The sequence below is a fragment of the Apium graveolens genome, chromosome 4, assembly GCF_009905375.1.
Source record: "Apium graveolens cultivar Ventura chromosome 4, ASM990537v1, whole genome shotgun sequence".
In the NCBI taxonomy this organism is placed as follows: domain Eukaryota; kingdom Viridiplantae; phylum Streptophyta; class Magnoliopsida; order Apiales; family Apiaceae; genus Apium; species Apium graveolens.
In genome coordinates, this window is record NC_133650.1 from 205,944,664 (window position 1) to 206,016,752 (window position 72,089).

General features: G+C 34.2%; 2 protein-coding genes across 2 annotated transcripts; both read left to right on the plus strand.

Moving 5' to 3' along the window:
• The first annotated feature begins 1,588 nt into the window (after nucleotides 1–1,588).
• LOC141719320 (uncharacterized) lies at nucleotides 1,589–9,265 on the plus strand. The gene is made up of 10 exons (XM_074521691.1): nucleotides 1,589–1,946; nucleotides 2,690–2,763; nucleotides 3,566–3,646; nucleotides 4,560–4,698; nucleotides 4,816–5,637; nucleotides 5,758–5,998; nucleotides 6,970–7,749; nucleotides 8,013–8,110; nucleotides 8,333–8,748; nucleotides 8,846–9,265. Exons 1-10 carry the CDS (start codon nucleotides 1,589–1,591, stop codon nucleotides 9,263–9,265), a joined length of 3,429 nt encoding a protein of 1,142 aa, XP_074377792.1.
• Nucleotides 9,266–25,585: 16,320 nt separating this feature from the next.
• LOC141719321 (uncharacterized) lies at nucleotides 25,586–28,491 on the plus strand. Its single transcript, XM_074521692.1, has 4 exons — nucleotides 25,586–25,800; nucleotides 26,195–26,974; nucleotides 27,143–27,974; nucleotides 28,384–28,491. The coding sequence occupies exons 1-4, from the start codon at nucleotides 25,586–25,588 to the stop codon at nucleotides 28,489–28,491; spliced, it is 1,935 nt and encodes a 644-aa protein (XP_074377793.1).
• The last annotated feature ends 43,598 nt before the right edge of the window (nucleotides 28,492–72,089 follow it).

The window sequence follows — 72,089 nt, forward strand, 5'->3', positions numbered from 1 at the left end:
AGATTTGTTGTAGTGCGTTGCCTTCATATTTGGCGAGTTTGGAAAAAGTTATTTGTTTGACTTGAGGTCTTGAGGATCAAGAGCCAGGGCTGTGCAAATGATGTTGTTACCTTTATTTAATTTTATCAGCAGTCTTCCCGAAAAGGGAACATGTTTGGTTATCTCAGATTGTATAGGCTGCTTGAGTGATATTAAATAATCAGATATAATTGTGTATTGTACCTTTGGCAAGTAGGCTAAATGTTTAATTTTGCTTTTGTTGCATGCTTGCCAATTTTCATAATATGCGTGCCTCTATGTTGCAAGAAGTGTTGAAATATACATGCATATTAATCCATAGCATATGACATTTTTCTTTACATTCAAATAGGGGAGTCTATCTTTGAGAAATTATCCCCCTTATAATGGAAGCTTCTGCTCATGATAAACAAATGTTCTACTGGGAGCAATTTTTAGCTGCAGTTAAAGCTCCTGTCCAGAGTCTTAGAGTTGGATATCTAAGAATTATACGAGCATGTAGGTGCATTTCCCAGGTCTTTGAAGCGTCAAATTGTTAGAGAATTATTTGCATCTACCACGGAGAACCGAAAAAGAGGAACTATTAGCTAATATTAGAAAGTTCAGTTTTACACCTTGAAAATACTAAATTAGCTTGAAGTTATTTTTACAAGTTTGAAACTTCAAAATTTTGAATAAGGATATAAGTTTATCTCTCATATAAATGAAAAAATAGTCATTTAGGAATAAATCTTGGTAATCCTTTATTTTGGTCAAATGTAAAATAGCTTGCTTTTTAAGATTAAGGTAATATTAAAATTAGCATCCTGATAAATTATATACATAATGACTGATTATATATCCATATTTTATGTCAGAATATTATGGCACAATAATTAAAAAAAATTAATCAAGGCTCACATAAACTAAAATCAGATTGGTGTACAAATATTTTATATCAAGGTTATAGTACTCAACTCAGATTAAAAAATTTGGATCACGCCTCCCATATTAAATTGAATTATTTTAAATATAAGAATATATTAAGTTTAAGTTGCAACATTAAGTAGAAAATAGACGTAAGAAATATTGAGTACCCTTTACCTTGGTAAAATGTAAAATAGGTGCAGCAAACTTTTTAAAATTAATGTAAAATATTAAAATTAACATACTAATAAATTATGTGCATTCCAAGAAATTAAGTGCCAATATTTTATATCAAGATAGTTTGGCTTACATACAATACTAAATAAGGGAAAACAATTGATTTCTATATTTGATTTCTTATAATTTTAAAATTCTCTTATTTATTTATAGAAAGGGTATCATATATTTAAGGTAAAAATGGTGAATTTTTCCTAGGTATATTGGTGCTTTAAAATTAAAAATGCGTGTAGATGTAGGTCCTATTATTATAATTTACGTGCTCAGATAGATTCAGGGGAGCAATTAGAATTTAAAACGTCAATATCTTGAGTAATTGAAGCCTGTTTGGCTTCCTCTTCTCTGTTCTGGTGCTGAAAGATTTGTTCATAAATTATTTAGTCTATGTGGACTCATCTTTATGCGGAAAATAAAATATGTAGAGCCAATGGAGCCATTTCTTCCTACTAACAAGGATTATCAACCTTTGGGTGCTCTCTGCCTGCAGAACTCAAGTTTCCACCGCTCGTTATCTTCCATTGTGCGGCACGAAAGGACTCTCAAGATTCGCCTTAAGCGGCAGATGGCAGCTAACTCCCCAGGGGGAAGCATTCACACTGCTTTCCTGAAAAAAATGATTGCCAAACAAGCAAGGATGAGGAGAAAAATTGTTATACTTAGTAGAAAGCTACAGACTAACCAAGGATTGCCTTACTTCTCCGCAATGCAAATTATGCATATGTGCTCGCAGCATCCCTCCCAGCTTCTGCTTCTGCGCCATTGCATTAAGCTGGTGCCATCAAATGGTATTGCCCTTTCTTTAATTGATAGGAATGAACTTCCATACTTAGCTACTTAGTATGACCTAAGAATGATATTTCTTTCAAGCCTGGTAGACTTAAAAAACAGGCACTAACAGAGCTAACTCGCATCACAATTTTAGTATTGTGATACTGCAACTTCCAAAACTTGTATTGAACAAAAAAAATCTAATACAGAAGATGGAAGAAGATAATTAGTTAGGTGACCAGATAGCTTGTAAAATTAACTGGAGCTTGTAAAATCTGCTGGTAACCACTGGAAACCAATCATTTCAGGGCTCAATTGAGGTACATATTATCATTTAGTCTGTACCACACTATTTTGACTGTTGGCAGTGGTGTATATAGTTGAAATAGCTATATCGTTTAGTTGCTAGGGATTTGATTAATACAACCGGAGTTTCTTTAATACAAAAAACCTCCAAAATAATCAGTGATTACTAGACTTGCAGTGTCGATCATAGTATTCTTTTCAGTGCTCAGGCTACTTTACAAAAAACGGCAACCTATAGCTCGGTTATTAATATCTTAGTAGGTTGTGCTATTCAGCCTAACAATTTTACTACTTGCTTATTAAAGTAGTAGACAACAATGTGTTCAGATGTTATTCAAAACTAATAAAAAAATTGAGCTCAAGCAACTATACCTCGCCTACCTGCAAATTAACTTGGGCTCCTTCTGCATAGAACATGCAAATTCATCACTCTTTGACCTGTTTCGGATTTCAGGGCTGAAACTTCTTTGCCAATGCACCAAACACCAGTCAAGTGAGCAGCACCACGAGCTTTCCAAGCTCAGTCAGGTACTTTTTGATGCACGTTTTACGGCTTGAAACTATTTAAAAATATTACATTTTCATGCTATTATTCAAAAACCAAAATATGAAACAATATTGTACAATATATAGCCCTATTACGATTAGTCATTCATAAATTTTTCAGTATTTGCATATTTATTACAATAATATCACAATAAATTATCAAAAATAAAATTAATATTACAACAATGTCAGAAATTAAAATAATATAATTTTTTTATTTTAAAAAAACATGGGCATCCCAAGTTTAAGAAAGGAAAATTAGGTAGGATGCAAAGCCCCCACCTGATTTTGCAGAAACACTTCCTGTGTTTTTGCTGAAATTTCTGAAAACCAAAAATTGAACTTTTTGAAAATTTCTGCAATCTGATCATGTCCCATTAGGCCATTCAAAATAGTTCAACAAATTGCGATACTTTAGGCTTACCACACAAGTTCTCCATTGGTGGTTCCTCTGCTACCCTTAGGAGCCACTGAATGCGCTGTTATGTATCAAATATCGCCTCATAAATATCATACATGAATCATTAGTGAATGTGTGTGCAATGCTTCATATATAACTATTGTGAATAGTGAAAGCTAATTTTCCTGCATAGATGTTATGCAGTATACTACTGCAGAAAATTAAAGATCTATATGTGATATCTGTAGATTTATTCTTTGTCTGAATAAGGGTACTTATATAAGTTATCTGCCCTTTTGTGTGATATACCTTGCCTAAGTGCAAATTAACTTGGGCTCCTTTTGTATAGAACATGTGAATTCATCACTCTTGGACCTGTTTCAGATTTCAGGGCTGAGTCTTCTTTGCCAATGCACCAGACATCAGCCAAGCGAGCAGCACCAAGAGCTTTCCAAGCTTAGTCAGGTAATCTAATGCACATTTTACGGCTAGAAACCATAAAACAATATTACATTTTACTTCTATTATTCAAAAACCAAAATATGAAATAATATTGTACAATATATAGCTCTCAATATTTGCATATTTATTGCAATAATATCACAACAAATTATCAAATATAAAAATAATATTACACCAATGTCAGAAATTGAAACAATATAATTTATTTATTTTTTTTAAAAAAACTGTGCTTCCCAAGTTTATGAAAGGAAAAATAGCTAGGATGTAAAGCCTCCACCTGATTTTGCAGCAACACTTCCTGTGTTTTTGCTGTAATTTAAAAAAACCAAAATTAAACATTTTGAAAATTTCTACAGTTTGATCATGTCCCATTAGGCCATGCAAAATGGTTCAACGAATTGTGACAGTTTTGGCTTACCACATAATCTCTCCTTTGGTGGTTCGTCTGCTACCCTTAGGAGCCACTGAATGATATGTTATGTATCAAAAATCGCCTCGAAAATATCATACATGAATCATTAGTGAATGTGTGTGCAATGCTTCATATACAACTATTGTGAATAGTAAAAGTTAATTTCCTTTCATGTTATGCAATATACTACTGCAGCAAATATAAGATCTATCTGTGATGTCTGTAGATTTATTCTTTGTTTGAATAAGGGTACTTATTTAGGCTATCTGCCCTTTTGTTTGATATACCTCGCCTACCTGCAAATTAACTTGGGCTCCTTGTGCATAGAACATGCAAATTCATAACTCTTGAACCTGTTTCATATTCAGGGTTGAATCTTCTTTGCCAATGCACCACACCAGCCAAGCGAGCAGCACCGGGAACTTTCCAAGCCGAGTCTAGTAATCTAATGCACGTTTTACAGCTTGAAGCTCTTTCTATATATTTTAAATCTCTCCTATCCAGCTGATACTTTTACTTCCAGAGCAAAGGGCCAAACTACCAAGAGTTCCATCGCTCACAGGCACAACCAACAATACCATGAGGGGCCCACTGTTAACCACTGATGCAGGGCCAAGCAATACCTCTACGAATTGGGCTGCAGGTACTAGCTTATTCAAATTTGTTAATTGAACCAGGCTTGCCGCCTCCGACATATTCTACAAGCATCTTAACAAAAAACTTATTATTGATGTGTTCTCCGCTTATTGTATAATTGCAGCTGAACAACCATTTTCGTCGTATTTCGGACCACCCGGGCACAACTACATGCATTGTGGTGCTGCGCCATGGTATGAAGAGCGGGTTAAAAGGAACAGGCACACCTCCGACCCACACTTCACCATTTGTTGTGAAGAAGGACCCGTGAAGCTACAACTCTTGAAAGAACCACCTGCTTTACTCAAACATCTTCTTGGACCAAATTCTGGACAGCATGGTACCAATTTCAAGCAGAATATAAGGCCTTACAACCTCATGTTTGCTGTCACATCATTAGGAGTCCAGGTTGATAGATTAATAAACAAATCGAGAGGACCTTATGTGTTTCATGCAAGTGGACAGATTTACCATAACACAAGCTCATTACTCCCACCAGCAGGTAAAAAGCCCCTGTTTGCCCAGCTCTACATATATGATACTGATCATGAGGTTAGTAATAGAATTAGCACACTGTTAAATCCAGAGAGAGGTCCCGCTATTGACGAAAGTATTGTCCAGGGTCTGAAACAAATTTTAGACGAGCATAGCAATTTGGTGAGATCTTATAGAAAAGCAAGAGACATGTTCGAAGAGCAACCACAAACCACTTTTCATTTGTGGCTGCCTGAGGCCCGTACTAGGGATGGTAGACAATACAACATCCCAACGAAATCTGAAGTGGGGGGCTTGATAGTGGGTGAGCTCAGCGAGAAAAAATTTGAGCGTGACGTTATTGTGTGCCACCGTACTAAAGGGATTACACATATTGATGAGTTACACCCAAGCTATATGTCTATGGAGTATCCCTTAATTCATCCTTATGGAGAAGATGGCTACAGGCTGGGTATACCCTTAGCAGAAAGGGGCTCTCAAACTTCTAAATGACAGACACTAACAATGTGCCAGTATTATTGTTTTAGATTCCAACAAAGGTCCACTGAGGGACATACCTTACTTTTAGCAGGACGCCTATTGCAGCAATATATAGTCGACGCTTACATGGCAGTTGAGCAAGAAAGGTTTAGGTGGGTTCGAACCCATCAAAGTGAACTCAGGACAGAATTATACTCAGGATTAATGAATGCGGTGCATCATGGGGACCTAACCAGCTCCACGGTAGGAAAATCAGTCATCTTGCCATCGTCACACACTGGAGGTCCGCGCTACAGGGCTCAGAATTACCAAGATGCAATGGCAATTTGTCGGTGAGTAGGCTATCTGTATTTGTTCATTACATTCACATGTAATCCAAAATGGAAAGAGATTAATGACATGCTTGGCCTGATCAGTCAAAAAAATGACTCTAACAGAGTTGATATTATATGTCGAGTATTTGAGATAAAGTTGCAGCAACTCGTACACTACATCAAAAAAGAATAGCCATTTGGTTAAGTCATGGCATGTAAGTTTGCTTTGTTTATAGCGTATTTTTTATCAGCCAGTATTTAAGTTCCAAATCTGCTTTATTTGTTTATTCTATTTTGATAGTATCAAAATGTTGGTGCAGGTTTATACACCATAGAATTCCAGAAAAGGGGTTTACCTCATGCGCACATCCTGCTTTTCTTATACCCATCAATGAAAAATCCTTCTCCAGAATATATTGACACCATAATAAGCGCAGAGATACCGGATATCAATGTCGACCATGATGCCTATAACGCGGTCAAGAAATCTATGCTTCACGGGTCGTGTGGTCAAGCCAATGTATCCTCTCCTTGTATGTAACAGGGAAAATGCACCAAATTTTTCCCCAAGAAATTGGAGAAGATGGGTTCCCAATATATAGGCGCAGGAATACAGGAATTACTGTGGAAAAAAATGGCATCCTCGTGGACAATCGTTATGTCATCCCTTACAACAGAAATTTATCAGTCAAATTTGATGCTCATATTAACATTGAACTCTTTAACAGCGCAAGATCAATCAAATATTTATTCAAATATATTAACAAAGGCCCAGATAGAGCAACCGCAGTGATTGAGACCGCCGACGAGCGGGATAAAATATATTAACAAAGCATACCTTGACTGTAGGTACGTGCTATGTGTTGTAAAAGAAAAAAAAAACTAACCTTTTTAAATTTATGTTAGAATATGTAAGTTTTATGATCAGGGAAGCTTTTCGATTTAACTAATTATAATATTTACATACCTTTCATGTTTACCTTTATTAGGTACATATCAGCATGTGAGGCTTGCTGGAGAATTTTTCAATTCGGCATCAACTACAGGTACCCAGCAGTTGAGCGATTACCTTTTCACCTGCCCAATGAGCATACTGTTATATTTGAGGAAAGCAGGTGCATTGAAAACGTGCTCAATATGCCCGGAATAGAAAAAACTAAATTTACGGAATTATTGGAGACAAACAGGAAGCATGAGGACGCCCGCAGTCTTACTTATGCAAAATTCCCCCAACACTGGGTTTGGAATTCCAAGTGTAAATTATGGACAAAGCAGAAAAAGGGGAATGCAGTTGGTAGAATTTACTTTGCACATCCGTCAAGTGGAGAACGTTTCTATATGCGCATGCTCCTAAATTTTATAAAAGGGAGCACATCATTTGAGTGCATTAGAACGATAAATGGTGTGACATATCCCACTTTCAATGCTGCATGTTATGCTTTAGGATTATTGGATGATGACAGAGAATGGATAGATTGCTTATCTGAGGCCGCAGTTTGGGCAACAGGAAATGAGTTACGCAATCTCTTTGTCACAATGCTCGTCTTTTGCCAAGTTTCCAATGTACCAGAACTTTGGAAAAGTCATTCAACAATACTCTCGGAAGATATGCTTTACTTGCAAAGAAAAAGGTTTCAGGTACCTAACCTACATCTAACACAAGAACAAATTGAGTCATATGCACTGGTTGAAATTGAAGGTATTATGCAAAAATTAGGCAAGAGCCTAAAGGACATAGATGGAATGCCACAACCGGATTCTTCACTCACGTGAGATTTATCAAATAGACTGCTGAATGAGGAGCTGGATTATGATCATGTTGCTTTGAAGATCTTGCATGAGAAATCATTAAATGATTTAAATCAATTCCAAAAAGGTGCTTATGACGCAATTTTACACTCAGTTCAGAATGATGAAGGCAGATTGTTCTTTATCAGTGGTCATGGTGGCACAGGAAAAATATTCTTATGGAATACAATCACTTCTAAATTAAGATCAGAGTCACTGATAGTCCTTCCTGTTGCTACTTCAGGTTAGCATCATTGTTACTACCGAATGGTCGAACAACACACTCCCGATTTCGCATCCCATTGGACATAACAGCTGAATCTACATGTGAGATTAAACATGGTACGCAATTAGACAAACTTCTTTAAAAAACTTCTCTTATTATTTGGGATGAGGCACCAATGACCCACAAATATCGTTTTGAAGCTTTAGACAAGACCTTAAGAGACTTGCTAAGCACACAGTATGATAATAGTCGATCTAAGCCCTTTGGAAGCCTTACAGTCGTGTGTGGTGGGGATTTTCGCTAGATTCTACCTGTTATCCCGCAAGGTGAACGTGCAGATATTATTGATGCCTCACTAAACCCATCTTACCTTAGGCCTCATTTTGAAATTTTTGAGCTGAAACAAAATATGAGGCTCCACAGGGAAGTGATTGAAGAAATAGAAGCCGAGAAAATAGCATCATTTGATAGATGGCTCTTGCAGATCGGAGATGATTCCCTATACGAAAATCCAGCACAGGAACTGATAAGAATTCCACCAGAGTTGTGCAGCCCAACAATCGAGAATCCAATGGAAGGCATTGTCGGCGAAGTCTACCTTTCTTTGCTGGAAAATTATATGGATATTGCATACATAAAAGAACGTGCTATATTGACACCAAAAAATGAAACAGTCCATGAATTGAATGACTTTCTAATGAACATGATACCGGGAGAAGGAAGAACATATCTAAGCTCCGATAGTGTGTGCAAGGTGAGTATTAAGGCTGATGATGATTTGTTATACTCCCCCAGAATTTTTGAATAGTTTAAGGTTCAGTGGAGTCCCAAACCACGATATATGACTTAAGGAAGGAACCCCCATCATGCTTCTCAGAAACTTAAATCAATTTGCGGGTCTTTGTAATGGCACACGACTAATAGTCTCCCGTCTAGGCAAGTGGTCTATTCGAGGATACATAATTTCTGGAGCAAAAGTTGGTCAAAATGTTACCATTTCGCGAATCATCATGTCTTCGAAAGAATCAAAATGGCCGTTTAAACTTAATAGGCGTCAACTACCAGTGGCACCATGTTTCGCAATGACAATTAATAAAAGTCAGGGCCAGTCTTTAAACCGTGTAGGTATGTACCTTCCTAGCCAGGTATTCACCCATGGACAGGTGTATGTGGCTCTGTCAAGGGTCACTGGAATAGAAGGCTTGATCATTGTCAATGCTGATACTGAGGTGAAGGACCAGGCTCTAATAAAAAACATTGTTTACAAATAGGTCTTCGAGAACATTCAGGCGCCCACACGTGACAGCTGTAAGACATCAGACCATGCTACCTCTTTTGTTAAGCATAAAATATATAACTTATTGCATCTGTGCATTTTTCTGCTATCCATAGTTCAACTATAATGCAAAAAAATTATATCGCATAGCCATAGGTAGCATTTAATATCACACATTGGCTAATAACCAAGGAACATAAAAATAGAATATTTTTAAGAACTCTAAGCAATCTTCACTCTAGATGAATGTTTAACAAATTGGGGTATTGCTCCATTGTGTTATTATTGTTGAACAAGTACTTCCATTCCCGACACTGTTCGCTCCGCTATGTTAAGGCACACCAGAATTTTAAAAAAAATCTCTATACTATGGCACTACTGGTGGAATATCTTAGTGAGATGCATGAATTTAAATATTTTGTAGTGTTTCCCAATTTACTTGGTGTATCTACACACTGGAAATAATAAATATGTGTTTATCCAAAAAATTAAATCCACCTAAAATTTTAAACCTAACTACAAATGTTGTTAATTTATAGAATTAAGCCTAAGATTCTTAAGATGATCCATAAATGATTCTCTTTAATTCATTCTCTATTTTATTCTCAGCCCAACACATTGGCATATTCGGGCTGCAGGTGGAAAGCACAGCAGAATAGGTGTTCCATCCAGCAACTTGCTCAGCCCCTGCAAAAAAAGTTATAAATTCTAGGATGTTAAATCATTTAAATTTGTACTGAGATATCAATCTTCCACTTGCATCATACTGCACTCCCCCCGTAGGAATTATCATGTTTATATTTTCTTAAAAGTGCCAAACATGCTCTCATTCATGTTGCTAACCACACAACCAACATGCATTCATTCTGTTATTTTAATCGGTGTAAATTTTTTGCTTCTGAAATTTTTTTCCCATTGTTGATCAACACTTTTTCTCATTATAGGCATTTTCATATATTAGCTCTACTGTCTCTTTTTAAAAGGAGATATGTAAATTCTGGGAAAATTTTGTTTGGATCAAAACTTTGGGTTGCTCAAAGTTTGAATCTGCATATGAAATTTAGATAAAAGGGAGTTACGAGAAGCTGGCATGGGATATTAGACCTCTCCTATATTTGTACCAAAATTCTTTTATGTCTATTTAATTTCAAACCTTTCAGGTTCATATTGTTCTAGATAATCTGTGTTTTATAAAAAATGCAATGAAATATATTTTTTGCTAAGAGTGATGATTAGTAGATCTATTAGCCTAGTAGGCGGAGTTTAATCAAACGTTATTATTCATTTTGTGGTTCTTTGCACTTAGTGACTTTATCTTCTTTTAGGCCTTTGCCATGACCTTTACTCCTGCATCTGTAAAAATTAAGTTTGTGGATTCTTGAGTTCTGCACTCTTACTAAATTGGCATGTTTATGAAATATATATATTTAGATCTCATATCTATACAATATAATGAAATCAAATAATATTTTAAAAATAAATATGCATACATTTATTATAATTCTACATATATTCATAAAAAATATTAAAATTTAATTATAACATTTATTTATATCGTATACTTCATGTAGTGTCGTGTACTTGAAGGTTAAACACAAAACCGGCACTAAATCTTAACCGTGTACTTTCGTGTTCGTGTACTTTCGTGTCGTGTACTAAAAATGCAAACACAAACACTAAATTTTCGTGTCATTTCGTGTCGTGTAAGTCGTGTCGTGTCCAAAATTCCCGGGTCTAGTTGTAACTAGAGGCCTTGAAAATTCTTAAGCAAGTGATTGCTTATGAACCCCATCTCAGTTTCTGTATAGCAAGGTATGCTTGTAAGCCAGGCTTTTAGTGGAAGCTGGCTTCGGCAAAAATGAAAAAGCAAAAAAAACTTTCAGATGCTTCTTTCAACTACTAGTGTGAGTGCAAGAAATGTAAAAAGAGTTAGGTATATGTGTCATAAGGAGGTACCTTAAATTTCTCAAAAAGACAAGCTTCCTGGGTTGGCTATCTCAAATTCTTGGTGAAGCCCAGCTTGCTGAACACCTCTTCACACTGCGCCACAACTATATATTATATGAATATCAACAAGCGTATTAATTTGAAAAAACCCAGGGTTTCGCTTCAATTGAATGTGATTCATTATGTTAATTGTCTAAATTTTCATTTTTAAGTCTTTTATTCATTAATCTTGAGGGTGGTCTACCAGACTATCATCAGTTTGCATTCCATTTGGCCCGGTCATACTTTATTATTTTCATTGTTTATCATAGAAGTGAAATCAATGTTTCACAATGTGCAATATATTTATCCAATGAGGTATAGCAGATTAGCAGTTCTTTAAATTACAAGGGAATTTCATTTGGAATCCCAATCTACACTAGAAGTGTTTAATAGTAGCCTGCTGCAGAATTTGTTATATTTTAGTGGTATATCAATCATTACAGAAGTGAATCTCAGACTGCAGCAATATGAAACATGTATTAGTAGGATTTAGGTTCTTGAGTAAATTTATTGAGAACCTAAATCTTGTTCTATGTGAATGCTGGAGTTATGTGGACCTCATTAAAATTTTAAATTTGTAATTTTGAATACTTTGTTTCTGCTGAAATAACAAAGCTGCTACATATTCTGTTATTCTATTGGGTCTGTCAAAATGAATAAATAAAATTTCTGATTTTTTATACTATTTTTTTTTTGGCTGGAAAATAGCGTGATAATATTTTAAATTTTTTGTTATTTTCTTGAAAGATTCTTCAGCGCGAAGCGCGGTATTTTCAACTAGTTAACTAATAAAACTAGATCAAAATTCAAAAGCATCATTCACATGATAAAACTAGACACTCTCATTTCAGGCTAAGCTATTAAACTTAGAAATCTCAATTAAAATTCATATCAAACACAACTTATAGATAACTAACAACATCAAACCCATTTCAAAAAAAAAGATATAAATAAATTATCCCCATCTCACTATTGCTGTTACACAAACATTGGTATACATAACTAGAACTTGATATACATAACCATAAAATAACAAGACAACTTACTTATTATTCAATTTATTAATTTCACCTATATTAAATCATTTTTCTACATCACTACTTGAAAAATGAAAGCATTTGTTGTCACAAAATGAATCTGAAAAAACTCAACCTTTCAATGAGATTTAATTCTTACTAAATTCATCAAAAATTTACAAAAGATATGTTAAGTGTGAGTAACACACGTAAACTATGCAGAGGGGGTGAATGGATAATTTCAAAATTATGAAGAACTTTTCCAAAAACTGTTTGTTTTTTTGTGTGTATGCTTGAATACGGAAATGTAAAAACAAGAACACATAGAATAACTCAATCTACTTTACAAAAAGTAAATCGAGCACTACAGCTCCAGAATAAAAATTTTGGTTTCAAAACAAACAAGTGATTGTTTCTTGTTTTCTTACGGAGAAAGAAAAGATGATTCTGTACGTATTCTTTTTCGCACTTATGGCTAATGAGAATGTGCATGATATATAATGCCTATACAAAACTAGTGTACATTCCCATTTTACACAATTACCCTTGAAGTGCAATGACGGCTCCAACAAACTACGCAGAGAATACACTGTGCAGGTGAGGACCCCCACTAGCCTTTTATTTTTCGTTTCAACTTCTCCAAGTTGAGTAGGTTTGCCATCTGTTATTGGACCACAGCCCAGTACGGATACTCCCAGTATTTGTCTTCACTTTCTTTCTGTCTTGTACCTTCATTTATCTTGCTGTTAAATGTTTAACTGTTGATATCGTAAACTCCAGTATTCCCTCTTCCCCACACATGTCAACATAGCTCTTTCAAACTTTAATGTATGAAGACTTTGATGTACAACAATGTAAGAGACTTTGATGTACAACTATGTAAGAGACTTTGCCGTAAAGTTATGTGGAGTACTTTGCGGTATGGCTGAGAGAAGTATGCGCTATAGCACAAACTCACTTCACGGACTAAGCATTTGGACTTTGTGATCTCAACACTCTACGGTATTAGATTTGAGGACTTCACGACATCCATCATTCTGACTTCTCAACATGGGGACTTAGAAATATTTCTGCACCTTATTTCTTCAAAGCAATTCACCCTGCTGCATGAAAAATTTGAACTTCTTCCAGGATGAATACCTTTAGATCCTATATACAATCTATTTGCTAGAAACTTTCTAAGCTGATTATTAACTTGAGCAATCAGAATAAACCTATCTACATGATAACAAAACAAGTACATTTGGAGACCTATACTATATTCCAGTGATAAATCTCACCAGTCCATGTAAGTGATAAATTATCTAAGTTTTTCTATATCATACTAATAGATGGATATGAATGATGATATACTACTTTCTCTTATCCCCTTTAGTTAAAATATTTCACTATAGGCTAAAAGATAACAAAAGTATTAGGCTTGTTTATTAGGGAGTATAAGGAGTATAAATTCTTGAATAAAATAAAATATTTGATAGTTAGACTTCTACTGAAAAGAAATATAAGTATGTCTTTTTTAGAAATTTGAATTTTATTAAAATCCATTTTATGTAATATATCAATTGTATAATAATTTCAAACTAGTTTTACTTTAATTATAAGGATTTTATTACATTTTTAATGATGATTTTTTTAAAAAACGTTTTAAAAATAACATGCTAATTTTTTAACCAAATAACATGTATGTCGTTTAAAAGCTTTGCACGTCCTCACATATTTAAAATATATTTAGTTGGCCAACAATCATCAAAAACAAAAACAAACTCCAAAATAACATCAAATTTAATATACAATAAATTGTCAATCCATAACTAAATTCGAAAGATATAAAATGATATAAAAAACCAAATTAATATAATTATTCAGGGACCAAAAGGAATATAAATGAATATTACAATTTTAGATCATATTTGCTATTGTATTATAATGTGTAATTAAGGTTGGAGACCATGGGAAAATCCTTTGAGACGGGAACATAGAAATTATATAATCTTTAATTAGTATATATTTTATAATGTTATTAATCTTGCATTAAGTTTTCTTCTATCATTAACATATTTTCTCTTTTATATTTATATTATATTTGTTTTGTAATTTAAATATTTTTGATAATGGAATATGTTGTGTGCTACATAGTTGAATAATTAATGTTATTTCAATGAACAATTTTTTTGAATATCTTCCCTGCTATGTTCTTTTACTACAATAATTTTGAAAATTTATCCTAACTATTTTCTAGTACCCAACATATATTTATAAGCAACTATGTGACATTAGGGTAAACTTTTAGAAGCAACCAGATTTGCTATTTCGTAATTAGTCTAATAAGGAAGAATTTTTATGTCGCTTTTAATTATATAACTCAGAGATAATCATTTATATCCAAGTTGAATCATATTTTGTGTTGCATTGTAGATGGATAAATTGTTCCATTACCAATGTCACTAAAAAATTCATAAATTTTAAGTTGTGAACCGTTAGATCAACACCTCCTCTACTGGTATATTTCTAGCTCTTTTTACGAATATTATCAAAGACAGGGGTGAGTGTGTTTAAGTTGTGAATTCCATTATCAACAAATAATGCATCCAAGAAAATACACATGCAAACTATATAGTTTTTAAGTCAAAATAAAATTCTATGCATGATGGTTAGAGATGAAAATATAGATATCATGTGTTAGTGGAATAAACTCAAGTACCACATGGACTAAATAATAAAAAATAATCTTTTATATAGAGCTACTAGTTAACTCTATTAGTATGAGACCTTTCGGATGTATCTAAAAACAAATCCATGAGGGCTCGGCCCAGAATGGTATATTAATGCTGACCAAGGCTGTTTAACAAGCACAACAAGTGGCATCAGAGCGAGTTTTAACGTCTATAACAATCTCACATGGGCTCCCGCATGGGCCTAAAAAGAGGCAGGTGCCAGGATCGGTTAAAGAGGGAGGCGGGTGGGTCTTCTAGTATGGGTCTTGAGGGTCATCTCGAGGGTCAGAGAGCTAGATGGACTTCTAATATGTGTCAAGGGGAGCTTGGTCACAGTTAAGGAGGCAGATTCGATAAGTGTCGAGTTCGATGTGTGAAAAGAGAAATTATTAGGATTTATCCCACATGATTTATGGGAGGAAAAGTTTTCTATTGAATAAGCAATCAAAAAATTCCATTAATTTGAAGCCTTTTGGGACGTACCCAAAAATAAATTTGTGCAGGCTCACCCCAGATCGGACAATGTCATACTATTGTAGAGTTAAATCTGTAGGCCAATATTATGTACAATTTCCTTGGTGATCCTTAACGATTAACATACGTAAAACTATCTTGTAATGTGCGATGACTATATTCAAAGTTCAAAAGTATAATTTATTCATGAGGATGACTATATTCAAAGTTCAAAAGTATAATTTTATATATATTTTTATCTTTTACAAATTCGTTAATTTAAATGTATCTCAACTAATTAATTTACGTAGTTTTACGACTACATTTTATCAAATCTAAAGTATTTATATTTTCTAATTTATTAATCAAAAAGTAAATGATTATCTAAAGAATAATTATTAAATATCTTGCAAATGGTTTAGAGTTGCAGGTGTAATATCCGGGAATTCCGTAATTATTTTTAAAAATGAAAAATATGTGAAATATGATAAAGTCAGCTTTATGATGTCAATAATAATGTATGTGGCATAACCTAACTTGCCTCGTGTGAACTAGTTTATTTTTCGATTTGTTATGTATTTTTAAAGTAATTATTCGGGAACCGGATCAGCTCGGAGGCTGGTTGGTAGCCTGAAAATGGTCATTATCCCGAGGTATATCGTACGCCTATATGTCGTTTATAAACACTTCGGGGTTTTGAAATTCTACATATCATATTAAATTAGGGAACTTTTTGTTTTTCAAAATGAAACTTTTTCGGTATTTTGGAGCCCCATAAAATTTATACTTTTACTCATATAAATTTAAAAATTATTCAAATTTTTGTTGTCTTCGTGTTTCTGTGTTATTCATAATTTTTGGGAAATTTTGGCATATATATTGTAATATTTATACAAGTATATTTTAAAATTCAAATCGTTATTTTTACAAACAATTAAAAATAAATAACGATATAAATTGATCATTAATTGTAATTACGGGATATAATTATGGTAATTATAAATTGTTTTATCAATTTAATTAATTAATTAATTCAGAAAAATTTCAGAAAATAAAAGAAAATTCTAAAAATTCTCTAAACTGTATTCTTGAATCGTGTTGAGAATCAAACTATGATTTTGAAGTGATTATGAATCCAAAACCTAGTGTTCTTGTAACCAGCTTGATTGGCTTGAAGAGCTCTATCAAGTTCTTGCATCAAATCATGTGGAAAAGTGGTAAATCTTCCATTTTAAAATTAGGGTTCTTCATTGGTTATAATCCGAATTGGGGCTTTCTATTTCTTCAATCGTTTGATGGTTTTGATGTTATACACAGCTTCGTTTCATTATCATTTTATTTGGTTTGCCATTTTAACAGTCAAGCATGAGTTTGACTAGTACAGCTAACTAGTGTTTACTTCTAAATTTGTGTTTCGATTATTTTAAAAATATTTGTCAACGATCCAACCGTATGGATGTCAATAAATATATATATATTAGTGATATAACCAAAATTTCATATCACAATAATTTTATTTGATTTGTCATTTTAACAGTCAAATATGAGTTTGACTAGTACACCTAACTAGTGTTTACTTCTAAATTTGTGTTTTGATTATTTTAAAAATATTTCTCAACGATCCAACCATATGGATGTCAACAAATATATATATTAGTGATATAACCAAAATTTCATATCACAATAATTTTATTTGGTTTGTCATTTTAACTGTCAAGCATGAGTTTGACTAGTACAGCTAACTAGTGTTTACTTCTGAATATATGTTTCAATTATTTTAAAAATATTTCTCAACGATCCAACCGTATGGATGTCAATAGATATATATATATATATTAGTCATATAACCAAAATTTCATATCAAAATAATTTTATTTGGTTTGTCATTTTAAAAGTCAAACATGAGTTTGACTAGTACAACTAACTAGTGTTTACTTCTAAATTTGTGTTTCGATTATTTTAAAAATATTTCTCAACGATTCAAACGTATGGATGTCAATAAATATATATATTAGTGATATAACCAAAATTTTATATCACAATTATTTTATTTGATTTATAATTTTAACAGTCAAACAAGAGTTTGACTAGTACACCTAACTAGTGTTTACTTCTGAATTTGTGTTTCGATTATTTTAAAAATATTTCTCAACGATCCAACCGTATGGATGTCAACAAATATATATATTAGTGATATAACCAAAATTTCATATCACAATCATTTTATTTCGTTTGTCATTTTAACAGTCAAGCATGAGTTTGACTAGTACAGCTAACTAGTGTTTATTTTGAATTTATGTTTCGATTATTTTAAAAATATTTCTCAACGATCCAACCATATGGATGTCAATAGATATATATATTAGTCATATAACCAAAATTTCATATCAAAATAATTTTATTTGGTTTGTCATTTTAAAAGTCAAACATGAGTTTAACTAGTAGAACTAACTAGTGTTTACTTCTGAAAATATGTTTCGATTATTTTAAAAATATTTCTCAACGACTTTACCGTATGGAGGTCAATAGATATATATATATTATTGATATAACTAAAATTTCATATCACAATAATTTTATTTGGTTTGCCATTTTCACAGTCAAACATGAGTTTGACTTGTACAGCTAACTAGTGTTTACTTCTGAATTTGTGTTTCGATTATTTTAAAAATATTTCTCAACGATCCAACCATATTGATATCAATAGATATATATATTAGTGATATAACCAAAATTTGATATCAAAATAAATTTATTTGGTTTTCCATTTTTAACAGTCAATCATCAATTTGAGTAGTACACATTACTAGTGTTTAATCCTGAATTGGTGTTTCGATTATTTTAAAAATATTTTTCAACGATCCAACCATATGAATGTCAATATATATATATATATATATATTAATGATATAACCAAAATTTCATATCAAAATAAATTTATTTGGTTTGCCATTTTTAACAGTCAAGTATAGCTTACTAGTGTTTAATCTTGAATTGGTGTTTCGATTATTTTTTAAAAAAAGTTCAACGATCCAACTATATGGATGTCAATATATATATATATATAAGTGATATAACCAAAATTTCATATCAAAATAAATTTATTTTGTTTGCCATTTTAACAGTCAAGCATGAGTTTGACTCGTACAACTAACTAGTGTTTAATCTTGAATTGGTGTTTATGTGGTGTTTTAAATAAATGCTGACATTAATATGGTTGGATCATTAAATAATACTTTTTTTAAAAATTAAAAATATCAAAAATCATATGCTAATTTACGACGGAATTTATCATAAATTATTGGCCGCCAAAAATTTGGAAATAGTCAAATTTACCGCCAAAATTTTGGGGGAAAAGTTGAATTTTCCTCTTTGATAACTTACGACGGAATGTAATTTCCGTCGTAAGTTTCTATTAAAAAATATTATTTTTGAACGGCTAACAAATGCTAGTATAGATGGCATTTATTGTGGTTGGTGGGAACAATTACGACGAAATTTCCGTCGTAAGTTATACTTAATTACGACGGAAATTCCGTCGTAAGGCATTTAACTTACGACAGATATAACATTCCGTCATAAGTTTAATGACGTCGTACTTCCACAAATCTTCCTCAATCCTTTTTTTATTCAGTTGGTGATAGTTTTAATAATAAAATATTAAATTTACGACAGAATTTTTTTTTCATCGTAAATAATTACGACGAAACAGTTTTTCCGTCGTAAGTTGACGCGCATTTCTTTTCCGTCGTAAGTTGGCCGTCGTAAATGGCCAGATTTGTTGTAGTGCGTTGCCTTCATATTTGGCGAGTTTGGAAAAATTTATTTGTTTGACTTGATGTCTTGAGGATCAGAGAGCCAGGGCTGTGCAAATGATGTTGTTACCTTTATTTAATTTTATCAGCAGTTTTCCTGAAAAGGGAACATGTTTGGTTATCTCAGATTGTATAGGTTGCTTGAGAGATATTAAATAATCAGATATAATTGTGTATTGTACCTTTGGCAAATAGGCTAAATGTTTAATTTTGCTTTCGTTGCATGCTTGCCAATTTTCATAATATGTGTGCCTCTCTGTTGCAAGAAGTGTTGAAATATACATGCATATTAATCCATAGCATATGATATTTTTCTTTACATTCGAATAGGGGAGTCTATTTTTGAGAAATTATCCCCCTTATAATGGAAGCTTCTGCTGATGATAAACAAATGTTCTACTGGGAGCAATTTTTAGCTGAAGTTAAAGCTCCTGTTCAGAGTCTTAGAGTTAGATATCTAAGAATTGTACGAGCATGTAGGTGCATTTCACAGGTCTTTGAAGCGTCAAATTGTTAGAGAATTATTTGCATCTACCACGGAGAAGCGAAAAACAGGAACTATTAGCTGGCAAGGGGATAATATTAGAAAGTTCAGTTTTACACCTTGAAAATACTAAATTAGCTTGAAGTTATTTTTACAAGTTTAAAACTTCAAAATTTTGAATAAGGATATAAGTTTATCTCTCATATAAATGAAAAAATAGTCATTTAGGAATAAATCTTGGTAATCCTTTATTTTGGTCAAATGTAAAATAGCTTGCTTTTTAAGATTAAGGTAATATTAAAATTAGCATCCTGATAAATTATATACATAATGACTGATTATATATCCATATTTTATGTCAGAATATTATGACACAATAATTAAAAAAAATTAATCAAGGCTCCCATAAACTAAAATCAGATTGGTGTACAAATATTTTATATCAAGGTTATAGTACTCAACTCAGATTAAAAAAATTGGATCACGCCTCCCATATTAAATTGAATTATTTTAAATATAAGAATATATTAAGTTTAAGTTGCAACATTAAGTAGAAAATAGACGTAAGAAATATTGAGTACCCTTTACCTTGGTAAAATGTAAAATAGGTGCAGCAAACTTTTTAAAATTAATGTAAAATATTAAAATTAACATGCTAATAAATTATGTGCATTCCAAGAAATTAGGTGGCAATATTTTATATCAAGATAGTTTGGCTTACATACAATACTAAATAAGGGAAAACAATTGATTTCTATATTTGATTTCTTATAATTTTAAAATTCTCTTATTTATTTATAGAAAGGGTATCATATATTTAAGGTAAAAATGGTGAATTTTTCCTAGGTATATTGGTGCTTCAAAATTAAAAATGTGTGTAGATGTAGGTCCTATTATTATAATTTACGCTCAGATAGATACAGGGGAGCAGTTAGAATTTAAAACGTCAATATCTTGAGTAATTGTTTGGCTTCCTCTTCTCTTCTGGTGCTTAAAGATTTGTTCACAAATTATTTAGTCTATGTGGACTCATCTTTATACGGAAAATAAAATAGGTAGAGCCAATGGAGCCATTTCTTCCTACTAACAAGGATTATCAACCTTTGGGTGCTCTCTGCCTGCAGAACTCAAGTTTCCACCACTGGTTATCTTCCATTGCGTGGCACGAAAGGACTCTCAAGATCCGCCTTAAGCGGCAGATGGCAGCTAACTCCCCAGGGGGAAGCATTCACACTGCTTTCCTGAAAAAAATGATTGCCAAACAAGCAAGGATGAGGAGAAAAATTGTTATACTTAGTAGAAAGCTACAGACTAACCAAGGATTGCCTTACTTCTCCGCAATGCAAATTATGCATATGTGCTCGCAGCATCCCTCCCAGCTTCTGCTTCTGCGCCATTGCATTAAGCTGGCGCCATCAAATGGTATTGCCCTTTCTTTAATTGATATGAATGAACTTCCATACTTAGATACTTAGTATAACCTAAGAATGATATTTCTTTCAAGCCTGGTAGACTTAAAAAACAGGCACTAACAGAGCTAACTCGCATCACAATTTTAGTGTTGCGATACTGCAACTTCCAAAACTTGTATTGAACAAAAAAAACTAATAAAGAAGTTGGAAGAAGATAATTAGTTAGGTGACCAGATAGCTTGTAAAATTAACTGGAGCTTGTAAAATCAGCTGGTAACCACTGGAAACCAATCATTTCAGTGCTCAATTGAGGTACATATTATCATTTAGTCTATACCACACTATTTTGATTGTTGGCAGTGGTGTATATAGTTGAAATAGCTATATCGTTTAGTTGCTAGGGATTTGATTAATACAACCGGAGTTTCTATAATACAAAAAACCTCCAAAATAATCAGTGATTACAAGACTTGCAGTGTCGATCATAGTATTCTTTTCAGTGCTCAGACTACTTTACAAAAAATGGCAACCTATAGCTCGGTTATTAATATCTTAGTAGGTTGTGCTATTCAGCCTAACAATTTTACTACTTGCTTATTAAAGTAGTAGACAACAATGTGTTCAGATGTTATTCAAAACTAATAAAAAAATTGAGCTCATGCAACTATACCTCGCTACCTACAAATTAACTTGGGCTCCTTCTGCATAGAACATGCAAATTCATCACTCTTTGACCTGTTTCGGATTTCAGGGCTGAAACTTCTTTGCCAATGCACCACACACCAGTCAAGCGAGCAGCACCACGAGCTTTCCAAGCTCAGTCAGGTACTTTTTGATGCACGTTTTACGGCTTGAAACTATTTAAAAATATTACATTTCCCTGCTATTATTCAAAAACCAAAATATGAAACAATATTGTACAATATATAGCCCTATTACGATTAGTCATTCATAAATTTTTCAGTATTTGCATATTTATTACAATAATATCATAATAAATTATCAAAAATAAAATTAATATTGCAACAATGTCAGAAATTAAAATAATATAATATTTTTATTTTAAAAAAACCTGTGCATCCCAAGTTTAAGAAAGGAAAATTAGCTAGGATGCAAAGCCCCCACCTGATTTTGCAGCAACATTTCCTGTGTTTTTGCTGAAATTTCTAAAAACCAAAAATTAAACTTTTTGAAAATTTCTGCAATCTGATCATGTCCCATTAGGCCATTCAAAATAGTTCAACGAATTGCGATACTTTTGGCTTACCACACAAGTTCTCCTTTGGTGGTTCCTCTGCTACCCTTAGGAGCCACTGAATGCGCTGTTATGTATCAAAAATCGCCTCATAAATATCATACATGAATCATTAGTGAATGTGTGTGCAATTCTTCATATACAACTATTGTGAATAGTGAAAGCTAATTTTCCTGCATATATGTTATGCAGTATACTAGTGCAGAAAATAAAAGATCTATCTGTGATGTCTGTAGATTTATTCTTTGTCTGAATAAGGGTACTTATATAAGTTATCTGCCCTTTTGTGTGATATACCTTGCCTAAATGCAAATTAACTTGGGCTCCTTTTGTATAGAACATGTGAATTCATCACTCTTGGACGTGTTTCAGATTTCAGGGCTGAGTCTTCTTTGCCAATGCACCAGACATCAGCCAAGCGAGCAGCACCAAGAGCTTTCCAAGCTCAGTCAGGTAATCTAATGCACGTTTTACGGCTTGAAACTATAAAACAATATTACATTTTACTTCTATTATTCAAAAACCAAAATATGAAATAATATTGTACAATATACAGCTCTCAATATTTGCATATTTATTGCAATAATATCACAACAAATTATCAAATATAAAAATAATATTACACCAATGTCAGAAATTGAAACAATATAATTTATTTATTTTTTAAAAAAACTGTGCTTCCCAAGTTTATGAAAGGAAAAATAGCTAGGATGCAAAGCCTCCACCTGATTTTGCAGCAACACTTCCTGTGTTTTTGCTGTAATTTAAAAAAACCAAAATTAAACATTTAGAAAATTTGTATAGTTTGATCATGTCCCATTAGGCCATGCGAAATGGTTCAACGAATTGTGATAGTTTTGGCTTACCACATAATCTCTCCTTTGGTGGTTCCTCTGCTACCCTTAGGAGCCACTGAATGATATGTTATGTATCAAAAATCGCCTCGAAAATATCATACATGAATCATTAGTGAATGTGTGTACAATGCTTCATATACAACTATTGTGAATAGTAAAAGTTAATTTCCTTGCATGTTGTGCAATATACTAGTGCAGCAAATATAAGATCTATCTGTGATGTCTCTAGATTTATTCTTTGTCTGAATAAGGGTACTTATTTAGGCTATATGCCCTTTTGTTTGATATACCTCGCCTACCTGCAAATTAACTTGGGCTCCTTGTGCATATAACATGCAAATTCATAACTCTTGAACCTGTTTCAGATTTCAGGGCTGAATCTTCTTTGCCAATGCACCACACACCAGCCAAGCGAGCAGCACCGGGAACTTTCCAAGCCGGGTCTAGTAATCTAATGCACGTTTTACAGCTTGAAGCTCTTTCTATACATTTTAAATCTCTCCTATCCAGCTGATACTTTTACTTCCAGAGCAAAGGGCCAAACTACCAAGAGTTCCATCACTCACAGGCACCACCAACAATACCATGAGGGGCCCACTGTTAACCACTGATGCAGGGCCAAGCAATACCTCTACGAATTGGGATGCAGGTACTAGCTTATTCAAATTTGTTAATTGAACCAGGCTTGCCGCCTCCGACATATTCTACAAGCATCTTAACAAAAAACTTATTATTCATGTGTTCTCCGCTTATTGTATAATTGCAGCTGAACAACCACTTCCGTCGTATTTCGGACCACCCGGGCACAGCTGCATGCATTGTGGTGCTGCGCTATGGTATGAAGAGCGGGTTAAAAGGAACAGGCACACCTCCGACCCACACTTCACCTTTTGTTGTGAAGAAGGACCCGTGAAGCTACAACTCTTGAAAGAACCACCTGCTTTACTCAAACATCTTCTTGGACCAAATTTTGGACAGCAAGGTACCAATTTCAAGCAGAATATAAGGCCTTACAACTCCATGTTTGCTGTCGCATCATTAGGAGTCCAGGTTGATAGATTAATAAACAAATCAAGAGGACCTTATGTGTTTCGTGCTAGTGGACAGATTTACCATAACTCAAGCTCATTACTCCACTAGCAGGTAAAAAGCCCCTGTTTGCCCAGCTCTACATATATGATACCGATCATGAGGTTAGTAATAGAATTAGCACACTGTGAAATCCAGAGAGAGGTCCCACTATTGACGAAAGTATTGTCCAGGGTCTGACACAAATGTTAGACGAGCATAGCAATTTGGTGAGATCTTATAGAAAAGCAAGAGATATGTTCGAAGAGCAACCACAAACCACTTTTCATTTGCGGCTACCTGAGGCCCGTACTAGGGATGGTAGACAATACAACATCCCAACGGAATCTGAAGTGGGGGGCTTGATAGTGGGTGAGCTCACCGAGAAAAAATTTGAGCGTGACATTATTGTGTGCCACCGTACTAAAGGGATTACACATATTGATGAGTTACACCCAAGCTATATGTCCATGGAGTATCCCTTAATTCATCATTATGGAGAAGATGGCTACAGGCTGGGTATACCCTTAGCAGGAAGGGGCTCTCAAACTTCTAAATGACAGACACTAACAATGTGCCAGTATTATTGTTTTCGATTCCAACAAAGGTCCACTGAGGGGCATACCTTACTTTTAGCAGGACGCCTATTGCAGCAATATATAGTCGACGCTTACATGGCAGTTGAGCAAGAAAGGTTTAGGTGGGTTCGAACCCATCAAAGTGAACTCAGGACAGAATTATACTCAGGATTAATGGATGCGGTGCATCATGGGGACTCAACCAGGTCCATGGTAGGAAAATCAGTCATCTTGCCATCATCACACACTGGAGGTCCGCGCTACAGGGCTCAGAATTACCAAGATGCAATGGCAATTTGTCGGTGGGTAGGCTATCCGGATTTTTCATTACATTCACATGTAATCCAAAATGGAAAGAGATTAATGACATGCTTGGCCTGATCAGTCAAAAAAATGACTCTAACAGAGTTGATATTATATGTCGAGTATTTGAGATAAAGTTGCAGCAACTCATACACTACATCAAAAAAGAACAGCCATTTGGTAAAGTCATGGCATGTAAGTTTGCTTTGTTTATAGCGTATTTTTTATCAGCCAGTATTTAAGTCCCAAATCTGCTTTATTTGTTTATTCTATTTTGATTGTATCAAAATATTGGTGCAGGTTAATACACCATAGAATTCCAGAAAAGGGGTTTACCTCATGCGCACATCCTGCTTTTCTTATACCCATCAATGAAAAATCCTTCTCCAGAATATATTGACACCATAATAAGCGCAGAGATACCGGATATCAATGTCGACCATGATGCCTATAACGCGGTCAAGAAATCTATGGTTCACGGGTCGTGTGGTCAAGCCAATGTATCCTCTCCTTGTATGCAACAGGGAAAATGCACCAAATTTTTCCCAAAGAAATTTAATGACACCACCACAATTGGAGAAGATGGGTTCCCAATATATAGGTGCAGGAATACAGGAATTACTGTGGAAAAAAATGGCATCCTCCTGGACAATCGTTATGTCATCCCTTAGAACAGATATTTATCAGTCAAATTTGATGCTCATATTAACATTGAACTCTGTAACAGCGCAAGATCAATCAAATATTTATTCAAATATATTAACAAAGGCCCAGATAGAGCAACCGCAGTGATTGAGACCGCCGACGAGCGGGATGAAATTAAAGCATACCTTGACTGTAGGTACGTGCTATGTGTTGTAAAAGAAAAAAAAACTAACCTTTTTAAATTTATGTTAGAATATGTAAGTTTTATGATCAGGGAAGCTTTTCGATTTAACTAATTATAATATTTGCATACCTTTCATGTTTACCTTTATCAGGTACATATCAGCATGTGAGGCTTCCTGGAGAATTTTTCAATTCGGCATCAACTACAGGTACCCAGCAGTTGAGCGATTACCTTTTCACCTGCCCAATGAGCATACTGTTATATTTGAGGAAAGCAGGTGCATTGAAAATGTGCTCAATATGCCCGGCATAGAAAAAACAAAATTCACGGAATTGTTGGAGACAAACAGGAAGCATGAGGATGCCCGCAGTCTTACTTATGCAGAATTCCCCCAACACTGGGTTTGGAATTCCAAGTGTAAATTATGGACCAAGCAGAAAAAGGGGAATGCAGTTGGTAGAATTTACTTTGCACATCCGTCAAGTGGAGAACGTTTCTATATGCGCATGCTCCTAAATTTTTTAAAAGGGAGCACATCATTTGAGTGTATTAGAACGATAAATGGTGTGACATATCCCACTTTCAAAGCTGCATGTTATGCTTTAGGATTATTGGATGATGACAGAGAATGGATAGATTGCTTATCTGAGGCCGCAGTTTGGGCAACAGGAAATGAGTTACGCAATCTCTTTGTCACAATGCTCGTCTTTTGCCAAGTTTCCAATGTACCAGAACTTTGGAAAAGTCATTCAACAATACTCTCGAAAGAAATGCTTTACTTGCAAAGAAAAAGGTTTCAGGTACCTAACCTACATCTAACACAAGAACAAATTGAGTCATATGCACTGGTTGAAATTGAAGGTATTATGCAAAAATTAGGCAAGAGCCTAAAGGACATAGATGGAATGCCACAACCAGATTCTTCACTCACGTGAGATTTATCAAATAGATTGCTGAATGAGGAGCTGGATTATGATCATGTTGCTTTGAAGATCTTGCATGAGAAATCATTAAATAATTTAAATCAATTCCAAAAAGGTGCTTATGACGCAATTTTACACTCAGTTCAGAATGATGAAGGCAGATTGTTCTTTATCAGTGGTCATGGTGGCACAGGAAAAACATTCTTATGGAATACAATCACTTCTAAATTAAGATCAGAGTCGCTGATAGTCCTTCCTGTTGCTACTTCAAGGTTAGCATCGTTGTTACTACCGAATGGTCGGACAACACACTCCCGATTTCGCATCCCATTGGACATAACAGCTGAATCTACATGTGAGATTAAACATGGTACGCAATTAGACAAACTTCTTCAAAAAACTTCTCTTATTATTTGGGATGAGGCACCAATGACCCACAAATATCGTTTTGAAGCTCTAGACAAGACCTTAAGAGACTTGCTAAGCACACGGTATGATAATAGTCGATCTAAGCCCTTTGGACGCCTTATAGTCGTGTGTGGTGGGGATTTTCGCCAGATTCTACCTGTTATCCCGCAAGGTGAACGTGCAGATATTATTGATGCCTCACTAAACCCATCTTACCTTTGGCTTCATTTTGAAATTTTTGAGCTGAAACAAAATATGAGGCTCCACAGGGAAGGGATTGAAGAAATAGAAGCCGAGAAAATAGCATCATTTGATAGATGGCTCTTGCAGATCGGAGATGGTTCCCTATACGAAAATCCAGCACAGGAACTGATAAGAATTCTACCAGAGTTGTGCAGCCCAACAACCGAGAATCCAATGGAAGGCATTGTCGGCGAAGTCTACCCTTCTTTGCTGGAAAATTATAAGGATATTGCATACATAAAAGAACGTGCTATATTGACACCAAAAAATGAAACAGTCCATGAATTGAATGACTTTCTAATGAACATGATACCGGGAGAAGGAAGAACATATCTAAGCTCCGATAGTGTGTGCAAGGTGAGTATTAAGGCGGATGATGATTTGTTATACTCCCCCAGAATTTTTGAATAGTTTAAGGTTCAGTGGAGTCCCAAACCATGATATATGACTTAAGGAAGGAACCCCCATCATGCTTCTCAGAAACCTAAATCAATCTACGGGTCTTTGTAATGGCACACGACTAATAGTCACCCGTCTAGGCAAGTGGTCTATTCGAGGAGACATAATTTCTGGAGCAAAAGTTGGTCAAAATGTTACCATTCCATGAATCATCATGTCTCCGAAAGAATCAAAATGGCCGTTTAAACTTAATAGGCGTCAACTACCAGTGGCACCATGTTTCGCAATGACAATTAATAAAAGTCAGGGCCAGTCTTTAAACCGTGTAGGTCTGTACCTTTCTAGCCAGGTATTCACCCATGGACAGGTGTATGTGGCTCTGTCAAGGGTCACTGGAATAGAAGGCTTGATCATTGTCAATGCTGATACTGAGGTGAAGGACCAGGCTCTAATAAAAAACATTGTTTACAAATAGGTCTTCGAGAACATTCAGGCGCCCACACGTGACAGATGTAAGACATCAGACCATGCTACCTCTTTTGTTAAGCATAAAATATATAACTTATTGCATCTGTGCATTTTTATGCTATCCATAGTTCAACTATAATACAAAAAAATTATATCGCATAGCCATAGGTAGCATTTAATATCACACATTGGCTAATAACCAAGGAACATAAAAATAGAATATTTTTAAGAACTCTAAGCAATCTTCACTCTAGATGAATGTTTAACAAATTGGGGTATTGTTCCATTGTGTTATTATTGTTGAACAAGTACTTCCATTCCCGACACTGTTCGCTCCGCTATGTTAAGGCACAACAGAATTTTAAAAAAAAATCTCTATACCATGGCACTACTGGTGGAATATCTTAGTGAGATGCATGAATTTAAATATTTTGTAGTGTTTCCCAATTTAAATATTCGGGCTGCAGGTGGAAAGCACATCAGAATAGGTGTTCCATCCAGCAACTTGCTCAGCCCCTGCAAAAAAAGTTATAAATTCTAGGATGTTAAATCATTTAAATTTGTACTGAGATATCAATCTTCCAGTTGCATCATACTGCACTCCCCCCGTAGGAATTATCATGTTTATATTTTCTTCAAAGTGCCAAACATGCTCTCATTCATGGTGCTAACCACACAACCAACATGCATTCATTCTGTTATTTTTATCGGTGTAAATTTTTTGCTTCAGAATTTTTTTTCCCATTGTTGATCAACACTTTTTCTCATTATAGGCATGTTTCATATATTAGCTCTACTGTCTCTTTTTAAAAGGAGATATGTAAATTCTGGGAAAATTTTGTTTGGATCAAAACTTTGGGTTGCTCAAAGATTGAATCCGCATATGAAATTTAGATAAAAGGGAGTTACGAGAAGCTGGCATGGGATATTAGACCTCTCCTATATTTGTACCAAAATTCTTTTATGTCTATTTAATTTCAAACCTTTCAGGTTCATATTGTTCTAGATAATCTGTGTTTTATAAAAAATGCAATGAAATATATTTTTTGCTAAGAGTGATGATTAGTAGATCTATTAGCCTAGTAGGCGGAGTTTAATCAAACGTTATTATTCATTTTATGGTTCTTTGCACTTAGTGACTTTATCTTCTTTTAGGCCTTTGCAATGACCTTTACTCCTGCATCTCTAAAAATTAAGTTTGTGGATTCTTGAGTTCTGCACTGTTACTAAATTGGCATGTTTATGAAATATATATATTTAGATCTCATATCTATACAATATAATGAAATCAAATAATATTTTAAAAATAAATATGCATACATTTATTATAATTCTACATATATTCATAAAAAATATTAAAATTTAATTATAACATTTATTTATGTCGTATACTTCATGTAGTGTCGTGTACTTGAAGGTTAAACACAAAACCGGCACTAAATCTTGACCGTGTACTTTCGTGTTCGTGTACTTTCGTGTCGTGTACTAAAAATGCAAACACAAACACTAAATTTTCGTGTCGTTTCGTGTCGTGTAAGTCGTGTCGTGTCCAAAATTCCCGGGTCTAGTTGTAACTAGAGGCCTTGAAAATTCTTAAGCAAGTGATTGCTTATGAACCCCATCTCAGTTTCTGTATAGCAATGTATGCTTGTAAGCCAGGCTTTTAGTGGAAGCTGGCTTCGGCAAAAATGAAAAAGCAAAAAAAACTTTCACATGCTTCTTTCAACTACTACTGTGAGTGCAAGAAATGTAAAAAGAGTTAGGTATATGTGTCATAAGGAGGTACCTTAAATTTCTCAAAAAGACAAGCTTCATGGGTTGGTTATCTCAAATTCTTGGTGAAGCCCAGCTTGCTGAACACCTCCTCACACTGGGCCACAACTATATATTATATGAATGTCAACAAGCGTATTAATTTGAAAAAACCCAGGGTTTCGCTTCAATTGAATGTGATTCATTATGTTAATTGTCTAAATTTTCATTTTTAAGTCTTTTATTCATTAATCTTGAGCCTGGTCTACCAGACTATCATCAGTTTGCATTCCATTTGGCCCCGGTCATACTTTATTATTTTCATTGTTTATCATAGAAGTGAAATCAATGTTTCACAATGTGCAATATACTTAGCCAATGAGGTATAGCAGATTAGCAGTTCTTTAAATTACAAGGGAATTTCATTTGGAATCCCAATCTACACTAGAAGTGTTTAATAGTAGCCTGCTGCATAATTTGTTATATTTTAGTGGTATATCAATCATTACAGAAGTGAATCTCAGACTGCAGCAATATGAAACATGTATTAGTAGGATTTAGGTTCTTGAGTGAATTTATTGAGTACCTAGATATTGTTCTATGTGAATGCTCGAGTTATGTGGACCTCATTAAAATTTTAAATTTGTAATTTTGAATACTTTGTTTGTGCTGAAATAACAAAGCTGCTACATATTCTGTTATTCTATTGGGTCTGTCAAAATGAATAAATAAAATTTCTGATTTTTTATACTATTTTTTATTTTTGGCTGGAAAATAGCGTGATAATATTTTAAATTTTTTGTTATTTTCTTGAAAGATTCTTCGGCGCGAAGCGCGGTATTTTCAACTAGTTAACTAATAAAATTAGATCAAAATTCAAAAGCATCATTCACATGATAAAACTAGACACTCTCATTTCAGGCTAAGCTATTAAACTTAGAAATCTCAATTAAAATTCATATCAAACACAACTTATAGATAACTAACAACATCAAACCCATTTCAAAAAAAAAGATATAAATAAATTATCCCCATCTCACTATTGCTGTTACACAAACATTGGTATACATAACTAGAACTTGATATACATAACCATAAAATAACAAGACAACTTACTTATTATTCAATTTATTAATTTCACCTATATTAAATCATTTTTCTACATCACTACTTGAAAAATGAAAGCATTTGTTGTCACAAAATGAATCTGAAAAAACTCAACCTTTCAATGAGATTTAATTCTTACTAATTTCATCAAAAATTTACAAAAGATATGTTAAGTGTGAGTAACACACGTAAACTATGCAGAGGGGGTGAATGGATAATTTCAAAATTATGAAGAACTTTTCCAAAAACTGTTTGCTTTTTTGTGTGTATGCTTGAATACGGAAATGTAAAAACAAGAACACATAGAATAACTCAATCTACTTTATAAAAAGTAAATCGAGCACTACAGCTCCAGAATAAAAATTTTGGTTTCAAAACAAACAAGTGATTGTTTCTTGTTTTCTTACGGAGAAAGAAAAGATGATTCTGTACGTATTCTTTTTCGCACTTATGGCTAATGAGAATGTGCATGATATATAATGCCTATACAAAACTAGTGTACATTCCCATTTTACACAATTACCCTTGAAGTGCAATGACGGCTCCAACAAACTACGCAGAGAATACACTGTGCAGGTGAGGACCCCCACTAGCCTTTTATTTTTCGTTTCAACTTCTCCAAGTTGAGTAGGTTTGCCATCTGTTATTGGACCACAGCCCAGTACGGATACTCCCAGTATTTGTCTTCACTTTCTTTCTGTCTTGTACCTTCATTTATCTTGCCGTAAAGTTATGTCGAGTACTTTGCGGTATGGCTGAGAGAAGTATGCGCTATAGCACAAACTCACTTCACGGACTAAGCATTTGGACTTTGTGATCTCAACACTCTACGGTATTAGATTTGAGGACTTCACGACATCCATCATTCTGACTTCTCAACATGGGGACTTAGAAATATTTCTGCACCTTATTTCTTCAAAGCAATTCACCCTGCTGCATGAAAAATTTGAACTTCTTCCAGGATGAATACCTTTAGATCCTATATACAATCTATTTGCTAGAAACTTTCTAAGCTGATTATTAACTTGAGCAATCAGAATAAACCTATCTACATGATAACAAAACAAGTACATTTGGAGACCTATACTATATTCCAGTGATAAATCTCACTAGTCCATGTAAGTGATAAATTATCTAAGTTTTTCTATATCATACTAATAGATGGATATGAATGATGATATACTACTTTCTCTTATCCCCTTTAGTTAAAATATTTCACTATAGGCTAAAAGATAACAAAAGTATTAGGCTTGTTTATTAGGGAGTATAAGGAGTATAAATTCTTGAATAAAATAAAATATTTGATAGTTAGACTTCTACTGAAAAGAAATATAAGTATGTCTTTTTAAGAAATTTGAATTTTATTAAAATCCATTTTATGTAATATATCAATTGTATAATAATTTCAAACTAGTTTTACTTTAATTATAAGGATTTTATTACATTTTTAATGATGATTTTTTTAAAAAAAGTTTTAAAAATAACATGCTCATTTTTTAACCAAATAATATGTATGTCGTTTAAAAGCTTTGCACGTCCTCACATATTTAAAATATATTGAGTTGGCCAACAATCATCAAAAACAAAAACAAACTCCAAAATAACATCAAATTTAATATACAATAAATTGTCAATCCATAACTAAATTCGAAATATATAAATTGATATAAAAAACCAAATTAATATAATTATAGAGGGACCAAAAGGAATATAAATGAATATTAGAATTTTAGATCATATTTGCTATTGTATTATAATGTGTAATTAAGGTTGGAGACCATGGAAAAATCGTTTGAGACGGGAACATAGAAATTATATAATCTTTAATTAGTATATATTTTATAATGTTATTAATCTTGCATTAAGTTTTCTTCTATCATTAACATATTTTCTCTTTTATATTTATATTATATTTGTTTTGTAATTTAAATATTTTTCATAATGGAATATGTTGTGTGCTACATAGTTGTATAATTAATGTTATTTCAATGAACAATTTTTTTGAATATCTTCCCTGCTATGTTCTTTTACTACAATAATTTTGAAAATTTATCCTAACTATTTTCTAGTACCCAACATATATTTATAAGCAACTATGTGACATTAGGGTAAACTTTTAGAAGCAACCACATTTGCTATTTCGTAATTAGTCTAATAAGGAAGAATTTTTATGTCGCTTTTAATTATATAACCCGCAGATAATCATTTATATCCAAGTTGAATCATTTTTTGTGTTGCATTGTAGATGGATAAATTGTTCCATTACCAATGTCACTAAAAAATTCATAAATTTTAAGTTGTGAACCGTTAGACCAACACCTCCTCTACTATATTTCTAGCTCTTTTTACGAATATTATCAAAGACTGGGGTGAGTGTGTTTAAGTTGTGAATTCCATTATCAACAAATAATGCATCCAAGAAAATACAGATGCAGACTATATAGTTTTTAAGTCAAAATAAAATTCTATGCATGATGGCTTAGAGATGAGAATATAGATATCATGTGTTAGTGGTATAAACTCAAGTACCACATCGACTAAATAATAAAAAATAATCTTTTATATAGAGCTACTAGTTAACTCCATTAGTGTGAGACCTTTCGGATGTGTCTAAAAACAAATCCATAAGGGCTCGGCCAAGAATGGTATATTAAAGCTGACCAAGGCTGTTTAGCAAGCCCAACAAGTGGCATCAGAGCGAGTTTTAACGGTCTATAACAATCTCACATGGGCTCCCGCATGGGCCTAAAAAGAGGCAGGTGCCAGGATCGGTTAAAGAGGGAGGCGGGTGGGTCTTCTAGTATGGGTCTCGAGGGTCAGAGAGCTAGATGGACTTCTAATATGGGTCAAGGGGAGCTTGGTCACAGTTAAGCAGGCCGATTCGTCAAGTGTCGAGTTCGATGTGTGAAAAGAGAAATTATTAGGATTTATCCCACATGATTTATGGGAGGAAAAGTTTTCTATTTAATAAGCAGTCAAAAAATTCCATTAATTTGAAGTCTTTTGGGACGTACCCAAAAATAAAATTGTGCAAAATTTGTGCAGGCTCACCCCAGATCGGACAATGTCATACTATTGTAGAGGTATATCTGTAGGCCAATATTATGTACAATTTCCTTGGTGATCCTTAACGATTAACATAGGTAAAACTATCTTGTAATGTGCGATGACTATATTCAAAGTTCAAAAGTATAATTTATTCATGAGGATGACTATATTCAAAGTTCAAAAGTATAAATTTATATATATTTTTATCTTTTACAAATTCGTTAATTTAAATGTATCTCAACTAATTAATTTACGTAGTTTTACGACTACATTTTATCAAATCTAAAGTATTTAAATTTTCTAATTTATTAATTATTAAATATCTTGCAAATGGTTTAGAGTTGCAGGTGTAATATCCGGTAATTCCGTAATTATTTTTAAAAATGAAAAATATGTGAAATATGATAAAGTCAGCTTTATGATGACAATAATAATGTATGTTGTATAACCTAACTTGCCTCGTGTGAACTAGTTTATTTTTCAATTTGTTATGTATTTTTAAAGTAATTATTCGGGAACCGGATCAGCCCGGAGGCTGGCTGGTAGCCTGAAAATGGTCATTATCCCGAGGTATATCGTACGCCTATATGTCGTTTATAAACACTTCGGGGTTTTGAAATTCTACATATCATATTAAATTAGGGAACTTTTTGTTTTTCAAAATGAAACTTTTTCGGTATTTTGGAGCCCCATAAAATTTATACTTTTACTCATATAAATTTAAAAATTATTCAAATTTTTGTTGTCTTCGTATTTCTGTGTTATTCATAATTTTTGGGAAATTTTGGCATATATATTGTAATATTTATACAAGTATATTTTAAAATTCGAATCGTTATTTTTACAAACAATTAAAAATAAATAACGATATAAATTGATCCTTAATTGTAATTACGGGATATAATTATGGTAATTATAAATTGTTTTTATCAATTTAATTAATTAATTAATTCAGAAAAATTTCAGAAAATAAAAGAAAATTCTGAAAATTCTCTAAAACTGTTCTTGAATCTTGCTGAGAATGAAACTATGATTTTGAAGTGATTACGAATCCAAAACCTAGAGTTCTTGTAACCAGCTTGATTGGCTTGAAGAGCTCTATCAAGTTCTTGCATCAAATCATGTGGAAAAGTGGTAAATCTTCCATTTTAAAATTAGGGTTCTTCGTTGGTTATAATCCGAATTGGGGCTTTCTATTTCTTCAATCGTTTGATGGTTTTGATGTTATACACAGCTTCGTTTCATTATAATTTTAATTGGTTTGCCATTTTAACATTCAAGCATGAGTTTGACTAGTACAGCTAACTAGTGTTTACTTCTAAATTTGTGTTTCGATTATTTTAAAAATATTTCTCAACGATCCAACCGTATGGATGTCAATAATATATATATTAGTGATATAACCAAAATTTCATATCACAATAATTTTATTTGATTTGTCATTTTAACAGTCAAACATGAGTTTGACTAGTACACCTAACTAGTGTTTACTTCTGAATTTGTGTTTTGATTATTTTAAAAATATTTCTCAACGATCCAACCGTATGGATGTCAACAAATATATATATTAGTGATATAACCAAAATTTTATATCACAATAATTTTATTTGGTTTTTCATTTTAACAGTCAAGCATGAGTTTGAATAGTACAGCTAACTAGTGTTTACTTCTGAATTTGTGTTTCGATTATTTTAAAAATATTTCTCAACGATCCAACCGTATGGATGTCAATAGATATATATATATTAGTCATATAACCAAAATTTCATATCAAAATAATTTTATTTGGTTTGTCATTTTAAAAGTCAAACATGAGTTTGACTAGTACAACTAACTAGTGTTTACTTCTAAATTTGTGTTTCGATTATTTTAAAAATATTTCTCAACGATCCAAACGTATGGATGTCAATAAATATATATATTAGTGATATAACCAAAATGTCATATCACAATAATTTTATTTGATTTGTCATTTTAACAGTCAAACATGAGTTTGACTAGTACACCTAACTAGTGTTTACTTCTGAATTTGTGTTTCGATTATTTTAAAAATATTTCTCAACGATCCAACTGTATGGATGTCAACAAATATATATATTAGTGATATAACCAAAATTTTATATCACAATAATTTTATTTGGTTTGTCATTTTAACAGTCAAGCATGAGTTTGACTAGTACAGCTAACTAGTGTTTACTTTTGAATTTATGTTTCGATTATTTTAAAAATATTTCTCAACGATCCAACCGTATGGATGTCAATAGATATATATATTAGTCACATAACCAAAATTTTATATCAAAATAATTTTATTTGGTTTGTCATTTTAAAAGTCAAACATGAGTTTGACTAGTACAACTAACTAGTGTTTACTTCTGAAAATGTGTTTCGATTATTTTAAAAATATTTCTCAACGACCTAACCGTATGGAGGTCAATAGATATATATATTAGTGATATAACTAAAATTTCATATCACAATAATTTTATTTGGTTTGCCATTTTAACAGTCAAACATGAGTTCGACTAGTACAGCAAACTAGTGTTTACTTCTGAATTTGTGTTTCGATTATTTTAAAAATATTTCTCAACGATCCAACCATATTGATGTCAATAGATATATATATTAGTGATATAACCAAAATTTGATATCAAAATAAATTTATTTGGTTTGCCATTTTTAACAGTCAATCATCAATTTGAGTAGTACACATTACTAGTGTTTAATCCTGAATTGGTGTTTCGATTATTTTAAAAATATTTTTCAACGATACAACCGTATGAATTTTAATAGATGTATATATATATTAATGATATAACCAAAATTTCATATCAAAATAAATTTATTTGGTTTGCCATTTTTAACAGTCAAGCATCAGTTTGTGTAGTATAGCTTACTAGTGTTAAATCTTGAATTGGTATTTCGATTATTTTTTAAAAAGAATTCAACGATCCAACTGTATGGATGTCAATATATATATATATAAGTGATATAACCAAAATTTCATATCAAAATAAATTTATTTTGTTTGTCATTTTAACAGTCAAGCATGAGTTTGACTCGTACAACTAACTAGTGTTTAATCTTGAATTGGTGTTTATGTGGTGTTTTAAATAAATGCTGACATTAATATGGTTGGATCATTAAATAATACTTTTTTTAATGAGGCTGCTGGAACGTCGGAGAAAGGGCGAGGCTGCTGGAACGTCGCCGATTTCTGGAGATTTTCGAGATTCCGGCAGACCTTCAAGGCGACCCGCTTCGTTCTTGCTGACCCGACCATGACCCGGACGTGCAACCCGGTTTCGATTTGATTTGCCCCAAAACGAATTTTTGAAAAATGTTTTTAGAAATTGTATTATTTTGGATTATGTTACTAATTTGATTTATTTTAGAAATTAGTTTTAAAAATAGTTTCAAAATCCAAAAAAATAGTAAAAATAATCTATTTATTTTCAGAATAAATTGATTATTTATTTTCGGAATATTTTCCAAAAATATTTTTATTAATTTATAATTATTTAAATTAATTAATTATTATTATTAATTAATTGATTTATTTAATTAATAAATAATAAATCATTTGAAAAATTTCTAGAAATCAGGAAAATTCATTCAAATTAGTTAAATATTTTAATTAATTATTTTAAATAGTTAATTAATTTATTTAATTAATTTAAATGATTATCTGATTCAGTTTTGGATTTTAAATGATTTAAATAATTATTATTCGTTTAAAATAATGATCTGAATGATCTGAAATTGATCAATGAATCCGGATAATTGTTTAATTTAATCCACGGTTCATTAGTTAATCGATAATAATTATTTGAGAGTCCGATAAATGCGAAAGTTGAATTAATAGTGACTCGAATATTATAAAGGACTCGATAATAATTAATTCAAAATTTAATTTTAATCATAACTTTTAAACCGTAAGTCCAAACGAGACGAGACGAGTTGCGTTGGATTCCTAAAATAAGACGAATTATTTAAAAATAGTTTCGAATGTAAGTTTCCTTTCGAGTCAAGGACGGGTGTTCGACAAGCTTATTCGACGAGTTAAAAATGAACCGGAAGTTGGAAACGAGACCCGATTTCGAAGGCAAACGTATCAGAATAAATAGTTTGATGAACTGAATAATAATAAAAGAGTCCTATGTGCTTATATATTTATGTTCTTATCTGCATTACATGCTTATGTGCATACCTGTAGAGTCAATAAATTAAGTGGATTAAATGTGATAACATATGGGTTACGTATGGATAGATAATTAATGTTGAGACGTATAATTACATCAATCGAGTTATAGTTGGTTAATTTCAATAGTCTCTTTTATGTTAATAGAGACGAGTAGACTCGGAGAGGGTCTGAGCAGAGCCTAGTGGATATACGTGCCAGATGGATAGCCTAGCATTAAGATGAGAGTAGAGCGCAACTGGTCCAAGAGGGATTATTTAAATAATGATTAAGGATCAGAGAGGCAACCAAATAAGGCAAGTATTCTCCCCTATTCTAAGTTCAGAATAGTTAAATATTTTATAGATACTTTTAATTATGCAATTATTCCTCTGATCTACATTCGCATTATGATATTGTTACTCATGTTAATATCTTTCAGTATAGCGAGTACTTCTTATCTTAATCTTGACAGTTGTATTCACATTTTATTATCTAGCCTTTACAAATATTTTCTATTCATATTATCTTGTGATATCTTGCTATTGATTACATGACTCGAAGTCATACCCTCACTTTTGAGAATTATGTGTTGAATCAAATGAGAAGGGTTAACGGAGATGAACGTGAAAGTGTTCTGATTGTACCGGGATGTTGTGTCAAGGTTTGGACAACTATGTTGACCAGGGAGACTGGTCTATTAGCCAGGGAGACTGGCATTATGTTGGGCTTATATGGATGGGTATAGGTTTGTACTGTATTCTGACTGATCAGCGGATACAGTGCATATGACTGAATCTTGCGTCCAATCAAATTTCTTGTTGATCGCCAGTAATGGCATTCCTTGTCTTGATACTTCAAAGCTACAAGACAAAGCAGGTAAATTATTTTATGAAATGATTCAAAAGTTCTGAATAGTTTAATGATCATTGAAGACTAATGTCTTAGTCGCTTATTTCCAGTAATTCTTTTCACAATATCATCTTATTACTGTTGATTTCCTGAAAGTTAAAATAGAGTACTTGCTAAGCATTTTTGGCTCACTCTTGCTTTGTCATTTTTCTTACTCTTTCAGTGATGCCTAAGGATAGCTGTAGATAGCTCGCAGTAGACAGCACTGGCATAGTGAGAGGAAAAAATTGGTAAAGAGGTAATGAAATACAAGTTAGTTATTGTAGTTAGTTCAGATATATTAGATTCTTGTTTCATACCATAACCTGTAAAGGATCCTGAGTTGAGGGGTCATTTGTATAATTGTATTAATATATATCTTTTATTATTTAATAAAATATTTGGTGATGCCAAATTTTGACCCCAGATTTGAGGACTGTCACAGTTGGTATCAGAGATACAGGTTATTGGTCCCTGAAATAAGAATAGGTAGACTCTGAGATGAGATGAGTAGGTCATGTGAGATAAGGAGGACGTTAGGCAAACTTATATAGAGCTGAGTTGAGATTATCTGATAAGTCCTTGACTATTAAGATTGGATTACGTTAAGATGATTAGGTAAGCATTTTGATCTCTTATATATTACAGTATTGAGTTCCGGATCCAAATACCTATGAGTTGTCAAGCCGCTAGGGATTAGATGTGTTATCCGATTCCCCGTTATTTTAATCAAACTGGAGATTCGATTCCTTTGGAGATTCCCTCGAAGAAGAGGTATATGAGTTTTAGTATAATTCGAGTTAAGAGCGTGTAGTAGAAAAATGTTACCAGTCGCGAGACAAGCAAGTCTATCCAAGAACAAGATTTGTCAGTCCTAGAGACACCTTTGATGTTTGAGCTGTATATCCTTGCGTGATTTCGTACTATGTTAGCCACTTCTCGGGCACTACACCCGGAATGACATATTGTACCTTATCAGGAATACTCGGAATCCACAAGAGAATGCAAATGTATGTACGGGCGGAACATTGAGTTGTACCAATTATTTGCGTTTAATAAACCAAAGACGATAGTGAGAATATCGCATGGAAGGTCGGATACCAGCAGAGTCAGAGCCATATGCATGGCAGTTATGGAAAGGTTAGCAGAGTTTTTGACGAATTAATAGGGGTGAGACAAACCCAATAAGGGAAGCACATATACTGAAGTAAATTACGGGTGGACTCATCTGTGTATTGTTTCTTTATTTTAAAACTTTGATAGAAACCCGAGAGAGCTGCAACCCACTCATATAGTAATGACAATCATATGTACATTTTTTACCTAAGATAAGAGAAAATAAAATAATATAAAATAAAATAAAATAAGTGAAATGAAATTTTAAACAAGTTCTTGAAAAATCTTTTCTGATAGAAATTTGTAAAATTTTCTTTAACCTGAAAGAGAATTTCTATAAATGATTGCCAAATTGGTACATGAGTTCTTTGCTTGCTTATAATAGCCAAACTACCCAGAACAGTGCATGATTTGCACTCAGTATCATGAGTTCCGGAGGATCAAGTGAACCCGCTACCGTGAAGGATTTTCTTCTACCAAAGATTGCCAATCTTGTTTGACAGTATCCACAACGGATTTATTTTATGAAATTAATCAAGTATCTTTAATTTGGAAATTATTTAAGTTTGAAAAAGCTGACCCAGAGAAAAAAAATAATAAGAGGATTATTATGGGAAATAGGAAAAGTTTTCCAGAGACTAAAGATGGGTATTAATATCACCAAACGGGCATATCCGTGTGAGGTCAATGATGATTCTACAAAACAAAGAAGGGATGAGAAGTTCTAATTATGAACTCAGTGGGAAGATAAGTATATTTGAATTTTTAAATTATCGAACATGTACAAGCGACGCTAGGAATGTGAGAGGTCAAAATACGAGATTGTATTAATTAAAGAGCATACGTAAGCATATTCACAGGACCTTCCGAGGTGATCGTCTGACCTGAATTTTAGATTCATTTTCGAGTTGTAAGAAGCTATTAATTCACAAAGTCCTGGAAATATGCGTAAGTGATGTGAGAAATAGCTAACGGTATCCTTCGTTTCCATAATGTGGAGGCACATATTTTAGAATAATTCTTGGATGAGCATGAGCCTATTTTATATGTAAGTGCTATTAGCCAATAAGGGAACCAACTTATTGTATCATGTTCAAAACTATTTCTCCCCTCGAAGTTTTGGTAACTGATTGAGATAAGCAGTGAAGATAGTGTGACTTTTGTCTTTATGATTAAAGTTTGGTGGACGTCACCTAATCATACGTTGTATGCCATATAGTACGAAAGACTGGTCATCTTGAGTACCAATATGGTTGTTCTCAGTCATACCAAATTTCTTTTCATCCTTTCTTCTTCTGACGGATTTCATTGATTTATAAACCACCTTAATTATATATTAATAATATTCTTCCTTTCCCAGATTTCAGATTAACTCCATACACCAAATCTCTTTCGTTATATAGAGTTATCGCTAGTATTTTCAGCAAAAGAAAATGATCCCTTATTGCAAATAAAGTTTCCTATATTTTGTAAACGCATTTGCAAGTTGACATAGGATAGATATTTACAAGCATGACACTATCTGATGCGAGCGACGCACCTTTCAACTAAAAAGGAATTTAGCGTGAAACGGAACAGTAAGCAAAGTATATTGTGAAAATCGACTATAGAAAATAATAAAGAGAAGTTGGGTCCAGCAAGCAGGGCAAAAATGTATTTCGACACAGGCAAAGACGTTTCTAACAATAATGTAGGCAGCCGCATATTATGTCACGAAGGTGAAACATAGTTAAATCATGTGGAGGATAATTATAAGAGAAGCTTTGAGGATAAAATAAAATTCCAGAGGTGGTCTTCGATGAAATTTCATTTTGCTTCAGCTCAAGAGAGAGTAAGTTGCTAGTAAATTGGCACTAAGAACCGAACCCGTATCGAAGGTTCCGTAATATATGATACAAGTAAAGGGGAAGGAACTAACAGTTCAACTGTGAGATCTTTTTGAAAAGAGTGTGATGAGGCCAAATATATCTCTGTAGGAAGTATGTTTGAAAGAAGGTAGGAAGCATGAGACCATGTACCAATTATCGAGAACAAAATAGGTTAATTATCAGGGTCCGTATTCATTACAGAGGATTAGCAGATTTATATTATTAATGGACTGATGTTATATGATTTTCTAAGTAAAATTCCGCATGAAGTATCAGCAACCGAAGATCAGGCTAGAAGATAATTCTGAGATGACTTTTCGAAGCAGGTATGAACAATGTAAGTAGATAATAATGATTGATAAAGTTAAAATTGTATGTTTATTATTGATGTATATCCATAGTACGTGTGATTGACAGTACCAAGTCTGTTAAATAGTATGATATTATAAGCAGGGTTGATAATGGTTGATGTATATGCTTGATTATGACTTGTTGGTGTCGGCTTGAGTCCGACTGGAGATCAATAATATAGAGAGTGCTGCCCAAATTTTTCTAAAAAAAATAGTAAACTTTTAAAGCAAAGGCGTGCTTCCATGTATTATTAACATATCCAGTGGATACCCCAAAAGATATGATTTCTATTATTCTTAAAAGAATTTTCTATATCTTGAACCAACTTTGCATAATTAGTTGTAGATTGTATCTAGTCAGTCACTACTTGGGTTGATTGATCGATTAAAGAAGGTTAATTGATGGATCTCTTCAACTGGTGGTTAATTGGATAGAAATCGGCCCCAATTATGTTAAGTTCTTTTAACTATTATTAGGAATATGTGTATTAGTTTGATGATAAGTTAAGCAAAACACTTAAGTAGAAATCTAGTGTTTGTAGCCTCAACGGATAAGACCATCTTGGCTATTCGTTGAAGGAGTAGCTTTACTTAGCAATAAGTTTAGTATTGTAGCACATTTCACTCTCTGGTATCAAGCTGTAATTCTTAGATGTTGTTAGGAAATAATCAGTCATGTTGACTACTAATGGATGTACAAATAGGAGGGCTAATTGTAAATATTTCATGCCTTGTAATTTTGTATAAGTGAAGAAGTGTCAACGGATATTGAAGACCTTCAACGGATAAGAAACAAAGCTTCAACGGATGTCACTAATGCTTCAACGGATAATATCCATCAACGGATAAGTGCTTCAACGGATAAAGACTTCAACTGATAATGCATCAACGGATAAAGCTTCAACGGATAAAGCCTCAACGGATAAGGCATCAACGGATGAAAGCTTCAACGGATGCTTAGTTCATTAGCAGTTGATAGTGACAATTCACAAGCTGACAGAGGCACATGGATTGACAGAGACATACTGGAATGTGGAAGCCTCTAGGAGGAATCAAGAAAATGCAGCATTTCCATTCTGATGCAAACAAGGAAGTATTCAAAGATTTACAGATTATCCTAAATTGCATTGGATAGAGAAATGAAGAAGAAACATGTGAAAAATCTTTTCAATTGTATTTTACAGTTTGTCTTCACTTGTAAACTTGGTGATATATAAACCAAGTAGCAGCTAGTAATTAGATATGAATTTTCCTTGAGCTGTTTAGAAATATCAAAAGAGAAAATCATCTAGTTTGTACTAGGAAGTAGCTGTGATTTAATTCTTTGAATCACAGATTTTCTGAAATAACACATCTCTGGTGGAACAACAAATCCACCAGAAAAGTTTTTTTAGTTCTTTGTGTTCATTACATTTGTGGTTGAATATATATCTGTCTGCATAGCTTCAAGCAATTCACACACATTTGATCACTCAAACACTTAGTCTTAGAAACTGCTCAAAACTTGAAAAAGTTTTGAGATTTACATTCAACCCCCCTTCTGTAAATCTCATTGTTAGTCCACTGGGAATAACAATTGGTATCAGAGCAAGCTCTTAACATACAAAGAGTTTAAAGATCTATTCTGCTAACATCATGAGTGCACAGAAGAATCCTCCTGCTAACATCATGAATAGGAAGGATATTGGTGTAAAGATCCCAGTCCTGGAAAAAGATAATTATCATTACTGGAAAGTGAAGATGCATTTACATCTTCTTTCTCAAGATGAAAGCTACATCAACTGTATTGAAAATGGTCCTCACATCCCTCACAAAGTAGCCACAGCTGCTACTGCAACAGTTGCTGTTGGACAGTCCATTCCCAAGCCAAAAGTAGAATAGACTATTGAAGACATGGAAGAAATCCGCAAGAATAAGAAAGCCATGAACATTTTGTTTAATGGCTTAGATCAAGATATGTTTGACAATGTCATCAATAGCCAAACTGCAAAGGAAGTTTGGGATACTGTACAAATCATCTGTGAAGGTACCGAGCAGGTCAGAGAAAACAAGATGCAGCTTCTTATTCAACAGTATGAATATTTTCACTTTGAAGAAGGTGAATCACTAAATGATACCTTCAACAGGTTTCAGAAACTGTTGAATGGATTGAAGCTGTATGGTAGAGCATACCAAGTCAAGGATTCCAACTTAAAATTTCTTAGGTCTCTGCCAAAGGAGTGGAAGCCCATGACTGTCTCCTTGAGAAATTCTCAAGATTATAAGAACTTCACACTTGAAAGATTATGTGGAATTCTGAAGACTTATGAACTTGAAATGGAGCAGGATGAGCTGTTGGAAAAGGGAAAGAGAAAAGGAGGAACAGTTGCTCTTGTAGCTGACAGTGAGAAGATGGAAGCCAGGAATGAGGAGAAGACAATGCCAAGTCTCAAAATTGGCACAAGCAAATCAGAATCAAGCAAGGGTAAAGAGCAAGTTGCTGAGGATGAAGACAATTCCAGTCAGGATGAATCTGATAATATTGAAGAACATTTGGCCTTTCTGTCCAGGAGGTTTGCAAAAATGAAGTTCAGGAAAAACACAAAGTTCACTAAGCCAAACAAAAACATGGTGGACAAATCAAAGTTCAAATGTTACAACTGTGGCAATAGTGGACACTTTGCAAGTGAGTGTAGGAAGCCAAATTCTGAGAAAAAGAAATTTGAGCAAGTTGATTACAAAAAGAAGTATTTTGATTTGCTCAAACAAAAGGAAAGAGCTTTTCCCACTCAAGATGATTGGGCAGCAGATGGGGTAAATGAAGATGATGATGTGGAATATGTCAACCTAGCCCTGATGGCTAATTCTGATGAAAATGAAACTAGTTCATCAAGCAACCAGGTAATTACTACTAATCTCTCTCAGTTTTCTAAACATGAATGCAATGAAGCCATAAATGATATGACCAATGAATTATATCATTTGCGTATTTCCCTTAAATCACTAGCAAAAGAAAACACTAGGATCAAGGAGAATAATATGTTTTTAAGTGATAGAAATGCTGTGTTAGAGGATCAGGTAATTGAGCTTGAAAAGATGAAACTTAAATGCTTGACTGTTGAGAGTGAACTAGCAGAAGCTGTTAAGAAAGTAGAAATTCTTTTTACACAGTTAGAAAGTGAGCAAGAGGTAATCAAGGCCTGGAAAATATCTAGGGATGTTAGTGTTCAGATTGCAAAGGTTCAGGGAATTGAATCATTCTGTGAGGATGCCTGGAAGAAAAACAAAAAGGAGTTATAATTAATTGATGGATTGTCAACGGATGTGGAATCAAAAGATGATGAAAGTTATCTGTTGAAGGAAGAAAAGGAGCATCCGTTGGAGGCTCATCAATTCAAACAGGCAAGTTCTTTTAAAAATAAAAGTCTCAATAAAAAGAATGATTCAACTCTCAAGAACTTTGTCAAAGAAGGAGCTAGCACATCCAGAGATGTCAGTAAGGTGAATATAGGACACGTGACTTTAGATCAGCTAAAAGATAGGCTTAAGTTGGTTGAGGATAAGAAGGAAACTAAAAGAAAATCTAAAAGAAATGGGAAGGTAGGGATTAATAAATATAACAATTACACACCTGATAGGTATGCTCCTAGAAAAAGCTGTGTGCATTGTAAAAGTGTTAATCACCTATCTGATAATTGCAAATGTGTTAAAAATGCTCCCATGCCTTCAAATCCCTCCATACCTAAAATGTCTATGTCACCTCTGCATGCTATGCCTGTTATGTCTCACCAGAATCCCCATGCACATTTTGCAAACATGCCATATATTAACAATCCTTATTTTACTGCATTTAGTATGCCTCAAATGCCATACAATATGCCTATGTGGAATAACATGTTTGCACAACCTATGCCTTATCAAATTCAAACAAATGTGTTAAATGATTCTGTGACTAACCCTACACTTCAACCAACCACATCTGAGACCAAGGGTGACCCAAAGTTACCTAAGTCAAAAGATGCAGGAGGAATGAAGTCTAGGAAAAAGACTAACAAGGCTGGACCCAAGGAAACTTGGGTACCAAAATCAACTTGATTGATTTTGTTGTGTGCAGGGACAAAGAAGGAATCTATGGTACTTGGACGGTGGTTGTTCAAGACACATGACAGGAGATTTCACCCTGCTCACAGAGTTTAAGGAGAGAGTTGGCCCTAGCATAACCTTTGGAGATGACAGCAAAGGATTCACTATAGGATATGGCTTGATTTCAAAAGAAAATGTCATCATTGATGAAGTTGCATTGGTTGATGGTCTCAAACACAATTTATTGAGCATCAGTCAACTATGTGACAGAGGGAATACTGTTTCCTTCAATTCTGAAGCCTGTATTGTCACAAGTAAAAAGGACAATAAAGTGGTTCTAACTGGAGTTAGAAAAGGGAATGTGTACTTAGCTGATTTCAACTCTACAGATGCAGAATCTATAACTTGTCTTCTCAGCAAAGCAAGTCCAGTTGAAAGTTGGCTATGGCACAAGAAGCTGTCCCATTTGAATTTTAAGACAATGAATGATCTAGTCAAAAAGGACTTAGTTAGAGGAATGCCTCTAGTGGAATTCACAAGGGATGGGCTGTGTGATGTTTGTCAGAAAGGAAAGCAAAAGAAAGTATCATTCAGTAAGAAGCTTGAATCTGCAATTGATGAACCACTACAACTTCTACACATGGATCTTTTTGGACCAGTCAATATATTGTCAATTTCAAGGAAAAGATACTACCTAGTGATTGTAGATGATTTCTCAAAGTTTTCATGGGTTTATTTTCTTGAATCAAAGGATGAAGCTAGTGAAATCATCATCAATCATATCAAGCAAGTCAACAATCATCCTGATTTCAAAGTAAGGAATATTAGGAGTGACAATGGAACTGAGTTCAAGAATTCAACCATGAAGTTGTTCTGTGAAGAAAGTGGGATCATGCATGAGTTCTCAGCTCCAAGAACTCCACAACAAAATGGTGTGGTGGAAAGGAAGAACAGATCACTAATTGAAGCTGCAAGGACAATGCTTGAAGAGTCAAAACTCCCAACTTATTTTTGGGCTGAGGCTGTTAACTGTGCATGTTACACTCAGAATATTTCTCTAATCAATCAGGCAAAATGCATGACTCCCTATCAATTATTCAAGAGAAGAAAACCAACTTTAAACTTTCTACATGTCTTTGGTTACAAATGCTACATCTTAAGGAATCAATCTGATCACAAAGGGAAGTTTGATGCAAAGGCTAATGAAGGAATATTTGTTGGTTATTCTGCTGGAAAATCATATAGGGTCTACAATCTAAGAACCAATATTGTTATGGAATCTGTACATGTTGTGTTTGATCATAAAAAGATTGATGGACTAACAGATGAGGGACATCATGAAGGACTCAAATTTGACAACATTGAGATATACTGTGATGATAATGAAAGTGCGAATAATGAAGAAGGCATCTCAAGAAGAATTCAGAATCTGCCTTTGGATAATGCACAGAATGCTGCATCCGTTGAAAGTCATAATTCAGCTTTCGTTGAAAGAAGCAATGCAGCATCCGTTGAAAGACAAAGTGCATCATCTGTTGAAGTTCATAATGAAGCATCCGTTGATCACAGTCTGTCAACGGATAATCAATTCACTTCATCAGTTGATAGAGCTCCCAATTCCTTTCAAAGGATCAGCAACTCAGGGGGAGTTTCAACAAATCAACATTCTATCTCACATCATGACAATACTGAGGCAACCTCATCTAGGGCTAATCTACCACCTCAAAGAAAATGGACCAAGAATCACCCTTTTGAACTGATCATTGGTGATGCTACATCAAAAGTACAAACTAGAAGGGCTACTCAAGATGAATGTCTGTATAGTAGCTTTCTTTCACAGGAGGAACCTAAGAGAGTGGAAGAAGCTCTATTGGATCCAGATTGGATTTTAGCAATGCAAGAGGAGCTAAACCAATTTGAGAGGAACAAAGTATGGAAGCTGGTACCCAAGCCAAAGAACAAGAGTTCTATTGACACAAAATGGGTATTCAGAAACAAGATGGATGAAAATGGCATTATCATAAGGAATAAAGCCAGATTGGTTGCTAAAGGCTATTCTCAACAAGAAGGAATAGATTTTGATGAAACATTTGCTCCAGTTGCCAGACTTGAAGCCATCGGAATCTTTCTAGCCTATGTAGCTAATGCCAATTTCAAAGTCTATCAGATGGATGTCAAGAGTGCATTTCTAAATGGGGAATTGGAGGAAGAAGTTTATGTAAGCCAACCTCCAGGTTTTGAAGATCCAAATTTTCCAAACCATGTGTATTATCTGTTGAAAGCACTCTATGGACTAAAGCAAGCACCTAGAGCCTGGTATGAGACTTTGTCAAAGTTCCTTCTAGATAATCACTTCACAAGAGGTACTGTTGACAAAACTCTCTTCTTTAGAAATGTTAATGGCTCTAAGATACTTGTACAAATTTATGTAGATGATATTATATTTGGATCTACAGATGATAAGCTTTGTAAAAAGTTTGCTAAATTAATGCAAAATAAATATGAAATGAGCATGATGGGAGAGCTGACTTACTTTCTTGGTTTACAAGTTAAACAAGTTAGTGGTGGAATTTTCATTAGTCAAACTAAATATATTTATGATCTTTTAAAGAAGTTTGACTTAATGGATTGTTCACCTGCAAAAACTCCCATGGCCACTGCCACTAAGCTTGAATTAAACAAGGCTGAAAAGTCTGTGGATATTACAAGTTATAGAGGCATGGTTGGCTCACTTTTATATTTAACTGCTAGTAGACCTGATATAATGTTTTCTACATGTCTCTGTGTTAGATTTCAAGCTGACCCTAAAGAATCTCACTTAGTGGCTATTAAAAGAATTTTCAGATATCTCAAGGGGACTCCAAATCTAGGAATTTGGTACCCTAGAGAGTCTGGTTTTGATCTAATTGGCTACTCAGATGCAGATTATGTAGGTTGCAAAATAGACAGGAAAAGCACAACAGGCACCTGTCAATTTCTAGGGAATAAGCTTGTATCATGGTTCAGCAAGAAGCAGAATTATGTTTCCACATCAACAGCTGAACCTGAGTACATTGCTGCTGGTAGTTGCTGTGCACAGATACTATGGATGAGGAATCAACTATTTGACTATGGTCTGACTGTTGACAAAATTCCAATATTCTGTGACAACACAAGTGCCATTGCCATTACTGAAAATCCAGTGCAGCACTCATGAACCAAGCATATTGATATCAAGTACCACTTCATTAGGGAACATGTGATGAAAGGTACAGTGGAACTTCATTTTGTTCCAAGTGAAAAGCAGATTGCAGACATATTTACCAAGCCACTTGATGAATCAACATTCACAAGATTAGTAAGTGAGTTAGGTATGCTTAATTATTCATAATCTATGTCATCTATATAATCTGTCTTGAAGCCTGAAATGAAATTTGCTGCAAGAATAAAGTTGGCTTTAATTAAGACTTATCCTATCAACGGATATTCTCTATCCGTTGAAAGCCAAAATTGTTCTATCAACGATATTCATTATCCGTTGAAAGACAAATACATTTCTGGTAATTTTATCCTTCAACGGATAAAATGGTGTTGTTCATCAACGGATAACTATTTCCTTATCCGTTGAAGTGTCACGTCAGTTACTATAAGTGAGTCACAGCCATTGATTCTTTTACTCAACCGTTGATACAGATATACAGTGTTGTATGTAATTGTATTTAAGGTAGTTTTCAGAATTTCTACAGTTTTATTTGTTCTTGAACGGTTGTAACTTACTTAAAATTATCATTCAATCATTTTATTTACGTTTTAATTCAAGAAAGTATAAAAGCCCAATTGAACTCTTATTCTCACTTTACGCTTTCTTGCAATTCTTATTCTCTTTCTCTCTAAATTCTCAAGTTTTTCTCTGCAACCTCTACTCACAACAATGGCACCAGTAGTCAAAATTATATCTCAAACAGGATTTGTTTATGAAAAGAATAATTTCATAGCCTTGGTTGAAAAGAATGAAGCCCATTCTGATTATCACAAGATGATGGACTTCATCAAAAACTGCAAACTAAGCTATGCAATGCTGGAAGCCCCAACCATCTACTGTGAGGTGATTGAGGAGATTTGGACAACTGCAGAGTTCAACTCCACATATATGACTATTGCCTTCTCTCTCAAAGGTAAGGACTATTGCATTAATTGTGATGATTTACAATCTTGCTTTAAGTTGCCTGAGAATAATGCCATGACACCACACACTGATAAAGATGTCTCTGCTATGCTAGATTCCATAGGCTATGCTTTTGATTCTGCTAGTTTGGGTAGTATTAGAAGGAAAGGCCTTAGGAAAGAATGGAGTTTTCTTGGAGATGCCTTTATTAAGGTTTTCTCTGTGAAGATTAGCAATTTTGATGCTATCACTTCATCTCTTGTTAATATGCTCTATATGCTAGTTTCTGATAGGTACTTTAATTTTAGCAACTGTGTTATGCTAGAATTAGGTTCCAGATTAGGTAACAAAGCTAATAGACCACATAACATCTACTATGCTAGATTCTTTATGTTATTGGCTAACCATGTTGCTGAAGGTTTGGTTATAACCAATGAGAATAATAAACTCAAATGCTGGGTACAAGAGAAAAGGGTCCTTGCAGACCTTTTGAGAATGAACCTCAACAGCCAGGTGCCATTGGTATACTTGCCAATCATGAATGCACCACAGGTAAGTGAGGTGAATACTTCTATAACTCCTACTATTTCTAACCCCAATGTTTCTTTGCCTTTTAGTGTGGCTATGGAACCTGTGTCTTTGTCCAAACAGGCTCCTACCAAATCCACCAAATCTAAAGTTTCCAAAGTCAAGTCAAAGAAACCTACCTCTGTTGTTTCTCAAAAGACAACAGTTGTAACAACTATCATAAACCCTGAAGGGAGTGAACAGGGTGTGAGTGGTGAGGGGAGGGGTGAACATCAAAAAGCCCCCCAGGATAAGGTGGGAGAGGTGAGTGGTACCCAAACCAGCCAAGCCACAGTCTCTCAAAAGACCGTGGTGGTTCAAAAGGAGTCCAGCACATCCCTAGTTGCATCCTCCCAAAAGGATGTAACTATTGAAAATAGTCCCCAACCAGGGACACAGAACAAAAGAGGGAGGGACACTGAAGCCACACATTCACCATTTAAAGCCTTTTCAAGGAAGAAAAAGGCCAAAACCCTAGTTTCCACACAAGGGACACACACAGCACAGATACATCCACCAGTATCTGTGCCTTCTCAAATTCAGCTTGATGTGATTCCAGCAAATGTGGAATCACAGTCCCATTCTCTCAATATAGAAATACACCCTTCATCAAACTCTCCAACACCCTCTCTGGATGTGGATATGATATTCACATCAATTCCTGATTCTCCCTCATTAAAACTCAGGGAGGAGCCCCACTCAAAACCTGATGATCATCATCTTTTAGATGATTTGTTGGATCATCTGCCAATTCTTTCAGATGTATTTGAAGAATCTGTGTTACCTCACTTAAAATCAATCCACACAGATTCAATAATTATGTCACTTTCTATATCTCCATCTTTTCCTTCCTCAACGGATATCTCTCATCCGTTGACAAGTGGTTATTCTTCAACGGATAAGCTTAACAGCAGTTATCCGTTGATACCATCAGTTTATACTTCAACGGATACTCCCTATCCGTTGATGGTCTCTACACACTTAACAGAAACAATTCCAACTGTAGAGGACATGGCAACTGTACAATCACTTTTAGGTTTGAGGGAAGGGAGTGATCTTTTGATAGAGAGGTCGGGTTGCTCCCAGGCAAAAGGAGAGGTTGAGAGTCACCAAATGCATGCTATTTATTCCAGCATGGCAAAAGTGAGTGAGAGGAGTGCCACCTTAGAAGGTGAAGGTGAGGGTGTGAGGGTGTGTGTGAGCCAGGGGGAGACCCTGATGCAAGAACAGAGAGAAATTGAGAGAAAGGCAGGTACAGAAGCTATAAGGGTGGATCCAGCCATTGCTAGTGAGTTAATGGAAGTGGATGATGCAGACAAGGGAAGACAATTTCAGCAACATTACAAAGCTGTCATTGATAACATTTCCTTGGATGCTGACACTTTTACTCACCCTGTTTCAGCACAGGGCAATGTGGAGGTAGAACAGACACTACACATTGTACACACTTCAGAATCTCTTCTCAGAGACAAAGCTGCTGTCAACAGGCTGCCTTCTCAAGCTGGTGAGCCATCTGAAGAATTTGGAGTAAATTCTAATGATGATGACTCTAATTCTTTGAATGAGAGCATGAACTTAGGGGGAGTAGCAGGCCCAAGTTCTGTTCCTGATCTTCCTGCATGGGCATGGGCAAAACCATCAACACCAGGAGAGTTTGGTGTCACTTTGGTCAGACAAGTCATGACAATTCAGCAGGCCCTTCAGGAGACTCAGGATGCTGGTACCAAAGCAATTCTTCAAGCTCATCTGGAATCTCTGCATCTCTTGCAGTTGTAGCATTACCAGCAAAATCTAAGTGTGGATGAGCTCAAGCTGGACATTGCTGATCTGAAATCCTACAATGCTGAGAAATTGGATTCACTTATACCCTATGGTACTATGCAAGATTTGTTGGGGAGACTGAGGAAAGCATCTGATGCTGACAAGAGGCTGGCCAGATTGGAAGATAGGGTTCAAATTATTGAAGACTCTATGGTCACCATTCTTCAGAATCAACAAACTCAAACAAATCTACTCATGCAGCTGGCACAAGCACAAGGCTTGACCCCTACCCTTGATGATAACAAAAATGGGGAGAATAAAAGGGAAGGGGAAGAAGAGCCATCTACAACAGTTCAGATTTCTCAAGTGCTAGTTCCTGTCATCACAACTTCTCCAACTATTCAAGTCAAAGGAAAGCTAGATGGAATTGATCTAATCCTGATAGCAGCAGCTGAATTGCAAGTCAAAGAGCAAAGGAAGAAGATTGATGAAAAGATGCAACTAATATTTGGTTCCACAACTTCTCAATCTGTGAAGCATAGCACAAAAGTGGAATCAATTATCATGGAACTCAAGCCAGTAGGGAGGCATAAGGATGGAGAAACTTCTTCCAAAGATCTGCAACCTATGGTTCTCAAGCCCAACAACAGATCCAATAAGGACTCTACAAAGAATCCTCTAAAAGAGGTGGATTTTCCTCTTCCAAAAGCTGATGAGGACAAGCTTTTAGGTAGAAGTATTGCATATCTCAAAGAGACCATGGATGAGGATGTAAGGAGAAACATGGCTATTATCTTCAGAGAGGGAAAAAGCATATGTGTGATGCAAGGACATCCCAAAATCTCAATAGCCAAGAGGGAAGAAACCAAAAGGTTGAAGGAAGAAGCCAAACAGCTAAAGGCTGACAAAAGAGCACAAGCAAAGCTTGAAAAACAGCTAAAGTCAAGTCAGGCTGAAGAACAAAAAGAAATTGAAGACAAAGGTGAAGATGAAGCTATGGGGGACATGGTTGGTACTGAGATGGAGGAAAGAAGTAAGGAAGAATGGCAAAAAGGGAAAAGGAAGAAGGTCAATGCAAAGAGAAAGAAGGTAGATAAGACTGAAGAAACCCAATCAATATCCAAACCACTACCCTCTATTCCTGAACCAATTGTACCTGACCCCTTCATGAACATTCATGGTGAAACAATCATTCCCAAGGAGGAACCAATTGATTGGGACACCATCAAATTGCCCACCTTCCTAACCTCTTCTCCACCATCAAAGAAGCAGAAAAGAAGAATCAAATCAACACCCTCTAAAGCATCAATCAAATTCACACAGAAGCCTAAGCCTAAACCTCAAACCTCTAAAGATGATTATGTTCACATATGTGACATAAAAGAATTTTCAGACATTGAACTCTATCTGGATGAGCTGGAGGATGTAAGGGGAATAGCTGCCTACAGACAGCTACCAGAAAGACTAGTGTTCAAATACAAAGGAGCTGGGGAAAGAACATGGCCTCTTCACAGAATTCTGAATGAAGGCTACACTACCTTGATTAGAGTCTACTCAGCCATACAAAAGGATTCTGGCTTTACCAGGACTGCCAAGACTGAGATTCTCAACAAGATTGCCAACATAAGGAAAACTTGGAGGGAGCCCAATACCTTGCCTAGAACTTTACTCATTCAAGAAAGAGGAATTACAATTCACAAATCACCTCATTGGTTGATGGAGTTCAGAGACAACAAAGGAGTCAGAAGATTTTTCAGAATTGAAGATCAGCTAAAGATTGCCAGTAATGAAACTCTCAAGGATTTGCAATCTAAGTTAGATATCAATGAAGAAGATGAAGCTGAATTTTACAGACAACTTCAACTTCAAATAGAGGAGAATGACAGGAGGCTAGGAAAAAAAACCAGGGATCAAAGGAAAAGAAAGTAATTTGCTCAGGCTAAAGGAGCACCCTTGGAAACAATGTAATTCTTCAATTCCATCTCAGCATATACATTTTTGTAGCACTTTTGAATTTCTACTTTGTTACAGTTTATATATTTGTTAAGTGTTTTGTTATCATCAAGCTAAACCTAAATTTATGCCTACAGTTCTAGTAGACATAAATAGGGAGAGATTGTTAGGAATATGTGTATTTGTTTGATGATAAGTTAAGCAAAACACTTAAGTAGAAATCTAGTGTTTGTAGCCTCAACGGATAAGACCACCTTGGCTATCCGTTGAAGGAGTAGCTTTACTTAGCAATAAGTTTAGTATTGTAGCACATTTCACTCTCTGGTATCAAGCTGTAATTCTTAGATGTTGTTAGGAAATAATCAGTCATGTTGACTACTAATGGATGTACAAATAGGAAGGCTAATTATAAATATTTCATGCCTTATAATTTTGTATAAGTGAAGAAGTGTCAACGGATATTGAAGACCTTCAACGGATAAGAAACAAAGCTTCAACGGATGTCACTAATGCTTCAACGGATAATATCCATCAACGGATAAGTGCTTCAATGGATAAAGACTTCAACTGATAATGCATCAACGGATAAAGCTTCAACGGATAAAGCCTCAATGGATAAGGCATCAATGGATGAAAGCTTCAACGGATGCTTAGTTCATTAGCATTTGATAGTGACAATTCACAAGCTGACAGAGGCACATGGATTGACAGAGACATACTGGAATGTGGAAGCCTCTAGGAGGAATCAAGAAAATGCAGCATCTCCATTCTGATGCAAACAAGGAAGTATTCAAAGATTTACAGATTATCCTAAATTGCATTGGATAGAGAAATGAAGAAGAAACATGTGAAGAATCTTTTCAATTGTATTTTACAGTTTGTCTTCACTTGTAAACTTGGTGATATATAAACCAAGTAGCAGCTAGTAATTAGATATGAATTTTCCTTGAGCTGTTTAGAAATATCAAAAGAGAAAATCATCTAGTTTGTACTAGGAAGCAGCTGTGATTTAATTCTTTGAATCACAGATTTTCTGAAATAACACATCTCTGGTGGAACAACAAATCCACCAGAAAAGTTTTTTTAGTTCTTTGTGTTCATTACATTTGTGGTTGAATATATATATGTCTGCATCAGCTTCAAGCAATTCACACACATTTGATCACTCAAACACTTAGCCTTAGAAACTGCTCAAAACTTGAAAAAGTTTTGAGATTTACATTCAACCCCCCTTCTGTAAATCTCATTGTTAGTCCACTGGGAATAACAACTATTGTTTTTCAAAAGTAAAAATCGAAGCGAACATGAAATGGGGAGGTAATAAAGATGCCAACAATAGTCAGAAGTTTGATGAGATTAGTGAGTTATTAGCACAAGATTACTACTCCTTAGTAGGACGGACAAGAAAGAATGAAGAGTTTTACTGCACTAGCATGTGCGGAGAAAGTTTTTAAGAATTGAAAATCGGGACAAAGGGAAAGAAAGAAGAAGAGAGAAAAAATAGAAGAAGGTGGTTGAATACACCAGTGTTGACATTGTTTAGACAATCAAAGGAAACTTTTATTAGCTATAGTGATGTTTCATAGAGAACTAGAATACGGATGGAAGTAAGAACAACAAAATAAAGATGGATACTTCGAGACGGCTGAACGCTCACAAACAAAAGTACCCGAAGATGTGGCGGAATTAGTAATGGAAGTATAATATGTTGAAGTTTAGAAGTATTATCTGTCAAGAGAGAAATATGAAATTTATTCATACTTTAACAATTTATAGTATACCTTCATAAAGGAGGAGATAAAACATGAGATGAAGATGATGAATACGATTGATTCAAGACTACCATTACACGACTAGTTATTATACGAAAGAGACCCGTATGCTAGTTAATGCTTTGAGGAGAAAAGAAAGAGTGAATACATCAACTTTAACAGAAGACTGTTACTAGAATTAGAAATTGAAATTCATGTTTTGGAATTGCCATTTAAATAATGAATATGATAAGGTTCCAATAATAATATGTAGAGATGAAGTAATGAGTTATGAAGAAGAGAGTCTTCTAAGAAAAGAAATTAGGGATCAAAAGGATGATAAAGAGATATTTATAGTTTCTTCCAGTATATAGGCACCATGTGCAACAGAGCTAAATGAGGTGATTTGGCGATTCCACCTGGAAATACGATAAAGTATCAAGGTATAAAAGAAATTGTTGGGTAATCCGGTATGAAGAGGTAGATTAGAGAAGGTATGAATAACCTCTATACGTGATAGAAGGTCAAGGAGGAGTATTAGAAGCCAAGTGAATTATTGTAACCATTAAACATTTCAGAATAAAGGTGGAAGCATCGTACGAAGAATCACTTGGTGAGTTTTTAAAAACATTTGTTAGTTGAATAATTTATTTTAAGGAAAGTTTATTTTTGATAGCTTAACTTCATGTCAAGGCAGGTTTAATTGATTTTATTTTGATCAGCTACACGTCAAGGAAGATATATTTTTTCGTCCGTATTAACTGGAAAAGATTGGAAATGAATGGAATATTAAAATGGATTGTGAACCGTATTGGTGATATTTTTACACAGAGTATTGTCCATATTACGAACGGTTCATGCCGAATTTTTCGTAGAAATATTAACTTAAGTTACGTATTTCTACGTTATATAGTATTCCGAGATATCGAGTTAATATGCATTGATCTTATACAAGACCAAACTAGGTACAACCGTGGTACCAAGTGTTATGATCACTAAAGAGATGAAATAAATTGTTTCAGATAAGAAGGGATTGGAAGAAGGGGGAAGGTTAGTATTTCTCAGGAGAATGAACATTGTTGCAATGCAAGATTTTGGAAATAATTTCAAGAATATGCTGAGAATGCAATCGAAAATGAAAACCGCATACCCCTCACAAAAGTACAAACAAAACAAAAGAACCGTCTATGCCATTTAGAGTATGCTATGAATATGTACCTTGGATAAGGAAGTAATTGGGACGAGTATTTATCATTAGTGGAACTCCTATAAATCGACAACTGTTATGCAAACATTGGAACGTGATATGATAAAGCTTTGAAGAAATATGTGAATCTCCGGTATGTCGATAAGAAAGTAGTTAATGAAAGTTTTAGACCTGGAACTGATCCGGTAGATTAATTAAAATGATGAACCTATTCATAAACAATTATGAGTCGCTTAGAATTGTCAGCGTAAATGTGCTAATTAGACAGCAAAGAGCGTAGATGATGAAATTGTGTTGAAAATGTCTCCATGGGCACGATTGACTAGATTTTGTAAGAAAGAAAAGCTTAGACCATTTTAAGTTGGTCCCTAATTTTGAAACCTTGAAGTGTGTAGTAATGTTATATGTGAGCTAGTTTCACTGCTATATATGCATTATATGTTCCGTATGTTTTATCTACTTATATTTCGAAAATTTTAACCAGGTTTAGACAATATGATAAGGAATGAGATGATAGAAATTCAGTCAGAGGCGACTTATGTGAAGTAACCGGTAGAAATAGTCAACCGGCAGGAAAGAATATTAAGAATAAATAAGTATCATAGCAATGATTGGTTGAGTAATCGTAAGGTTGAAGAGTCAACCTGGGAGTTTGAGAGTGAGATACCAGAAAAATATTTCCACCTATTTTCTTAGCGTGATTCTGAAGACAGAATCCTTTTAAGGAGGGAAGTATGTAATATCCGGGAATTTTGTATTTATTTTTAAAAATGAAAAATATGTGAAGTATGATAAAGTCAGCTTTATGATGTCAATAATAATGTATGTGGCATAACCTAACTTGCCTCATATGAACTAGTTTATTTTTCGATTTGTTATGTATTTTTAAAGTAATTATTCGGGAACCGGATCAGCCCGGAGACTGGCTGGTAGCCCGAAAATGGTCGGTTATCCCGAGGTATATCGTACGCCTATATGTCGTTTATAAACACTTCGAGGTTTCGAAATTCTACACATCTTATTAAATTAGGGAACTTTCCGTTTTTCAAAATAAAACTTTTTCGGTATTTTCGAGCCCCATAAATTTATACTTTTATTCATATAAATTTAAAAATTATTCAAATTATTGTTGTCTTCGTGTTTCTGTGTTATTCATAATTTTTGGGAAATTGTGGCATATATATTGTAATATTTATTAAAGTATATTTTAAAATTCAAATCGTTATTTTTACAAAAAAATAAAAATAAATAATGATATAAATTGATGCTTAATTGTAATTACGGGATATAATTATGGTAATTATAAATTTTTTTATCAATTTAATTAATTAATTAATTCAGAAAAATTTCAGAAAATAAAAGAAAATTTTGAAAATTCTCTAAAACCGTTCTTGAATCCTGCTGAGAATCAAACCATGATTTTGAAGTGATTACGATTCCAAAACCTAGAGTTCTTGTAACCAGCTTGATTGGCTTGAACAGCTCTATCAAGTTCTTGCATCAAATCATCCGGAAAAGTGGTAAATTTTCCATTTTAAAATTAGGGTTCTTTGTCGGTTATAATCTGAATTGGGGCTTTCTATTTCTTTAATCGTTTGATGGTTTTGATGTTATACACAGCTTCGTTTCATTATTTGGAGTCGATTTATGTGTATAATTGTTATGTTTGATTGTTGGGATGACTATTTCGGGTTATTGAGTATTTCAACCCGTTTGAGTTCGGGTTTCTTGATTTTCTGCATTATGTGATGATCTTTGATGTGTTTTAAGTTCATAGATAGGTTGTGTACGTTGTCAGCTTCGATTCGGTGTATAGAACGTAGCATTTGGTTCACGGGTTGGGAAAACCCGCATTTTCGCCGGAGTTCATGGCTGAACCACCGGAGTCGGGGTTCGTTTTGGCCGTAAAGATGCAAAACATAGTGTTTTATTGTTGTTAAGTTGATGGGTTGATAGATTCTGTGTTGGGGAGTGTACATGCCTGATTACAATCTATCATTACTAGTTCCGAATACTGAAATGAAAATACATAAGTCGTGTACCCTGAAAGACTAGGAACGCTATCTACAACTAGCAATCCTATCAAAATTGGTGACAAGTCACCCAGCCTTCTTCAAGGTCTACATCTAGTCACTAGTCTCTCAGTCACTATCACTGCGAGTGAGGTCACGCACCCTCCTCATCGCTCCTGCAATCATCATCTCTGCATCAACTACCGCGATGTATCCTCCCACTAATACCATCCTCATCTGAACCCTGGTACGGAGCTCGATCCCATCGATCTCTCTGCGGGCTATGGCTGGGGAAGCAGCTCTAAAATCTCCTGGGTATCCTAGTCGGGTGGCCATCTCAGCTGTCAGTGCCTGGCGTAAATCCGCAATACGAGCAGATGCCGCAGTGATCTCAGCGTTAAGCTAACCCACTATCCAGTCGTGTACGGCTACATGCATGATCGCCGGTGGTGGTAGAGGTGAATCTGGGTCGCTAGAGGATATGTCATGGACCTCATGGAACTGTGCGCGTATCGCCTCATCATCATCATCATCAGTATATGACATAGGGCTCTGGATCCCTGGGGGTTGTGTAGGAGAGCGAATAGCCTGGTGTGGGTACATCTCTACATCTCTCCATACTACGCCATTAGCTACGGGGACAGGAAGCTCAGTCTCCTCCTCTAGAACATCCTCAGTAGTGTCATCGTCTGAATCATCAATGGGTGGGCTCTCTGGCTCGGGAATAGGGTCACGCTCAGGAACCATGACATCATCAACAAGATCAACCTCCCTCCTAGGCTCCACTGGTACCAGACATAATAGGCAAGGTGTTACTAACTTAGAGTTGGAATTCCCTTGAGGGTAAAACAGTCAAGACTACCCGTGTAGCCCGATGACGAACTCGACTTGAGCTCTAATTGATTGTTTTATTATTCTTAGGTCTACGTATCTTATATCCTATCGTTTCCAAGATTTGATAACCTAAGGCTCTGATACAATTTCTGTGGTGCCCCAAAACCCGGGGTCAGGAGTCTCGGAAGCCACACCATCTAAACTCACACAACTCACACTACAATATGTAAATACTCACGCTTCACGACCTCACACTTATCACACTCACACTTACAGGTTATTGTCTTGGAAATGAACCATCATCACTAGAGTAATTTTATTACAACCCAAACCATGATTTTGAAGTGATTACGAATCCAAAACCTAGAGTTCTTGTAACCAGCTTGATTGGCTTGAAGAGCTCTATCAAGTTCTTGCATCAAATCATCCGGAAAAGTGGTAAATCTTCCATTTTAAAATTAGGGTTCTTCGTCGATTATAATCCGAATTGGGGCTTTCTATTTCTTCAATCGTTTGATGGTTTTGATGTTATACACAGCTTCATTTCATTATTTGGAGTCGATTTATGTGTATAATTATTATGTTTGATTGCTGGGATGACTAATTCGGGTTCTTGAGTATTTCAACCCGTTTGAGTTCAGGTTTCTTGATTTTCTGCATTATGTGATGATCTTTGATGTGTATTAAGTTCATAGATAGGTTGTGTGCGTTGTCAGCTTCGATTCGGTGTATAGAACGTAGCATTTGGTTCACGGGTTGGGAAAACCCGTATTTTCGCCGGAGTTCATGGCTGAACCACCGGAGTCGTGGTTCGTTTTGGCCGTAAAAATGCAAAACGTAGTGTTTTATTGTTGCTAAGATGATGGGTTGATAGCTTCTGTGTTGGGGAGTGATTTTGGTGCAAAGAGGAAGGGAACCCAGGCAGTTTGGGCCTTGGTCGGAGAAACGGCGAGCTGCCGGAACGTCGACGGTTTCTGGAGATTTTCGAGATTCCGGCGGACCTTCAAGGCGACCCGCTTCGTTCTTGCTGACCCGACCATGACCCGGACTTGCAACCCAGTTTCGATTTGATTTGCCCCAAAATGAATTTTTGAAAAATGTTTTTAGAAATTGTATTATTTTGGATTATGTTACTAATTTGATTTATTTTAGAAATTAATTCTAAAAATAGTTTAAAAATCCAAAAAAATAGTAAAAATAATCTATTTATTTTCAGAATAAATTGATTATTTATTTTCAGAATATTTTCCAAAAATATTTTTATTAATTTATAATTATTTAAATTAATTAATTATTATTATTAATTAAATGATTTATTTAATTAATAAATAATAAATCATTTGAAAAATTTCTAGAAATCAGGAAAATTCATTCAAATTAGTTAAATATTTTAATTAATTATTTTAAATAGTTAATTAATTTATTTAATTAATTTAAATGATTATCCGATTCAGTTTTGGATTTTAAATGATTTAAATAATTATTATTCGTTTAAATAATGAACTGAACGATCTGAAATTGATCGATGAATCCGTACGATTGATTAATTCGATCCACGGGTCATTAGTTAATCGATAATAATTATTCGAGAGTCCGATAAACGTGAAAGTTTAATTAATAGTGACTCGAATATTATAAAGGACTCGATAATAATTAATTCAAAATTTAATTTTAATCATAACTTTTAAACCGTAAGTCCAAACGAGATGAGTTGCGTTTGATTCCTAAAATAAGACGAATCATTTAAAAATAGTTTCGAATGTAAGTTTCCTTTCGAGTCAAGGACGGGTGTTCGACAAGCTTATTCGACGAATTAAAAATGAACCGGAAGTGGGAAACGAGACCCGATTTCGAAGGCAAACGTATCAGAATAAATAGTTTGATGAACTGAATAATAATAAAAGAGTCTTATGTTCTTATATATTTATGTGCTTATCTGCATTACATGCTTATGTGCATACCTGTAGAGTCAATAAATTAAGTGGATTAAATGTGATAACATATGGGTTACGTATGGATAGATAATTAATGTTGAGACGTATAATTACATCAATCGAGTTATAGTTGGTTAATTTTAATAGTCTCTTTTATGTTAATAGAGACGAGTAGACTCGGAGAAGGTCTGAGCAGAGCCTAGTGGATGTACGTGCCAGACGGATAGCCTAGCATTAAGATGAGAGTAGACCGCAACTGGTCCAAGAGGGATTATTTAAATAATGATTAAGGATCAGAGAGGCAACCAAATAAGGCATGTATTCTCCCCTATTCTAAGTTCAGAATAGTTAAATATTTTATAGATACTTTTAATTATGCAATTATTCCTCTGATCTACATTCACATTATGATATTGTTACTCTTGTTAATATCTTTCAGTATAACAAGTACTTCTTATCTTGATCTTGACAGTTGTATTCACATTTTATTATCTAGCCTTTACAAATATTCTCTATTCATATTATCTTGTGATATCTTGGTATTGATTACATGACTCGAAGTCATACCCTCGCTTGTGAGATTTATGTGTTGAATCAAATGAGAAGGGTTGACGGAGATGAATGTGAAAGTGTTCCGATTGTACCGGGATGTTATGCCAAGGATTGGACAACTATGTTGACCAGGGAGACTGGCATCATGTTAGGCCTAAGGGCCTGGGTACCCCTTATAATGTTGGGCTTATACGGATGGATATAGGTCTGTACTGTATTCTGACTGATCAGCAGATGCAGTGCATATGACTGAATCTTGCATCCAATCTAATTTCTTGTTGATCGCCAGTAATGGCATTCCTTATCTTGATACTTCAAAGCTACAAGACAAAGCAGGTAAAATATTTTATGAAATGATTCAAAAGTTCTGAATAGTTTAATGATCATTGAAGACTAATGTCTTCGTCGCTTATTTCCAGTAATTCTTTTGACAATATCATCTTATTACTGTTGATTTCCTGAAAGTTAAAATAGAGTACTTGCTAAGCATTTTTGGCTCACTCTTGCTTTGTCATTTTTCTTACTCTTTCAGTGATGCCCAAGGATAGCTGTAGATAGCTCGCAGTAGACAGCACTGGCATAGTGAGAGGAAGAAATTGGTAAAGAGGTAATGAAATGCAAGTTAGTTATTTTAGTTAGTTCATATATATTAGATTCTTATTTCATACCATAACCTGTAAAGGATCCTGAGTTGAGGGGTCATTTGTATAATTGTATTAGTATATATCTTTTATTATTTAAGAAAATATTTGGTGATGCCAAATTTTGACTTCGGATTTGAGGACTGTCACAGTTGGTATCAGAGATACAGGTTATTGGTCCCTGAAATAAGAATAGGTAGAGTCTGAGATGAGATGAGTATATCATGTAAGATAAGGAGGACGTTAGGCAAACTCATATAGAGATGAGTTGAGATTATCTGATAAGTCCTTGACTATTAAGATAGGATTACGTTAAGATGGTTAGGTGAGCATTTTGATCTCTTATATATTACAGTATTGAGTTCCGGATCCAAATACCTATGAGTTATCAAGCCGCTAGGGATTAGATGTGTTATCCTGATTCCCCGTTATTTTAATCAAACTGGAGATTCGATTCCTTTGGAGATTCCCTCGAAGAAGAGGTATATGAGTTTTAGTATAATTCGAGTTAAGAGCTTGTAGTAGAAAAATGTTACCAGTCACGAGACAAGCAAGTCAATCCGAGAACAAGATTTGTCAGTCCTAGAGACACCTTTGATGTTTGACCTGTATATCCTTGCGTGATTTCATACTATGTTAGCCACTTCTCGGGCACTGCACCCGGAATGACATATTGTACCTTATCAGGAATACTCGGAATCCACAACAGAATGCAAATGTATGTACGTGTGAAACGTTGAGTTGTACCAATTATTTGCTTTTAATAAACCAAAGACGATAGTGAGAATATCGCATGGAAGGTCGGATACCAGCAGAGTCGGAGCCATATGCACGGCAGTTATGGAAAGGTTAGCAGAGTTTTCGACGAATTAATAGGGGTGAGACAAACCCAATAAGGGAAGCACATATACTAAAGTAAATTACGGGTGGACTCATCTGGGTATTGTTTCTTTATTTTAAAACTTTGTTAGCAACCCGAGAGAGTTGCAACCCACTCATATAGTAATGACAATCATATGTACATTTTTTACCTAAGATAAGAGAAAATAAAATAATATAAAATAAAATAAAATAAAATAAGTGAAATGAAATTTTAAACAAGTACTTGAAAAATCTTTTCTGGTAGAAATTTGTAAAATTTTCTTTAACCTGAAAGAAAATTTCTATAAATGATTGCCAAATTGGTACATGAGTTCTTTGCTTGCTTATAATAGCCAAACTACCCAGAAGAGTGCATGATTTGGACTCAGTATCATGAGTTCCGGAGGATCAAGTGAACCCGCTATCGTGAAGGATTTTCTTCTACCAAAGATTGCCAATCTTGTTTGACAGTATCCACAACGGATTTATTTTACGGAATTAATCTAGTATCTTTAATTTGGAAATTATTTAAGTTTGAAAAAGCTGACCCAGAGAAAAAAAATAATACGAGGTTTATTATGGGAAATAGGAAAAGTTTTTCAGAGACTAAAGATGGGTATTAATATCACCAAATGGGCATATCCGTGTGAGGTCAATGATGATTCTACAAAACAAAGAAGGGATGAGAAGTTCCAATTATGAACTCAGTGGGAAGATAAGTATATTTGAATTGTTAAATTATCGAACATGTACACGCGATGCTAGGAATGTGAGAGGTGAAAATACGAGATTGTATTAATTAAAGAGCATACGTAAGCATATTTAGAGGACCTTCCGAGGTGATCGTCTGACCTGAATTTCAAATTCATTTTCGAGTTGTAAGAAGCTATTAATTCACAAAGTCCTGGAAATATGCGTAAGTGATGTGAGAAATAGCTAACGATATCCTTCGTTTCCATAATGTGGAGGCACATATTTTAGAATACTTCTTGGACGAGCATGAGCCTATTTTATATGTAAGTGCTATTAGCCAATAAGGGAACCAACTTATTGTATCATGTTCAAAACTATTTCTCCCCTCGAAGTTTTGATAACTGATTGAGATAAGCAGTGATGATAGTGTGACTTTTGTCTTTATGATAAAAGTTTGGTGGGACGCCACCTAATCATACGTTGTATGCTATATAATACGAAAGACTGGCCATCTTGAGTACCAATATGGTTGTTCTCAGTCATACCAAAGTTCTTTTCATTCTTTCTTCTTCTGACGAATTTCATTGATTTATAAACCACATTAATTTTATATTAATAATATTCTTCCTTTCCCAGATTTCAGATTAACCCCATACACCAAATCTCTTTCGTTATATAGAGTTATCGCTAGTATTTTCATCAAAAGAAAATGATCCCTTATTGCAAATAAAGTTTCCTGTATTTTGTAAACGCATTTGCAAGTCGACATAGGATAGATATTTACAAGCACGAAACTATCTGATGCGAGCGACGCACCTTTCAACTAAAAAGGAAGTTAGCGTGAAACGGAATGGTAAGCAAAGTATATTGTGAAAATCAACTATAGAAACTAATGAAGAAAAGTTGGGTCCAGCAAGCAGGGCAAAAATGTATTTCGATGATGGAAGCAGGCAAAGAAGTTTCTAACAATAATGTAGGCAGCCGCATATTATGTCACGAAGGTGAATAATAGTTAAATCGTGTGGAGGATAATTATAAGAGAAGCTTTGAGGATCAAATAAAATTCCAGAGGTGGTCTTCGATGAAATTTCATTTTGCTCCAGCTCAAGAGAGAGTAAGTTTCTAGTGAATTGGCACTAAGAACCGAACCCGTATCGAAGGTTCCGTAATATATGATACAAGTAAAAGGGAAGGAACTAACAGTTCAACTGTGAGATCTTTTTGAAAAGAGTGTGATGAGGCCAAATATATCTTTGTAGGAAGTATGTTTGAAAGAAGGTAGGAAGCATGAGACCGTGTACCAATTATCGAGAACCAAATAGGTTAATTATCAGGGTCCGTATTCATTACAGAGGATTAGCAGATTTTATATTATCAATAGAATGATGTTATATGATTTTCTAAGTAAAATTGTGCATGAAGTATCAGCAACCGAAGATCAGGCTAGAAGATAATTCTAAGATGACTTTTCGAAGCAGGTATGAACAATGTAAGTATATAATAATGATTGATAAAGTTAAAAATGTATGTTTATTATTGATGTATATCCATAGTACGTGTGATTGACAGTACCAAGTGTGTTAAATAGTATGATATAATAAGCAGGGTTGATAATGGTTGATGTATATGCTTGATTATGACTTGTTAGTGTCGGCTTGAGTCCGATTGGAGATCAATAATACAAAGGAGGTTTTGCCCAAATTTTTCAAAAAAAATAGTAAACTTTTAAACCAAAGGCGTGCTTCCATGTATTATTAACATATCCAGTGGATACCCCAAAAGATATGATTTCTATTATTCTGAAAAGAACTTTCTATATCTTGAACCAACCTGGCACAATAAGTTGTAGATTGTATCTAGTAAGTCACTACTTGGGTTGATTGATCGATTAAAGAAGGTTAATTGATGGATCTCTTCAACTAGTGGTTAATTGGATAGAAATTGGCCCCAATTATGTTAAGTTCTTTTAAATATTGTTTTTCAAAAATAAAAATTGAAGCGAACATGAATTGGGGAGGGAATAAAGATGCCAACAATACTCAGAAGTTTGATGAGATTAGTGAGTTATTAGCACAAGATTACTACTCCTTAGTAGGACGGAAAAGAAAGAATGAAGAGTTTTACTACACTAGCATGTGCGGAGAAATTTTTTAAGAATTGAAAATCGGGACAAATGGAAAGAAAGAAGAAGAGAGAAAGAATAGAAGAAGGTGGTTGAATACACCAGTGTTGACATTGTTTAGACGATCAAAGGAAACTTTTATTAGCTATAGTGATGTTTCATAGAGAACTAGAATACGGATGGAAGTAAGAACAACAAAATAAAGATGGATACTTCGAGACGGCTGAACGCTCACAAACAAAAGTACCCGAAGATGTGGCGGAATTAGTAATGGAAGTATAATATGTTGAAGTTTAGAAGTATTATCTGTCAAGAGAGAAATATGAAATTTATTCAGACTTTAACAATTTATATTAAACCTTCATAAAGGAGGAGATAAACCATGAGATGAAGATGATGAATATGATTGATTCAAGACTACCGTTACACGACTAGTTATTATACGAAAGAGACCTGTATGCTAGTTGATGCTTTGAGGAGAAAAGAAAGAGTTAATACATCAACTTTAACAGAAGACTGTTACTAGAATTAGAAATTGAAATTCATGTTTTGGAATTGCCATCTAAATAATGAATATGATAAGGTTCCAACAACAATATGTAGAGATGTAGTAATGAGTTATGAAGAAGAGGGTCTTCTAAGAAAAGAAATTAGGGATCAAAAAGATGATAAAGAGATATTTATAGTTTCTTCGAGTATATAGGCACCATGTGCAACAGATCTAAAGGAGGTGATTTGGCGATTCGACCTGGAAATGCGATAAAGTATCAAGGTATAAAAGAAATTGTTGGGTAATCCGGTATGAAGAGGTAGAGTAGAGAAGGTATGAATAACCTCTATACGTGATAGAAGGTCAAGGAGGAGTATTAGAAGCCAAGTGAATTATTGTAACCATTAAACATTTCAGAATGAAGGTGGAAGCATCGTACAAAAAATCAGTTAGTGAGATTTTAAAAACATTTGTTAGTTGAATAATTTATTTTAAGGAAAGTTTATTTTTGATAGCTTAACTTCATGTCAAGGCAGGTTTAATTGATTTTATTTTGATCAGCTGCACGTCAAGGCAGATATATTTTTTCTTCCGTATTAATTGGAAAAGATTGGAAATGAATGGAATATTGAAATGGATTGTGAACCGTATTGGTGATATTTTTACACAGAGCATTGTCCATATTACGAACGGGTCATGCCGAATTTTTCATAGAAATATTAACTTAAGTTACGTGTTTCTACGTTATATAGTATTCTGAGATATCGAGTGAATATGCATTGATCTTATTCCAGACCAAACTAGGTACAACCGAGGTACCAAGTGTTATGATCACTAAAGAGATGAAATAAATTGTTTCAGATAAGAAGGGATTGGAAGAAGGGGGAAGGTTAGTATTCCTCAGGAGAATGAACATTGTTACAATGCAAGACTTTGGAAATAATTTCAAGAATATGCTGGGAACGCAATCGAAAATGAAAACCGCATACCCCTCACAAAAGTACAAACAAAACAAAAGAACCGTCTATGCCATTTAGAGTATGCTATGAATATGTACCTTGGATAAGGAAGTAATTGGGACGAGTATTTATCATTAGTGGAACTCCTATAAATCGACAACTGTTATGCAAACATTGGAACGTGATATGATAAAGCTTTGAAGAAAAATGTGAATCTCCGGTATGTCGATAAGAAAGTAGTTAATGAAAGTTTTGGACCTGGAACTGATCCGGTAGATTAATTAAAATGACGAACCTATTTATAAACAATTATGAGTCGCTTATAATTGTCAGCGTAAATGTGCTAATTAGACAGCAAAGAGCGTATATGATGAAATTGTGTTGAAAATGTCTTCATGGGCACGATTGACTAGATTTTGTAAGAAAGAAAAGCTTAGACCATTTTAAGTTGGTCCCTAATTTTGAAACCTTGAAGTGTGTAGTAATGTTATATGTGAGCTAGTTTCACTGCTATATATGCAGTATATGTTCGTAATGTTTTATCAACTTATATTTTGAAAATTTTAACCAGGTTTAGACAATATGATAAGGAATTAAGATGATAGAAATTCAGTCAGAGGTGACTTGTGTGAAGTAACCGGTAGAAATAGTCAACCGGCAGGAAAGAATATTAAGAATAAATAAGTATCATAGCAATGATTGGTTGAGTAATCCTAAGGTTGAAGAGTCAACCTGGGAGTTTGAGAAAGAGATACCAGAAAAATATTTCCACCTATTTTCTTAGCGTGATTCTGAGGACAGAATCCTTTTAAGGGGGGAAGGATGTAATATCAGGGAATTTTGTATTTATTTTTAAAAATGAAAAATATGTGAAGTATGATAAAGTCGGCTTTATGATGTCAATAATAATGTATGTGGCATAACCTAACTTGCCTCATGTGAACTAGTTTATTTTTCGATTTGTTATGTATTTTTAAAGTAATTATTCGGGAACCGGATCAGCCCAGTGGCTGGATGGTAGCCCGAAAATGGTCGGTTATCCCGAGGTATATCGTACGCCTATATGTCATTTATAAACACTTCGGGGTTTTGAAATTCTACACATCTTATTAAATTAGGGAACATTCCGTTTTTCAAAATGAAACTTTTTCGGTATTTTCGAGCCCCATAAAATTTATACTTTTATTCATATAAATTTAAAAATTATTTAAATTATTGTTGTCTTCGTGTTTCTGTGTTATTCATAATTTTTGGGAAATTTTGGCATATATATATTGTAATATGTATACAAGTATATTTTAAAATTCAAATCGTTATTTTTACAAAAAAACAAAAATAAATAATGATATAAATTGATCCTTAATTGTAACTACGGGATATAATTATGGTAATTATAAATTGTTTTTATCAATTTAATTAATTAATTAATTCAGAAAAATTTCCGAAAATAAAAGAAAATTTTGAAAATTCTCGAAAACCGTTCTTGAATCCTGATGAGAATCAAACCATGATTTTGAAGTGATTACGATTCCAAAACCTAGAGTTCTTGTAACCAGCTTGATTGGCTTGAAGAGCTCTATGAAGTTCTTGCATCAAATCATCCGGAAAAGTGGTAAATTTTTTATTTTAAAATTAGGGTTCTTTGTCAGTTATAATCCAAATTGGGGCTTTCTATTTCTTTAATCGTTTCATGGTTTTGATGTTATACACAGCTTTGTTTCATTATTTTGCGTCGATTTATGAGTATAATTGTTATGTTTGATTGCTGGGATGACTAGTTCGGGTTATTGAGTATTTCAACCCGTTTGAGTTCGGGTTTCTTGATTTTCTACATTATGTGATGATCTTTGATGTGTTTTAAGTTCATAGATAGGTTGTGTACGTTGTCAGCTTCGATTCGGTGTATAGAACGTAGCATTTGGTTCACAGGTTGGGAAAACCCGCATTTTCGCCGGAGTTCATGGCTGAACCACCGGAGTCGTGGTTTGTTTTGGCCGTAAAGATGCAAAACGTAGTGTTTTATTGTTGTTAAGTTGATGGATTGATAGCTTCTGTGTTGGGGAGTGATTTTGGTGCAAGGAGGAAGGGAAACCAGGCAGTTTAGGCCTTGGTCGGAGAAACGGCGAGGCTGCCGGAACGTCGCCGGTTTCTGGAGATTTTCCAGATTCCGGCGGACCTTCAAGGCGACCCGCTTCGTTCATGCTGACCCGGCCATGACCCGGACTTGAAACCCGGTTTCGGTTTGATTTGCCCCAAAATTAATTTCTAAAAAATGTTTTTAGAAATTGTATTATTTTGGATTATCTTACTAATTTGATTTATTTTAGAAATTAGTTTTAAAAATAGTTTAAAACTCCAAAAAAAATAATAAAAATAATCAATTTATTTTCAAAATAAATTGATTATTAATTTTCTGAATATTTTCCAAAAATATTTTTATTAATTATTAATCATTTAAATTAATTATTATTATTATTATTAATTGATTTATTTAATTAATAAATAATAAATCATTTTTTAAATTTCTAGAAATCAGGAAAATTCATTCAAATTAGTTAAATATTTTAATTAATTATTTTAAATAGTTAATTAATTTATTTAATTAATTTAAATGATTATCTGAGTCAGTTTTGGATTTTAAATAATTTAAATAATTATTATTCGTTTAAATAATAATCCGAACGATCTGAAATTGATCAATGAATCCGGATAATTGATTAATTCGATCCACGGGTCATTAGTTAATCGAT

Bases quoted from the DNA above. Each gene is read 5' to 3' on its own strand.
- LOC141719320 (XM_074521691.1), top strand. From the start codon at position 1,589: ATGGAGCCATTTCTTCCTACTAACAAGGATTATCAACCTTTGGGTGCT. The intron at 8,111-8,332 runs GTACGCAATTAG...GTGAACGTGCAG, and splicing joins TACATGTGAGATTAAACATG to ATATTATTGATGCCTCACTA. The intron at 8,749-8,845 runs GTGAGTATTAAG...ATATGACTTAAG, and splicing joins GCTCCGATAGTGTGTGCAAG to GAAGGAACCCCCATCATGCT.
- LOC141719321 (XM_074521692.1), top strand. From the start codon at position 25,586: ATGAAAAATCCTTCTCCAGAATATATTGACACCATAATAAGCGCAGAG. The intron at 25,801-26,194 runs GTTCCCAATATA...TACCTTTATCAG, and splicing joins ACCACAATTGGAGAAGATGG to GTACATATCAGCATGTGAGG. The intron at 27,975-28,383 runs GTGAGTATTAAG...ACCCATGGACAG, and splicing joins GCTCCGATAGTGTGTGCAAG to GTGTATGTGGCTCTGTCAAG.